General features: G+C 45.7%; 1 protein-coding gene and 1 long non-coding RNA gene across 2 annotated transcripts; one reads left to right on the top strand and one right to left on the bottom strand.

Moving 5' to 3' along the window:
* Positions 1–7286: 7286 nt before the first annotated feature.
* On the bottom strand, positions 7287–26291 carry Laptm4a (lysosomal protein transmembrane 4 alpha). The gene is made up of 7 exons (XM_036171344.1): positions 25938–26291; positions 15632–15752; positions 13507–13583; positions 13292–13414; positions 9789–9884; positions 9191–9289; positions 7287–7891 (listed from the first exon to the last, which is right to left on the bottom strand). Exons 1-7 carry the CDS (start codon positions 26274–26276, stop codon positions 7817–7819), a joined length of 930 nt encoding a protein of 309 aa, XP_036027237.1. The 5' UTR covers positions 26277–26291; the 3' UTR covers positions 7287–7816.
* Positions 26292–34142: 7851 nt separating this feature from the next.
* LOC118571812 lies at positions 34143–49907 on the top strand. The gene is made up of 5 exons (XR_004943401.1): positions 34143–34208; positions 34290–34404; positions 36971–37895; positions 46737–46793; positions 49126–49907. It is a non-coding gene; the product is annotated as an uncharacterized LOC118571812 (long non-coding RNA).
* The last annotated feature ends 11041 nt before the right edge of the window (positions 49908–60948 follow it).

Raw genomic sequence — 60948 nt, 5'->3', positions numbered from 1 at the left:
GGTGCCTGATCCCTGGAATTGGAGCTGCAAACAGTTGCCAGCTGCCATGTGGGTGTTAGGAATTGAACCCACATCCTCTGGAAGAGCAAAGAGCAGACAGTGCTCCCAACCACTGAGCCATCTCTCTTCAGCCCTCCTTTTTGTTTTTTTGTTTTGTTTTGTTTTGTTTTGTTTCGTTTTGAGATAGGGTTTCTTTATGCAGCCGCAGCTGTCCTGGAAATAATAGACGAGGCTGACCTTGAACTCACAGAAATCTGTCTGCCTCTGACTTCTGAGTGCTGAAATTAAAGGCATGTATCACCACTGCCCAGCCATTCCCAATCTATTTAGAACATAATCTATCAGCAGAGACAACATTTGTTGTTGTTGTTGTTGTTGTTTTTATTTTTCTGGGTTTTTTTTTTTTTTTTTTTTTTTTTTTTGAGACAGGATTTCTCCACGTAGTTTAGTGCCTTTCCTGGATCTCGCTCTGTAGACCAGGCTGGCCTCGAACTCACAGAGATCCCCCTGGCTCTGCCTCCTGAGTGCTGGGATTAAAGGTGTGGACCACCACCGCTGCCTGGCCAGATAATTGTTTTTATTTATTAATCATTTACTTCCCTCCACCCTCAGCTTTGACAATGATAAGTGTTGTGGACAAAAAGTTTCTATATATGCAAATTGTTTACTACTAAGGCCCCATGGGCAAGATGGCATGAGCTGTAAAGGAGTTGGGTCCCAAGTGCTGAAAGAGGAGAACGTGGGCAGGTCAATTTAAAAAAAAAGGGCTTCTTGGCTTCTTTAACAAAAATCAGTTTGCCCAACAACAGAGACAACAATGCTCACTTTACGACTTACCTAACTTGCTAGAAATGGCTTAAATACCATCCACTTTATAGAATCCACCTCACTTGCTAAATAGCTACTAAGTGATATGTTGTGGAACATTGTTTTAAGATGTGTTATATTTGTTCTGCTGTGGAACATTTGTTTTAGTGATGCAAAGATGTGTTACATTCCTTTATGTTGCATTTATTTAACTCTGTGAAGCTGTGTTACTGTGCCTGTCTAAAACACCTGATTGGTCTAATAAAGAGCTGAACAGCCAATAGCAAGGCAGGAGAGGGGTAGGTGGGGCTGGCAGGCAGAGAGAATAAATAAGAGGAGAAATCTGGGATGAGAAGACCAAGGAGCAAGAAAAAGGAGAAGGAGAGGAGGATGTTAGGGGCCAAACACCCAGCTATACAGTAAGCCATAGAGTAAGAAGTAAAGAAAGGTATATAGAATAGAGAGAGATAAAAGGCCAGAGGCAAAAGGTAGATGGGATAATTTAAGTTAACAAAAGCTGGCTAGAAATAAGCCAAGCTAAGGCTGGGCATTCATAAGAAAGAATAAGTCTCAGTGTATTTATTTGGGAGCTGGCTGGTGGGCCCCCAAGAGCAAAGAGTACAAATTTGTCTTAAACACAACAGTGCATCCATAACTGCTTTTACTCAGTACTATGTCTGCCTTTGTGCTGAGCACTTTACACACTGTGCTCCTCTTAGGGAATCGCTGTGTCTCATAGAGGCTAAGAAGTCTGGCCATGTTCGGTCAGGAAATCAGTGGCAGGATGAAGATTTAAATCACACTTCAGTCTGACACCTGGTATTGCAGTAAGTCCTCACCACAGTCAGCCTTAGAGTAGCTACTGGCTTCTGGTTATGGACAAGGCACTATATGGAAGTTATGTCTCCTCTCTCTCTCTCTCTCTCTCTCTCTCTCTCTCTCTCTCTCTCTCTCATTGGTGTTGATGAAACAGTGTCTCGTGTAGCCCCAGGTGACTTCCAGTTCACTATGTAGCTGAGGATGACCTTGAACTTCTGATCCTTCTGCCACCAACCTCCGGAATGCAGGCATGGGCCACTATTCCCTCTTGATGTGTGGCTGGGACCAACTCCAGGCCTTTGTGCATCCTGGGCAAGCATTCTACCAGCTAAACCACATCCCCAGCCCTTTTCTTGTTTGTCGTCTTGGTGTTTACAACTCTGTGAGGTTTTTAGAACTGCCACCCAGATGATGAAATAGATTTAGAGAAATATGGGAAGTCATTTCATGACTCATCTGTTGAGGATGCCCTAGAAATTCCCTGGTCTAGTGAGAGTCATATCACAGTTGGCCCAATGCCTCCCTGAGCTTCCCCGCACTCCCCTCACGTTACCTTTCTAGACACCACAAACATGCTCCTGAAGGCCACCCGCCTGTGATGCGCATCCTCTCACATCGTTAGTTCTTACACACCATTTGCTAAGTGATGCCTTTTTAAATGGCGCTTAAAACTGTACACCCTACATGCCATCTCCAGCCTGTGTTTCTCCAAAGCTGTATCGCTATATATATTGGATTATTGGATTTTCAAGACAGGGTTTCTCTGTGTAGCTTTGTGCCTTTCCTGGAACTCGCTCTGGAGACCAAGCTGGCCTCAAACTCACAGAGATCTGCCTGCCTCTGCCTCCCGAGTGCTGGGATTAAAGGCGTGTACCATCACCGCCCAGCACTAACATATTTTTAAGCAACCCCCCACAAGATTTTTATTTTCCTTTTCATTACATCTACTGCACCTGAACAAAGTATGTGATCCTAATGTTCAAATGTTTGCACAAGGTCACACAAGCATGAATTAATGAGCACATTAGATAATCCCTAAAGCCACCCCTCCATTATTCCAAACATGTAAAGGGCCCTAGGAAGAAAGCTATTTGGGGAAAGACTTCCACCCAACATTTGGGCCTTTTGTAGAGTCTAGAACCACATTTACACAGGCAAGAGAAAATTGGGATGGTGAGGCAAGCAGGCTAAGATATGGGCAGAAAGTTCTAGAAGAGACTAAATAGAACAGAGACAAATCTTACTGCACTGCTCCGAAAGCAGGGATTTGTCTGTAGTTTTGTTTTATTGTTTATACTACTGTTGGACTTTCTTTGGAGTGCCAGCTCCCAATAATGACTCAGAGACTTTTAATTATGATAGCTTGGCCTTAGCTTAGACTTGTTCCCTACTAGACCTTAAAACTTAAATTAACCCATTTATATTAATCTACTTTCTGCCACATGGCTTGTTACCTCTCCTCAGTACCATATGTGCAAATTCCTCTGCATCAGGCTGGCGAATCTCCTGCATCATACTCTCCCAGAGTTCCTATCTCTGCTCCAAAGTCCCACCTATCCTCTCCTGCCTAGCTATTGGCTGTTCAGCTCTTTATTCAACCAATCAGGAGGTACCTTAGGCAGGTGAGAAAGGACAGAGACACTTCTTTACATAGTGTACAAAAAGATTACATTTCATTAGAGATCACCCTCTTTTTTATGTATGCATTGTCAATTGTTACTCATGTTTGTGCTTCATGCCCATCGGTAACTATGGCCCACTCCCTCCAGCTCCTTGAAACCACTAACTCACCCCTGGGTTCTACAGATTTGGCTCTCAGGTGCCCAGGTGAGTGGGATTGCAGCTATCTTCCTGTGAGTGGCTTTCTAGCTGTTATCACAGAATCTCCTTCCTGTTAAAGGCTTGTATCTAGGCATGCATATACATCTTTTTCCATCTGTCTGCAGATAATTTTCACATACTGGTTTTTGTTGAGTTGTTGGGACCAGAAGGGCTTGCTTCTCTGGGACCCTGATTTCACTGTTTTTGTTTTAATGGCAGAAAGTAGGATTGGTTGGCCATTTCTAATGTTTTAGGCACCCTTTCCCCCCCCCCCCCCCACACACACACATCTTCTTCAGAGCTGCTGCAACATGCTAGATGTCCACAAATAGCTGGGTATATCCAGAGGCTTGGTATGATCTTAGCCCTAAAAAAAGGGAAGAGTCTAGCTAATATTTAGATATTGTCATGCATGATCTTCAACAGAGAATAGAATTAGCAACAGTAACAAGGACCTTTGAGAGGGCCTGACACAGCTTGTTTTTTCCCAAGACACAGTTTCCGTGTAGCCCTGGCTGTCCTGGAACTCTCTCTGTAGACCAGGCTGGCCTCAAACTCAAAGATCCCCCTGCCTCTGCATTTCGAGTGCTGAGATGAAAAGTGTAAGCCATCACTGTCCTGGCTAAGGCAGTTTGTTCTTACACAGAGTGAAACCTAGCTCAGAAGCCATCCTTCATATACTGAAAGGTTCTAAAGTTAGGTATCAGAAATGCATTGTCTCCTGCAGAGCACTGAGTATATTCCCAGTTACACTTCCTACAAGTTTAGGTTTTTTTTTTTTTTCTTTCATATGCTACAATAGGCTCTGATTTTTCACAAGTGAAATGTACAGACAATTCCCTGCTCCCAGAAAGATGTATAAATACCCACGTGTCTACACATGAACCAAACCACCACTGCTCTGGTGAGATGGAAAGGGGAAACCTCCCAAGGCAAAATTTAACTGCAGTTCCAATTGGTTTGCCGATTCTCCGGCCCCCTTTCAAAGCTATGTGCATTTGAGGTGTGCTTATTTTCAGTTAGTGTACCCATCAGCATTGACAGATACCTCTGTGTCCATGTGTGCACACAGTACCTAAAAACCACTTACGTATTTTGTAGCACTGTCTCTACACTCTACATGATGTGCATTAAATCCCCAAAGTCACATAAAATTTGGTTTCTTCCTTAGGGTGAATGCGTGTACACGAATCTGAATCCTTGTCATAGGCAGTGTGGTGGTTTGATAGAAATGGTCCCCAAGGGGAGGGACACCATTAGGTGTGGCTTTGTTGGAGGAAGTGTGTCACTATGGAAGTGTGTCTTGAGGTCTCATATACGCTCAAGCCACATCCAGTGCCTCAGATCACTTCCTGTTGCCTGTGAGTTAAGATGCTAGAAGCTCTCAGCTCCTTCTCCAGCGCCGTGTCTGCCTGCATGCTGCCTTGCTTCCCACCATAATGAACCAAACCTCTGAATTGTAAGCAAGTCACAGTTAAATATTTTCTTTTAAATGAGTTGCCGTGGTGATAGTGTCTCTTAACAGCAATAGAAACCCTAAGACAAGCACACTGGCCTGATTACAATATAAAAACATGGGTTGCTACAGTTAACACAATGTTTCTATCAAGCCATCATCAGTAAGTCCTAAGAGAAATTTCGGGGGGGGGGGGGAAGGGTGTGGTGATAGTTTATTTGTGCTGAAATGTGATGTTTTATTTGTATGTTAATAAAGTTTGCCTGGAGATCAGAGGTCATAGCAAGTCATAAAACAGAAGTCAGGCAGTGGTAGCACATGCCCTTAATCCAATCACATGGCAGAGTGTGTGGTCAAGGACACAGCCAAGCGTGATGACAGGAGCCTTTAATCCCCCCCATTACCAACCGTAGAGACGTGGAGGTCTGTATACATAGACAGTGACGAGGAAGTGATGTGGCAGGACTTAGAGCCAATGTGAAGGCAGAACAGGAAGGCAATAAAAGCAGAGGTTAGACAGGAAGAAGGTCTCTATGAGGAAGACAGCTGGTGGTAAGCTAAGGCTAGTCTTGGCTCTTCGCTATTTCTCTGATCTCTTCAGCTATTACCCCTGTATTTGGCTCTGTGTTTCTTATTTAATAAGACCATTTAGAAATTCATCTACAGGAGGGAATGGCTGAGTCAAGTGTGTTTTGTAGCATGAGAACCTGAGTTTTATCTCTAGCATTCACGTAAAAAACCAGTCTTGGTGGAACCAACCTGTAATCTGTCTGTGCTAGGTAAAGTGAAGATAGGATCATCCTTGAGGCTTGCTGGCCAGGCAGACTACCACACACCAGTGAGCTTCAGGTTTAGAGACCCTGCCACAGAATAGGAGAGTGAGGAAGACAGCTGATCTCCATCTCTGGCCTCATGCACATATGGGTGCACACATAAGACACGTCAGTCCTCTGACTAAGAACTATATTTTGAGATCACTGTAACCCAAGCTGGCTGAGCACTTAAATGTAGCCCAGGTGGCCTTGACCAGCTCCCAGCCCCAGGCTGGAATGAGAAGCATGAGTCACCATGCCCAACTTCACCAAGTCTTCAAATTGTCTTCTCAAATTCAGTCCCAGCCGCTGAATAGTTAAGCATATTTCAGCTGAAAGAAAGACACACGTACAATGGTGGTCCAAGAATTTAAGGAACCCAAGTGTAGTTGTATATGTCAGAAATCCCAGTATTTGGACAGTTCAGGCCAGCCTAGGCTACAAAATAACGAGACTCTTAAAAACAAAAATCACTATCAAAGGAGCTGGGGCAAAGTCACTCAAGTGTTGTGCCATAGACACCAGGTCACAGTGTAATAGATTATCACACATGCGCAGTATTGCTGGTGTGGAGCCCACTATCATACAAAAGTATAGGTATGCGTGGTATAAAACTTAATATGCAATTGCTATGTCTCTTTAACTGTTTTAATAGTGCATTCCTCACTAAAGAGTTGCATTGGCAGTAGCAATGTCTCTCAAATACCAGTTCAATAATCTTGGCTAAATGAGTTTAAGACCAGCCTGGGCTACAGGAGATCATATCAAAAATCCCCAATTAAGGCGCAGTTACATGTACTTTTCATCTGGTTGCACTGAGGTACCACACCCATGCAAGCCTGCTGGCCAGTAAGACTTTCCCTTTTCTTTCCAACCAAAGCCTGGGCATGCGTTCCCACACATTCTAGGCTTGCTGACTTTCATTCCATTCCTTCCCACCACAAGGCTGCTTACGATCATCATGCCCTTCCTTCTTTCCCATCTTCCTCCTCTGGGCAGCTGCAAGATTTATAGCTTGCTTGCCCTGTTTTCTCTCAAACGCTAATGGTTCTATTTCTGGATTCCAAAGCTACCTGAAAGGAAGCTCACACTGCAATCTCAGTGCACCAGCTATGGGAGGGCCTGAAACAGAATCCTGGGCTAATCACCCTCAAGTTGATCCTTAGAGGCCAAACTGCAGGGAAGGAGGGGAACGACACTGAAGCATCCAACCAGCCAGGCATGCACAGACACTCTTGAGTGCCTACTGAGGGATTCTAACTGGACATCTTCAAATGTCCCGTCTTCTCTTTGAAATTCTAGGTTGCTGTATAAACTCCTACTGATCCTGTACAGTAGAATCCCGCCCTCTCCCTCTGCTCAAAGGGCCCCACCCACCTCACTTCTCCCTGACTCCTCCATCATCCTTCTATCCAGGAGCCAGTTAAGGACTTCTCATTATGTAAGAAAACAAATAAAAATTTTAACGTAAGGACACTACCCAACACTTCTCCAAACACACCCGTCACTAAGGAAGAGGATGCATGCCCACCACAGCAGACAAAGTTAGGCACATTTAAGAACGACAACAGTAAAATTTGAGAGGTTTATTAAAGCATCTTATCACAAAGATGGAAACATACAAATTAGAAGCATGCAACCACCATCTTCCATGGACAAGTCAAAATGCTATTACATTTCCTGTTTCATAGAGCTGGAAACTGCAGATCTTACATCCAACTCATCCATTCTAAACACTGTATTCACTCTCCTGAAAATATCCAGGGCATCAAACATCTGAAACACAAACCATTATACAAAGAAAGTGCAAAGTTAAAAAAGAAAATATGGAGACTACCCTTCCCCTCCCTCCCCCAGTTAAAGGCTAACAATGGCACTTTGCTCTTGCTTAACCTAGATTGTCTTCCAAGAGTCTCTAAAATGTGATACTTAACAAAAGGTTTTAATAAATGTCCAAAAGCTCCTTAGTGTTTGAAAATAAATGCTCAGACAAGACAGTGCACTTTATATCAAACAAGTCTTGAGAGCCCCGCGTTGCAGCTTTCTGTAAAATGAACAAGACAAGAAGCTGGTATAGGGTTTATTGACAAGGCAGAACGTCCTAGGCAGGCAGGTAAGGAGGCGGCGGCTCTTTCTCAGGCATCTTCACGGCCATTTCATAGGTCGGCAAAACATACTGAAGAGAGAAAAGAATTCCATCAGGCGACGCCCCTCTACATTCTTTCCAGAATAATCAGCTTTCATATTGTCCCAAGTAGGAGCCCACAACTCTGAGGAAGACTGAACTGTTAGCTCAACAGGTCCTGAGAACACAGACGTCTGAGCAGCCTGAACTCCACACGCAGCGACACACTGACTCAAGATCATGATCACTAGAACTGGATGGATGGGATGTGTGATGGCTGGAATAAGAATGTTCCCCACCCACAGGCTCATATATTTGAATGCTCCACCACTGGAGGTGAACTCTTTGATAGGACTAGAAGAATTAGGAGGAAGGAATGGCCTTACTGACTGGGAGTCAGAAGCCCATGCCAGGCCTAGTCTGTCGCTATCTCTCTCTCTTTCTCTCAGCTACTTCTCCAGCATCACGCCTGCCTGCCACCATGCCCCACACCCCTTATGATGATAATACACTAAGTCTCTGAAACTGTAAACAAGCCCCAATTAAATGCTTTAAAAAAAAAGTAAGAGTTGCCTTGCTCATGGTGTCTCTTCATAGAAATAGGACAGTGACCAAGACAGGACTGAGGAATGAATGAGATGGATGGGATGGGATGGGATGGGATGGGGTGGGATGGGAGGGAAGAGGGAGGGAGGGATGGATTGCAGAACTAGAAGTCTTCCTCTGGACTAACCTGTGCATATTAAAAAGAACAAAGCGTTTGCTGGCAGGCGGCCAATAAAGCCCCAGTGCTAACTGTACATACATACTTCAAGGGCTAAGGATCTGGGGAGAGGCCCCACTGATCACTCCACAGGAAGCTGCCAGTGTCCCAAGTTTCATCATAATCTGTAGCCATCCTTCCCTTTGGGATAATAGACAAACCTTTCTAAAGCCCACTCTAGCCTAAGATCCTCCAAGTGACAGGCTGGGCCATATGTATCCTATGTGCTAAAAACCTGGGAAGACAGAGGAGCAGCAAAGAGGGTTCTGAGAGGTGGGCTCAGCACTCAGACTCCATCACAACCGTCACACACAACCCCTCTCTTACCTTCCCTCTCCCCGAGCTTATCTGACCAGAAACAACACTTGTGAGGACCACTAACAAATCAACCTAGCCGTCAAGCTAGGCCAACAGTTCAAAGAGCTTGTGTGCACAAGTGAGAAATGCTAAATCTCATACGTGCATGGGTTCAAGCTATCCATGTCCCAAGCCACAGTTATGGACATTACACACACGCAAGCCCCACATTCACTTCTGGAGGTGTCAGTAGAGCCAGAGGCAGTTTGGTGTGTGAAACGGAAGCCAACCTGTGGAGACGCTTCAAAGGCAGGGTACACGGCAATCTCCGGCACGTTTCTGTTGTTGATGTACTTGTAGCAGTTCCAAACACAGTTGATGAGGTAAGCCTGAAGGGAGAACAGAGCTCAGCAGGCAGCTGGGGCCAGAGGACCTCCACCCCTTCTGTACTGTCTGTGGAGAAGGAACCCAGGACCGGCAGGCTCCCTTAAACCTCACAAGTCTCTCACAGAGACTCTAGCTGGAGACTTAAGTCTGTTAACCAGCACACTGGAGGAAATTCCAGCGCTCCCAATGTTCAGAATTGAATGGATTTCCACTACAACCACGAAGCACTTTTTTTGTTTATTTGTTTTTCAGAGCTGAAGACAGAACCCAGGGCCTAAATCCCCAACCCCCATGAAGCACTTTTGAAAACATACAAGTGCCAACCACTCAGTGGACCGAAGACGGGGACCCATCCCTTACCCGCAAGTCCTCTCCACCACTGTGCCAGAAATGACACCACCACTACAAATCCTACCTCACCTGTGACCCCCAAGGAGACAGACAGACAGGGGAAAGGGTTACAGTCTCACCAGGCCCCCCAGTGACTCACAAACTCCGTACCTTAAAAATGATAAAGACCACAAAGAACACAAGAACAATGAACAGCAGGCAGCTGGAGTCCAGAGCCAGGAGGTCATCTTTGTAGGGGAAATCAGGCTGTTAAAACACAAACACAGAATGACAACTCCACCATGGTCATCTCCGGGAGTGACAGGCTACTGCAAAGTCACACACAGGAACCAACACAGCATGTCCGAGCCCCTTCTCATCAACAGACACACTCATTACTTTAGATGTACCTCTTTAATGGCTAGGTTAACTAACAAAGAAGTCTATCAAAGCTAATATTCTCTTTAGTGGCCGCTATTTTCCATCTTTCTGGCCTTTGACAAAATGTAACCACCTGTAGGGCACCACAGCCTTGTCCTGGGTCAGTAAATCAGAAGGAGCAAAGATTGCTTAAGTTCCCAGGCCATTCAGTCTTCCATGGAGGAAGGAACAACTTTTCTAGGAGTCAAATATTGGTCTCAACTCTGCATTTGATGGGTAAAAAGGAGACACGCCACAGTCTGCAGGCCAGGCAAGAAAGGGGACAAGATTTACTACTGACACACTGGCTGTAATGGGAAGGGTCAAGCACATTCATCTGACTCTGGACAAGGCAGTGAGTTTGGTATCGGGAGAAGGGCACTGAAGGGAAGTGAGGGTTTAACAAGGCCAGCAGAGGAAGTACTCTCTAACTGAAAAGACTAAGCCAGTTGAATAGAAGGGAAACACAGCAGGGTCTGTAAAAGAGCAGGGGGTCTGCTGTTTGATGTTCTTACCTACACACCTGTCCTTAAGCTTGCAGCTGCCCCCAGCAGCTTTCCCCAACTCTTCCACAAAGCCCTCCTTGACCGCTTCAGCCTGGAATATCCCCTGCCGCTCTATCCCATTATATGGCATTAGTCTAAGTTTTTTCTTAACTTAGACTGCCAAGAGGGCAAGTCATTTGTTGTCTAATAAAGTGTCTTATATCTTGACTCCTCAATACATGTTGGTTCCCCAAAGAGGAAATTTCTTTTTATAGCTGCAGCATTCACCAAAGGTGTTTAGTACAGGACTAGGATAGAGTAAGACACACAAGACACAGCAGGACTAGGATACAGTGGACACACAGACAGACACAGCAGGACTAGGATACAGTGGACACACAGACAGACACAGAAGGACTAAGATACAGTGGACACACAGACAGACACAGCAGGACTAGGATACAGTGGACACACAGACACAGCAGGACTAGGATAGAGTAAGACACACAAGACACAGCAGGACTAGGATACAGTGGACACACAGACAGACACAGCAGGACTAGGATACAGTGGACACACAGACACAGCAGGACTAGGATACAGTGGACACACAGACAGACACAGAAGGACTAAGATACAGTGGACACAGACAGACACAGCAGGACTAGGGTACAGTGGACACACAGACACAGCAGGACTAGGATACAGTGGACACACAGACACAGCAGGACTAGGGTACAGTGGACACACAGACACAGCAGGGCTAGGATACAGTGGACACACAGACAGACACAGCAGGACTAGGATACAGTGGACACACAGACACAGCAGGACTAGGGTACAGTGGACACACAGACACAGCAGGGCTAGGATACAGTGGACACACAGACAGACACAGAAGGACTAGGATACAGTGGACACAGACAGACAGCAGGACTAGGGTACAGTGGACACACAGACACAGCAGGACTAGGATACAGTGGACACACAGACACAGCAGGACTAGGGTACAGTGGACACACAGACAGACACAGCAGGACTAGGATACAGTGGACACACAGACACAGCAGGGCTAGGATACAGTGGACAGACAGACACAGCAGGACTAGGATACAGTGGACACACAGACACAGCAGGGCTAGGATACAGTGGACAGACAGACACAGCAGGGCTAGGATACAGTAGACACACAGACACAGCAGGGCTAGGATACAGTGGACACACAGACACAGCAGGGCTAGGATACAGTGGACACACAGACACAGCAGGGCTAGGATACAGTGGACACACAGACACAGCAGGACTAGGGTACAGTGGACACACAGACACAGCAGGACTAGGATACAGTGGACACACAGACAGACACAGCAGGACTAGGATACAGTGGACACACAGACACAGCAGGACTAGGATACAGTGGACACACAGACAGACACAGAAGGACTAGGATACAGTGGACACAGACAGACACAGCAGGACTAGGGTACAGTGGACACACAGACACAGCAGGACTAGGATACAGTGGACACACAGACACAGCAGGACTAGGGTACAGTGGACACACAGACAGACACAGCAGGACTAGGATACAGTGGACACACAGACACAGCAGGGCTAGGATACAGTGGACACACAGACACAGCAGGACTAGGATACAGTGGACACACAGACACAGCAGGGCTAGGATACAGTGGACACACAGACACAGCAGGGCTAGGATACAGTGGACACACAGACACAGCAGGGCTAGGATACAGTGGACACACAGACACAGCAGGGCTAGGGTACAGTGGACACACAGACACAGCAGGGCTAGGATACAGTGGACACACAGACACAGCAGGACTAGGGTACAGTGGACACACAGACACAGCAGGACTAGGATACAGTGGACACACAGACACAGCAGGGCTAGGATACAGTGGACACACAGACACAGCAGGGCTAGGATACAGTGGACACACAAACAGACACAGCAGGACTAGGATACAGTGGACACACAGACAGACACAGAAGGACTAGGGTACAGTGGACACACAGACACAGCAGGGCTAGGGTACAGTGGACACACAGACACAGCAGGGCTAGGGTACAGTGGACACACAGACAGACACAGCAGGACTAGGGTACAGTGGACACACAGACACAGCAGGACTAGGATACAGTGGACACACAGACACAGCAGGACTAGGGTACAGTGGACACACAGACACAGCAGGGCTAGGGTACAGTGGACACACAGACACAGCAGGACTAGGATACAGTGGACACACAGACAGACACAGCAGGACTAGGGTACAGTGGACACACAGACACAGCAGGACTAGGATACAGTGGACACACAGACAGACACAGCAGGACTAGGGTACAGTGGACACACAGACAGACACAGCAGGACTAGGGTACAGTGGACACACAGACACAGCAGGGCTAGGGTACAGCGGACACACAGACAGACACATGCTACCACTCTGATAAAAATGAAATACCAATCCCTAATAAGCACCAAATACAGTCACATACTCTATTGGAACACGGTAGCTCAACTATCTCTTCCACACTAACTCTCTTTACCGGCTTTTAGTTCTGGGCTGTCCAAATGGTATGGTACAACAACCGTCTACTTCTATCTTATGGTTTTAACATCGAAGTGAGTTTAAGATACTGTAAAAGGCAAAGGCAGTTAAAAATGGTTCCTAAGGTTGCCTCAGGATTGCAATGAAAGTATATTTACTTCGGTGGGAAAGTTTAAATGGCACACACACTTACTAGCTGATCCAGATATTCCTTGATTCTCGGCAAGTAAGTGAGAGAGCTGACGGCCACCAGACAACTGAGAACGAAGTCAAACAGCCGGTAGCAGAAGAAGGGAATCAGCCAGCCCACTTGGTACTGCAGCCGAAGAAAAGCCACGTTTAGTGCACGTATAGACCACTGCCCTTGGCAAAGGTCAAATCAGGAAAGGTGGAATATGAATGACTTACAGATATTGCTCCATACACCAGCATTGAACTGATTATAAACATAAGGACGGAGACGGCAAAAAGAACACAGGCGTTATCTAAGAAAACAAGAACAGAAATCTAAGTAAGCAACATATGCAATGAAAGAAATGAAACTCTGGGTGATAAAATGATGTTTTAAAATGTTTACATATACATGTTTAAAGTAACCATAATTGCTTTCAAAACTGGCTCTCAAAAGATCTAAGGCCAAGAAGAGAAGAAACTCTAAGCCTTGGCATTTTAAGAAATGGAGACATTTACACATGCCTTCCCACGTTAAACTGGTGCAACAATTCACTGACTTTGTTTAGGATGGACATGAACCACGTCACACTGTAGAAAACTGCTCCCTTGTGCCTCTACATGTCAGAGTGCAAAGAGACAATCAAAACCCAACATGGCAAGTTGAAACACAGACAGAAGCAATGCAAACACTATGAAAGAATTCACACAAGCTGGCTTTGTAAGGTGAGGAAAAGCTGCTGTTTGCTTAAAAGACAGATGAGCTACACACAGAAAACTACAGATATATCTCGTGCTTTGATAAGAATAGAACCTGAAATTCAATGTTCTCCATTAATTCCACCCCAGCATCTCAAACCTTTGACCCACGCCCTTCAGTCTGCCTTCTCTCCCCACAGAGGTCTATTCCACTCAACTTCTCCTCAGTCTGCATTAATCCCACATTCACTATTTCCTTCAGAACACACCCAAAGAATCCCCAACAATATTAACCACACTTGACTGGGTGAGTTTCTTCACAACCTGTACTTGATCCTGTGACTCTGGACAGACACTAATAACCTAAAGGGAGAGGGGGGCTCGGCTTGCTGCTCTTGCAGAGGACCCAAGTACAGTTCCCAGCACCCATGTCGGGCTGCTCACAATCGCCTGTAACTCCAGTTCCAGGGAGTGGGAAGCCTCTGGCCCCCAGGCATCTGCACTCACATGCACATACCCTATACATACACGGAACTAAGAGCTTAGAAAGAAACTAAAGGACAACAAAAACGAAGAATAACCACTAAACACTCACACTAAACACTCACAGCCACAGAATTGTTAAGTATTTAACATCAACAACAACCACAAAAAGGACACAGATCAGAACTAGAGAAAGGGCTCAGCAGTTCAAAGGGTCGCTGCTCTTACAGGACAATTAGAGTTGGTCCCCAGCATCCACATGGTAACTTACAAACTGCAGTTCACATCACCTTCTTTTGGCCTCTGCAGACACTGTACATACATACATGGTGCACAAATAAAGCAAAACAATCATTTCAAAAAGATACAAATCTTCAACCTTGGATCACAGGTGATCACAAATGTAAGGAAGTTCTGAACTTCATATTAAAAGCTAATAAAATTTTAAATCCTGGTATTAAGATCTATAGTATTATAAACACACTTATGATCTGGGAACACTTTTCTGAACTGAAATGTAACAACTAAGCATGCAGAAATTATATCCAAATCCTGGGGCATAATTTTCTGTAAGTACTGAATTTATGATGTAACTTGTAATAATACAAATTCAACCAGAATTGTTTTATACCTGTATTTTAAAGAATAACTGGTAATAAAAAATAACTGCTATCAGGAAATAAATGGGTTTAAAAGGACAATTGATATGACTGTTCTAGAGCTAGTTTCTTTGTAATGGTGGTGTTAGGTCTCTTTCCACATAAACAAGAGAACTGTGCATTGTATTTTATACTCTACTGTAATAGTCCATTTGTTCTAACACAAATTTTTGACCCTGGCTACATGTGGCAGCAAGCCCTCGAAAGTCTCAAGCCTGTTTTATTTCCCATTTCCTCTATCTCTGGTATCTACAGTCAAGGCATATGTACATGTCTCCAAAACCTAGTAGGCCATTACATCTTCTCTCCAGATGCTCCACTGTAATTCTTACTGACTGCCTTGTTCCTGTCTCAACAAGTAGATCAAATAACCTTTAACTTGTTACTTACTATGCAATTATTTAACCTTCTGAAGTGTAACTGAAGCATAATTTCATCAACCTTCCTCTAACATTCGGATAGACTACAATTGGCTTTATATAAAAAACTTGGCAGTAATATCCTTTACAGTAAAGACCTACCAGCCATTCTCTCAGATGAGTAGTAATTACCAATGACTTCATACTGAATGTTGACAGCTGGCATGGAGTTTGGATGAGTCACCTCCACAGTCAGCAAAATTGCCATCAATAGGTTGACCACCTGAGAAAGACAAGAGCTGTATGTGAACTTCTAATCAGGGAACAGTCTTCAGAGTCTCCAGATGCTGGGTTACATTGAATACTATTTCTCCTATAGTAACTAGAAATCATTCAGTTACCATGGTGAGAACAGTTAAAGGCCACAGCACATGTAGAGATGCCTAACCCTGTGATAATGCCGAAAAACTAGAGTAAAATGCACAGAATGTAAAATGAGGGCATTATCACAAACTTCAGGTCCAGAGACACATATTTCTTCACACACCAACATGCAGATGCCTGTAATTCCCCCAAAGCACCCCCATACGCTTGGTTCAAGCTGAATAGATTCCCTAAAGGGATGATGGTGCCCTGCATTAGTCTTAATTCTACCTTCCGAGTCAATGTGTTCCTCTAATACCCACGGCGACCTCCAAACGTGGAGACTAAACATTCGAGTCCTCAAACCACTCCCCCACCTTTCCAGCATGGCTCAGCTCCCTGCCTACTTCCCCTGCGTGTGCTCCAGCGTAACTGACAAGTCCCCAACCTGACTCACCAATTCCAAAGGCTTTGTGCATTTTTGCAATGTCACACAAGAGTAACTCTATACAACACCTAATTGTTTCCCTATACTTAATTCAATAGCTTCCTTGCAACAGATTCAGAGGCTGGGGCATGAACCTGTAAGCAAATTTATCTGACTACATTCCTGCCCACCAAGATTTTCTAGATTTTGACATCCTACAGACTGATTCTCTCTGGTGTCATCATTCTGAAATGTGATCATCATGAAATAATGAACCGTCTCCATGTAAGTCACATATACACAGAGAGAGAGACAGAGCGCATGCGTGAGCACTAAGGAACATCTTGGGTCTGTGGCCAACATCTTGCTGAAACCCCATCATTTACCATGAGTTTCCCTATCCTATCAGTAATCCAAACCCCACTTTAACACTATGCAGCACTCTGGCTGTGATCCCCGCATTCTCTCAGAACATATGGCCTTAAGTGTCAGAAACAGTCCTGGCGAAGATTCAATATGGAAACCAGTAAGGTATGAAAACAAGATGAACTCCATAACCAAAGGTCACAGACTCTGCCCTCCTCCTACTCCTCCTCCAGAAGTCCCAACATTTGACACTCCCAAGTTTTCTAGCAACAGTACCTGAAACTACTTTCCCCTGTCCACCCTAAATGATGGATGAATGATAACACCCAAGAAAGGTATTTTCTTTATATCAGGCCAAGCTTTCAAATATTTGGTAGAAAAGCAGATCCAGTTTCATCATCAAGTTAGATATGTTATCTTGTGTTGGGAAATCAGTTTGAAATCCATTCAGCAAACTTTTGCTTACTGAACATAATTATCACCTGAGTAAAAAAGCTTAGCATGGCACAGAAAAATATTCATGTTAACAGGCCAACGAAGGAAATGAAATACCAAAACTTAGGGAGGTTAAATATGTATTTGAATGTATGTGTGTATGTAGTTGTATACATGCTGCAGTCCATATGTCCAAAGTATTATCATATGCATGACTTTTTAAAAAATAAATCATCTTTTCTTCTGTAAGAACGTCACAGAATTTTCCACTGTCTGCCTGTTCACTTCACTGTGGGTCATACTTTGAATATGACGGTGACTGATCTAGAGAACCAGTACTTGCAATCCTAAGCGCTTACCACTGAATACCTACTCTGTGCTCATATGCGGATCCTGGCAACTTACATTAAATTCAGCTGATAGTTCTAAGTTCCCTGAGGGATTTTTCAAGAAATTAAAACCAACTGTAACCCTATAGCTTAAAAAGCCTTTAAAACACTCTACTACATACAAAGTCTTCCAAAATATTCCTGACCTTTCCCCATTGTCTTCAGGAAAGGAAGTTGAAAATAGAGGCTTGTAAACCAAGTGCCAAGGCCAGGTAGAAGCCGGCACACGTGCCAACAACAGAGGCAAAGCACCTATGACTCAAGGAGGAGCAGACTTCAAACGCCTCTGCACACCGCACCTGAGTAAATAAGCAGTGGGAAACATGGAGTGCCTTTTATGTGGTAGGAAGGAACAAGGGAAGTCCAGGGAAGCGCTCAGGCCCAGGGCGGCAGTTCCTCTGTGATTCAGTCACACCCACCCCAGAAGACTCAAGGACTTTGGGGGGGGGGTTATTTTTCTTTAACGTTAGCCAGCATTTATACATCTTTATGGAATACGATGGCATGTTTTAGTGCACTTAGACACCATGTGTTGTTGGTCAACCCCAGACAATCATGCCATAACCTCCAAACACTTGTTTGCAGCCGGGCAGTGGTGGTGCACGCCTTTAATCCCAGTGGAGGCAGAGGCAGGCGGATCTCTGTGAGTTCGAGGCCAGCCTGGTCTACAGAGCAAGATCCAGGACAGGCACCAAAACTTCTCAGAGAAACCCTGTCATGGGAAAAAAAAAATGTTTGCAATGAGAACTCTCTCATAACTGATGCAATATTGACAGCTGTCATCCTCCTCCCTGCAAGAGGATACTAATTTTACTCTTCTCTTGTTGCTTACTGTCCCCTCCCCTTGCCTTTCAGTCTCTAGTAACCACAACCCTGTAGGTCTATAAAGTAAGCTAGTTTGTCATCTGTAGGTAAGATCCCGTATCTGCCTTTCTGTAGCTGACTACGTCAGTTGTACCCATGTTGCCGCAAGTGAGTTTTGTTTATTCCCGCTAATAGTACCCATTGTGAACACAGACCCTGTCTTCCTTGTCCGTTATCATCAATGGGCACCTCAGCTGACTCCCTTGTCTACTGTCCACAGCGCTGCAATGGATCTCCTTGATACACTGATTTCGTTTTCCGTGGGTAAGAACCCACCACTGCCATCTCTGGGTTTTATGGCAGTTCTTTTAAACTGAGGGGCCTCCACACTGTTTTTCCAAAAGCGGCTATACCACAGGTGTTCCTCTTTCCCCCGGTCCTTGCCAACATGCCACTCTCCGTCTGGTTGACAGGCATTCACTCACTAGGGTGATATGCCATCACATGACATTCAGAATTTTTTCCACGTACTTGTTGGTCTTGCTGATCTTTTTACCTCTTTTGAGAATGTCTATTCAATTTATTTCCCCATTTTAAATTTGATTATTTGCTTTTGCTGGTGAGTTCTTGGTATACTTTAGGTATTAATCTCTTGTGAGAAAGTTTCCAAGTATCTTCTGCCATTCTTATAGGTTGCCTGTTCACCATTCTGATTCTTTTGCAGTGAAGATGTCTTTTGGTTTGATGCAATCCTGTATGTGTGTTTGGTTGACTATGCATTTACATTCTTGCTCAGACTATCGTGGTTTGCTGTGTGTGTGTGTGTGTGTGTGTGTGTGTGTGTGTGTTCACTTTTGGTCAACTTGGCACAAGGCAGAGTCATCTGGAAAGAGGGACTCTCAATTGAGAAAATGCCTCATAAGATTTTGTGCAGCCAAGTCTGAAGTTTCTTGATTCATGATTGGTGTGGGAGCGCCCAGCTCACTGGACAGGTGGTCCTGATAGGCACTGGAAAGCAGGCTGAGCAAGCAGGAAGCAGAGCTCCTCCTTGACCTCTCCCCACAGCCTCTGCTCCAGTTCCGCTAGGTCCCCACACTGGCTGAGTTCCTGCTGACTTGCCCTCTGATGGACTCCTATGCGGAAGTGAAAGCCAACCAAACGCTTTCCTCCTAAGGGTTGTTTCATCGCTCAGCGCTTCGCCTACCTTCTCTCTTAGTAGGTTTAGCTTCAGATTTTATACTCAAGTATTTTATAATATTCAAGCTGCCTTTACAGATGAGAGAGAAGGGTCTGGTTTCCTTCCTCTAGAAGTGTGGATGTGCAGTTTGCCCAGCACTGTTCACTGAGGAGAATGTGCTTGTGCAGAGGTATATTTCTGGCACCTCTTGAAAATCACTTGGCTGCTGAGAGTGTGGCTATTTGTCGGTTCTCCAGTCTGTCCAATGGTCCTCACATCTATTTTTGTAGCAGGGCTGGTTATGCCAGCTTGATATTGTGACACTGGACAGTATGTTCTTCCAGCCTTATCTTTTTACTCAAGACTTCTTTGGTACAGGCTTGGTGGTTCCATTCAACTTTTAGGATGTTTTCTCCTATTAATGGAAAGACAAGTACCTTGCGTTTACCGATCCCTTTTGTAGTATGGCATCTAACAATACTGACTCATGAATACAGGCAGTCTTGGCGTCTGTTTGTGACCTGTTTGAAGTCTTTCTTCGGTGCTTTATCCTCACTGTGCATCTTTTCTTGGTTAAAGCAGGGCTGTTGTTCTTGTTCTGCTTTCACAGCTATGACAAGCGTGAGCGCTTTCTTAATCTCTCCCCCAGAGTTGGCTACTGGCATATAAACACACTTCTAGTTCTGAAGGTGTCTTACTACTCCACGACTCTTAACTTCCTTAACTCTGAGCTGTTTTTCAGTCTTCGGGGTTCTCTACACATCTGACTGTGTCATCTGTAAACAGAGAGCCTTGACCTCCTCCTTGCCTACCTGTAAGCTCATCTGGTTCTTTGGCAAACTGCTCTGGCTAGGACTTTCAACCATGTTCAGCCATGAAAGTTTACCAGAAGTGTTAAAAGGAGGTACTGTCACTTGGTTTCTGATCTGAGAGAAGAGCTAGTTAGGTATGGTGCTAGCTGTGAGTATTACATGGCTTTACTGTGCTGCATACCCACTTTAAGAGTAAATATTTTTCAACTATTTTATTTCTAGATGTTCGGCCTGCATGCCTGTCACTGCATTGTATGTCTGGTGCCTGACCCCTGGAACTAAAGTTTGACAGTTGTGAGCCACCACACAGGTGCTGGGAATTGAACTCTTAACCACCGGGTCATCTCTCCAGTTCCACGTTTTCCATTCGATGAAATTTATCAAATACATAACTGCACCTACTGAAATGGTTATATGGATCCAGTCCTTCATCCTTCACCACATTTATTAATTTACGTGAGTTGAGCTATCCTTGAATCCGCAGGGTAAATCCCACTTGATCACGATTTACTTTATGTGATATTAAATTCTGTTTACCAGTGTTTTATTAGGAATGTCTGCACTGTCCATCAGAGATACTGGCCTAGAGTATTTTAAGAGGGTTTTATTGTTTGTGCGCTCCATTTTTGTAGACTAATTTGGAAATACAATAGTGGCTCTTTAAATATTTTGTAGAATCCCTTGGTGAAATAACCAGATCCTGGACTTTCCTTTGTCGGGAAACTTTTCACTACTGATCCAATTACACTACTTGTTCTCTTCTGGTATTCTCTTTAATAGTCCATCTGTGAAAACCCAATTCTAAGTTTCCCAGTTTCGTGGCAGACAGTTCTTTGTACTGGTCTCTTAAACACCTCTACATTACTGTATCATTACCTTTCTCATCTCTGATTCTGGGTTTTTGGGGGGGTTGTTTGTTTGTTTTGTTTTGTTTTGTTTTGTTCTTCTTAGCCTAGCTAAAGGGTTGAAAACTTCAAAAACTCACCAGGGAAAGCGACCCATGCCTAGAATCCCAGCACTTGTTAGGCTGAGATGGGGGAAGCAAGTGAGTCTAAGGCCAGCATGAGCTACAAAGAGAGCTCTGCAGAGAACCATCTCAACACAACAACTAAAACTGACCGTTTTCATTGTGTAGCCTTTTTCATTTTTATTCTGCTTTTATCTATTATCTCTTCTCTCCTCCTATGGGCTTTGGGCTTAGCTCTTGTTTCCCTACTTCCTTGAGAAATACAGTTTGCAACTCCTCTACTTTCCATGTGGGTACTTTTAGGGCTGTGAATCCCCCACCGATTTTGCTGTCCCTGGGTTTGAAACACTGTTGCTACTTTTACTTGTTTCAAGAAATTGCCAATTCATCCTTTTAATCTCTTCTTTACCCATCATTTGGAGACCTACAGTTTCACTTCCTGGTTTTGGAAAGACTTCTCCCATTCCTCCTTATACCAATTTCTAGTTCTATTGAACTATGATGAAGAAAGTTACTCAATACAATTTCAGTTCTGAAGAATTTGCGCAGACTTGATTTGTAGCCAACAACTATCCCGCAGAATGGGAAACCACACTGAAAGCCATATACAGCTGGATGTGGTGGAGGCTTGGCCATTAATCCCAGCACACAGAAGAGACGAGGCAAATCTCTGAGCTGGGACGAGCCTGGTCATGGAGCTAGCTCCAGACCAGCCAGGTGACCTGCACCCAGAAAAATAAATAAATGAATGAATAAACAAACAAAGCAAGCAAGCTAGCAAGCCTATCCAGTGACACACGTCTGTGATCCTAGCACTGTGTGAGATGGGATACACAGAGCGCAGTATCACCCAAAAGTCACAGGCCAGCTAGCCTGGAGAAGGCAGCCTGACAGAAAACTGCAACAGTAGAAGAGAGCTCTTCTGACCTCCACACATTCAGTGTGACACATGCATGACCACACACACACACACACACACACACACACACACACACACACACACGTCGCACATAGATACAGACAGGGAGTAAACTGAAAAAGAACTCTGGAGTGAACTAAAGGCAGAAGAGCTCTTCGGAGGGAAGAAATACCACACACTGAAAGCACAAAACCATGCAGGAAAGACGGACTTTCAGCTACTTAAGGAGCCAGGACTAAGGAGTGAGTGAAGGGCCCCTGCGGCAGGAGGACATCTGTCCTCACGTCTACCTAATGCCAGATTACTTCAGGATGAAACAGCCACGAGAAAGTCTTCTGTTACACAAGCTTAAAATGCACTTGTATCATTGACATGATCTCCCCCAACAGGCGTTGTAATTCCATATTCATGATTCAGTACACATTTAAGTTCACACCTCCTAAGAATTCGTTTAAAATAATCTGGCTTCAAATTCTCTAATAAATGATAAAGAAATTAAAGGCTGAACTCATTCTAAAATTGTGTATTACTCATGCCACACGTACTTCTTTCAACGTAAAAATGTCAAATGCCAACTCTTCAGTCTTGGCAACTCTGGTACTATAACTGATTCTGGTTTTATGTCCCACAGATCTAATCAATACCAACTATTAGTACTTAAGGGTTTGGGCCAGGTAGTGGTGGCAGACACCCAATCCTAGCACTCAGGAGGCAGAGGCAGGGGGATCTCTGTGAGTTCCAGGCCAGACTGGTCTACAAATTGAGTTCCAGGCCAGCCATAGCTACACAGAAAAACCATCTCAAAAAACAAACAAAAAAACTTAAGGGTTTGGTTTGGTTTTGGAAATAGCATTCTATTTAGCCTAGGCTGGCCTGTGGCCAAAGTTGGATTTGAACTCCTGATCCTGCACCTCCCAAGTCTGCTACTATGCCTGGCAAATTAATTAATCCTTTGGTATATAGGATTGTGCTAGCCTTAACAGAAAATCCATAGAAGCCAAAGTAAGAAATTAAAGATGTCTTTATCAATCACTGACAGAATGTCCAGGCCCAGCAGGAGGGAGGGCTATGCCTCCAAGTTTCAAACATCACAGAAAGAATCATGCACACAGGCCTTGTGCCAACCCAGCTCATCAATATTTCCCCTCACAGATGAAGTGGTGCTGTCCCCCTGGAGGCAAGCAGCAGTGCTCACGATAAAGTGGTTAGGAAGGGGACAGGGGCAAGGCAGACGTATGAAGGAAAGGACATTCCACCTGATGTCATCTTGTGCCCATTTGACTAGAGCTTATGGCATTAGAATGCACAGTTAGGACGAGACCTCTTTACTTTGAGGCATTACACATTACACTGTTCCCGTCTCCTAAGTGCAGCACAACTCACAGAAAGTATGTCTTCACACTGCTACAGAACTGAGGCTTGTATATGTTTTGTAGTCGCCAACACTACTGTAATAGGCAAAACAAATGTCCGTTTCCTCCCCTAATCTGATTAGACTCTTATCGCCACGCATCTTCCTCCCTTGTGACTCTAAGTTCCACTTTCCTGGCTGTGCTCCAAAGGTCTCTGTAATACCATCAACATTAAGGGATGATGTCATGGTCAAAGCAAGCAGAACTCGAATCTATCATGCAGCAGGTACTGCGAATAGAGAAGCCACGCAAGGTGGCTGAGAGCCCTTTACACTGAAAATGCCCAATAAATGCCGTACGTGAATTGTAAAACAGATCGACTGAATTAAACAGTTGACAATATCTAACCTCCAAGTTGACACAAAATAGCATCTTTTTAAAACTGGGGGGATGGGGGGCATTTCACACCCAAGAGCTTCAATTGTGCTACATATTTAAACCACTCAATCCCTATTTTGTTAAAAAATATATGAGCTTGGGGCTGGATAGGTGGCTCAGTGGTTAAGAACACTGGTTGTTCTTCCAGAGGACCTGGGTTCAACACCAACACCTACACAGCTAACAGTCATCTGTAACTCCAGTCCCAGGAGAATCTAACCCCTTTTGCCCTCCACTGGCACTGCACACAGGTTGTACACAGACGAACATACAGGCAAATCATCCACACAGTAAAAAAAAAAAAAAAGTCCTTACTACAGTTTTATAGTCTTTTACTCTGCATTTTGAGTTCTCTGTTCATTTTTGTAAACCAAATGCACAACATCAAAAACTCCTCCTAGCAAACAGTGTAGAGAAATGCTGCCAACATCTGAATGGTGATTTTCTTCTTCAAAGAGTCTGAAGCCCTTTGTCTGTGAGCGGAGGGACGCAAGAAGAAACAGGAAGATGAAATCTGCAGGCAAGAATCCCAGGCTCAATCCTATTTTCTCAGCTAAGTTCAAGGGAGGGCCATTTTCTGGGAGTTAGGTAAGACCTGATGATCGGGAAACATGAATTAATCATTTTGGAGAATGCAAGATGACAAAAGACAAAAGAAATTAAAAATCCATACTCTCAGCCAAAAGAAAACAAAGACGATATACAATCCAGCTGACCGTTACTAACTAGTCCTGGTCCGGGGCTACAGCTCAGTTAACAAATACAAGAGGCACTTTCTTAAAGAAAATGTGATATACTTAATTCTACAGGAACAGTAAGTTTTGAGCACAAAAGTACAGGAAACACGAAAATAACCTCAGCGCAAGCAAATAAACCTAACACATGATGCTCTTTTCTAATCTACATTAAGATACAAGACTGAAAAAACAATTACGTGGAGGTCTGATAGTGTCCCCTGGGGTGGGCTGTAAAACCATCTGCCTGAAGATTTTCAGCTGGTGTTCCGCCAAACAGTTACTAATGACTTCAAGATCCTGGGCGGGGAAAGAGTACAGCAGGAAAAGGAGGAGGAGAAGTCGGAAGTAAACCTCTCCCTCCTTGGCTCCTCATATAATTATCAGAAACTGCACAGTATCTCTAACGTTACTCCCCACCCCACAAGTCATCCAAGGGCCAAATCAACAAGACAAGTTTCTTAAAGCTTCGGCAAAGTTTAATAGCTTAAAACTACCTAAAAAGAATCACGGTTTTTTTGTTTTTGTTTTTGGAAATCGCAGGCAAATTAAATTCAATAAAAATGATACTGAGAACTGTAGTTAGAAGAAAAAAAAAATCACAAAAGAGTTTCTACCGAACCAGGAATCAACAGGACCGTCCACCTGCTGTGACAGAAATCACACAGATCCTGGAGCCCCCCAAAATAATGTCAGCAGGGGAACAGTAGGCTCTCAAGAAACAACTTTTCCAAACCGAGGCGGGCCTGAGATGAAAAGCACCTGATCGGGACGAGGGCGGGCGGCGGGGGATTGACCCAGTGTAAATCCTGGCTAGCGTCTAGACTCAAAACATACGCCTGTCTGGCTGCATCACCAAACGCCTTTAACAAAAACTCCAGGAGACACGGAGGGGGGGGGGGGGGGTGGGGGGAGGAAAAATGGCTTACAACTGGATCTCTCTTCCCATTCCGACAAAACAACGTCCGAACTGGCTGCAGACCCGGGACCACCATAATGGTTTCGTTGGGGGAGGGTGGGGGTGGAGACCCGCGTCCTTCCCGAACCCCAAACACCGATCCAGTTCTCGCCCCTCTCCCAAATCCCCCTCCAGCCCCATCTCTCCAAGACCCCGGCCTCAGTCCACAGTTTAAAAAAAAAAGAAAAAAACACCCCGAAAAGTAGCGCCCCCCCCCCCCGGCCCCAGCACAACTTCCACGTCCCCGCCCCCCCCCCCATCCCGAGGCCCACTTGCCGCGCATGCGCAGTGCCCGGGTGGCTCGGCCCTACCCGCCAGCCCCCTTACCATGTACCAGGTCCCCAGGATGATGGTCCCGGTGCGGACATGGCAACAGCCGCAGCACCGGGTGCTGTAGAACCGGTCGCTGCGGCTCCGCTTGAAAGTCATGGACACCATCGGGAACCTCGCGGGCCTCGTTCTCGCCCAGGCCCCTGACAAAAGCTTTCGGCCGCCCAGCGGTTGAACCCAGACGACTCGGCGACGCTGTCCAGAGCCGAACGACGCGACTTCTGGCCCGCCCTCGGCCGGAGTCCCTGCCAACTCCTGCGCGCCTGCGCCCTGAGGACGGGGCGCCGCTCTCGCGCGACCTGGGCTCGGCGGCTCTCCCTCCGCCTTCTGCCACATAGAGACCAATGAGGAGCGGCAGGCTGGAGTCCCCGCCTTCTGATTGGAGAAAGACTGTGGCGATTGAAGCCGCTCACGCCCAATCAAAAGTTCAACTCTCTCCGGCGCTGTTGGGACGGCGCGAACGGGGCTCGCCCCGCGGTCTGGGGCTGTGTGGATTGCGGGGAACTCGGTGGTTCACCATCAACCAGACGTGGTGGGGTGGCCGACAGCGGGCCCGGAGATCTCTGGCGCTGTCTCTTTAGCCACGTTGTCTTTGTCAAGGCACCGCGGTGCTCACGTGACGTGTCCGCCCCGCTCCATTGTTGGGCCGGCTGGCGGGGGGCGTGCCTGGAGAGGAAGGGGCGGCGCCAGTGGGGAAGGGGCGTGGTTACCTTCCTGGTGTGGTCCTCTAGGCTCCGGCCACAATCGAAGGCTGAAGGATTGGGTTTCTGCCCTTCCCCCTTTCCCTCTGAAGCCTTCTCGGAGGGAGCCAAGAAATACCACTGGACTGTGCTAAAGGCCAAGGGATTAAGGAGAATGAAAGCAAGATAAAAGTGGAAAAAACCGCTTAGCCGCTGGGTTTTCACAGATATTAGTTTATGTTGAAGAGAAACATTGTGAAGCACATTGAAATAGGCCAGGAAAAAACAGAACAAAACAAAACAAAAAACGAAATGAAACACGGTGTCTTAAGTGAGAAGCCAGCTACACTTTTTGGCGGGTTCTGATTCCAGAGTGATCCTCCGCTTTTCTTTGGGATGCTGGACCTCTCTAAAACGTGTTCACTAGACTTACTGAATCTCCTCCCTTCTCAGAGAAAGCCATTTGACATACATACATTGGGTGATTCATTTCCCATTCCTACTTCAACACTGGGTGCTTTAAATGGCCCCGGAAATTGTTTCTAACACCTTAGGATCCTGCTTAACTGAGTGAAGTTTTTTGACTGAGTTTGTTTTGTACTTGTATAAGGCGTGTGGCTACCTTGAAATGTGACAGCATACGACATATATATAGATATGTAGATATATAGATATATATCATATCATATCTCTGTTTGAGACTATGGAACTGGGCATGAGGAGACAGCTCAGTGTGGTAAAGTGCTTGCCAGGCAATCGAGAGGATCTGAGTTCGGTTTCCAGGACCCATGAAAAGCCAGGCCCCAGGGCTTTACCTTTCTGTAAAACCCAGCTCTGTTACAGACAGACAGATGTTGGAGTCAGGAGGAATCCCTGGATGCTCACTGGCCAGCTATCCTAGTTTATGAAGAAGCAAATGAGGGGGAACTCAACAACTTGTTAGTTTTTGAGGGTCCTAAGACGTCTCTGTGAGTTTATGCCACATTGTGTGTGTGTGGGGGGGGTGCTAGGGGAACCAGAAGAAGACATCAGGTGCCCCTGGAGCCAAAAGTACAGGCTGCCTGATGTGAGGGCTGGCAACTGAACTCTGGGCCTCTGGAAGAGGAGAAAGTGCTTGTTTTAGGCTTTTGGTTTATTTTTAAGATTTTATTTTATGTGTATGAGTGCTTTGCCTGCCTGTATATAAGTGTCTGGTGGCCTAATCTCCCTTCCTCTTCCTCTTTCTTTCTCTCTTGTTTCTGTTTCTGTTTTGAGACAGGATTTCGGGCTAGCCTCCCACTCACTGTGTAGCTTAGGAAGATCTTGAATTTCTGGTCCTCTTGTTTCTCCCTTCTGTCTTCTGACCCTCCTACCTCTTCCCTAGCCTGGGTTTTGTGCCTTTTAGGCAAACACTGTACTGAGTCCTCACAATCTTGTTTCTTGTTTAAAAAATATCTTCCCTTGGTGCCTACCTTTATCAGTTCTCTCTTCTGTCTACCCCTCCTCCATCACCACTGCTCTGTTAAACCTAGCCTTCTAACCCGAGAAGCGTCCCAAGCTTGAGAGTTGCTAACCCAACGTTTTCCTTATGTGAGACCCCAAGGAAGCCACTGGTCACTCCTCCTCTTTAATCTAACAATCACATTTTATCTCAGCACATACATACTTTCCCAAAGTGAAGCAATAGTGAAAGGCTTACAAACTCCCTTGGCTCCTTCTCCTACCTTCTCAGGTCTCCTTCCTTCTCTTCCTCATGTCCCCACAGAACAAAGGCTTCAAGGAAGGCTACCTTTGATGCCTATGGCCAACCATTCTTCCCATCCCTGTATTTGTCTCTCTTCCTTATGAGTCCCTGCAATTCCCGTCAAGAGGTTAAGAGTCTAGTTTTTCATCCCTTTCATCTGACTCTGCTGATTTCCACCAATGTAAAACCAGCAGAAAGAGAGTACTTGAAAAATGCTAGTGCCTTGGCCTGGCCATCTCAGTCCTTTTGAAAAGCCTGCAAAAACTCCAGAAGAGCCCTTGGCAGCTTGCTACCCGCTGAGGGATAAACAGGATAAGCCATTGATGTGACCCCAGGAGGTACCAAACCCATGAGCAGATGTGTGAATATTCTAGATCATCTCTCCTCACATCAGTTCACCAGCTGACCACAGAATTCAACAGAACTGATTCAAACCAGAATAGATGTCCGGTTTCTCTGGTTATGAGAAAAGGTCTTAGATGCACAATGTTGGAAGCCCAAACTTCCTGTCAGTGGCTTATTACCCAGCAAAAGCTAATGCAACACGATCAGCTTTCCCCCTTCATACTACGAACAGAGTTTTATATTCTTTTTTTTTTAACTAAAAACATTGTGTGTGTGTGTGTGTGTGTGTGTGTGTGTGTGTGTGTGTGTGTGATGCATGAGTGGGTGCAGGTGTGTATGTGTGGAGGTCAGAAGACAGCTTTTGGAAGTTAGTTCTCCTTTTGACCTTCTGGGGATTGAACCCTGGTCATCAGACTTGCGAGGCGAGCACTTTTAACTGCTGAACCATCTAGCTGGCCTTTTTTTTTTTCCTTTTAAATCTATATGTTTGTGGATGTGCATATTTGTATATATAAGTGTTGGCATGCACATGCTACAGGAGTCATGTGGAAGGCAGAGGACAAACACACAGCATACACTCACAAATACACACACTGTCCTTGTCGTTATTCTATTGCTCTGAAGAGACACCATGAACAAGGCAACTCTTACAAAAGAAAACATTGAATTGCAGGCTTGCTTACAGTTTCAGAGGCTTAGTCTATTATCATCATGGCAGAGAGCATGGTTCTGGAGAAGGAGCTGAGAGCTACATCCTGATCCATGGGCACACACACACACACACACACACACACACACACACACACAGCCTGACATGGGCTTTTGAAACCTCAAAGCCCATCCCAGTGACACTTCCTCCAACAAGGCCACACCTCCTAATCCTTCTACTCCTTTCAAATACTTCGCTCCCTGGTGACTAAGCGTTCAAATATGTGAGCCTATGTGGGCGGGGGGGGGGGGGTGGGGGTGGGGGGGGGTGGGGGGGGTGGGGTGTTCTCATTCAAACCACCACCTAAATTTTTAAGAATCGTAAAAATAAAAATTACAGGAGAGAATGAAGTTCTGAATTGATACATAGCCATGTCAAATCCCTAACACAGACTGTGGCTGATTTGTGTGTCCACACATCTGTACATCCGTTGTCTATTTTTCTATCATCTTTGCCCATAACCTCCCTCTCTGATTTTCTAATGCTTATCTAGGACACATGTAAGATAGAATCACGTGTAGGCAAGGCAGCTTTGAACTTAATGTCTAACCGAGGATGACCTTGAACTTCTGATTCCCACCCCTCCACCTCCCAGATACAGGCATGTGCTGTAAGCCCAGATGTATGGGGTGCTGGGTTAGGGCTGGGGATCAAACTCAGGGCTTCATGCATGCTTTTTGAGCACTCTGCCAGCTGAGCTATATATGCAGCCCCAGCCCTTCCTATGCTATGGCATTTTAATGGAAAGATTTAAGAAGCCCTCTCCAGATGCAGAAATAGTGCTTCATAATAGGCACCATTCATGTGGCACCCCATGTGTGGCCACAGTTCACATCTACGGCTGGTCACCAGCAGCCCAGGCTGGTTTCACTGAGTGTCTGTATGAGCTGTCTTACTGCCTGCCTAGAGTAAACTTCTGGGTGGAATGGACATGTTTATATATCTTTTTATTTACCAAACCACCTAGCACTAAGACCAGCTTGATAAATATTTGCTGATGGATGGGCAATCCAGAAATGGGGTCATTGGCCCTGAATGGCAGAAAAGTGGACCATTCAGATTCATAATAGCATTTATTTTATAAAGTTCCATATGCATGACCTTGCTGGGCTTAGGCACCTGGTCCTAGCATTGGCCGTGTAAAAGTGTGACCTTCTGTGACACAAGGTATCTCTCACAGTTACAAGACACGACCTTGGGTGTCCCTGTCTCTGTGGCCAGTGTCATTTTTACCCTCCCTTTCGGGGTTTGGTAATGAGGGGATTTCAAGAGCCACAGGCAATTGATGAGCCTGTAAAGCTTGGGATTGGATTTGCCCATGACTGACCACTGTTTATGTAGCCTCAGAGCCACCCAGGCTTAGGTGGGTGTCCCAGAGGCCCCAATGTTTCTCTGTAATATTTTAAGCATTAAGATCTCAAACTTATACTTGAAGACTTCTCTAATGTGAGATTTTAAGTAGCTGAATTATCGTACGCAGAATCCTCATGAGCCTGTTACCTTCCATTCAGTCACCAAAAAGCCAGAATTACTTTTCAGACACTCACGGTTATCCACATGCTCTGCTACCTGCTAGGATCAACCAAAAATGAGTGCAAAGACCCCCCCCCCCCAACAAAAGACAGCAATGTGACACAAAGGAGGACCTGAAAATAAAGGGCTGAACATCAGATACTTGTAAGATGGCCTTGAGCAGATTGCTTCTCCATGCTCATCTTGTCACGTCTAAAACACATAAGAGAAAAAAAGAGGGTGTCCTGCTCCTGCCGTCCACAGGATCCCTGTCTTCATCCATGTCTCCCCCCAGGTTGAGAACCCACAGCGTGGGATGGGAGTGGCCTGTTCAGAGCCCTGAAAGTATTCCTGATGCTCTGGGCACGGCTAGTCAATGTTGGAAGGTGCTACAGTGTAGGGTACGGCTTATGTGTCTCCCCAAAGGTCGATGTACTGGATATTTGGTTCCTAGTGTGTCAATGTCAAGGTGTAGTAGCACCTGTAAGAGATGGGGCCTATTGAGTCGCTGGATGGACTGCCCTTGGAAGTATTAAAGTAGTTTTTATAGGACCTTGATTAGAAAAGATACTCTCTGGCTTTCATCTCATCATATGCTCATCTTATTCTCCTGCCATTGTGATGCTTCTGCCGTCGGCCCTCACCAGAGCCAGGCAAGGCTGGTATCATCCTCTTGGATCTCCAGAACAGTTGCCTTTGCAAATCATCTGCCACACAAACGGATTTTGTTACGGCCATGGAAAACAGCAGTGTAGCCTGGGAACACAGAGTAGAGTCTGAGTTAACGACGTAGTCTTCAAGTCCTCTTGATTCCTAGATCAGTGATCCAGTGTGTGGCTTTATCCAGTGTGGCCCAGAGAAGCTGAAGCTTTGAGACCCGATTCTTCTGCTCTGAGAGAATTCTGAGGTAGAGACTCAAACTTCAAATACCTAGTGGGGAATAGACGCCTTTAATATCCCCAGCTCCTGACATGGACAGGAAGGTCCCATTGGCAGTGACAGCCCCATAACTGACTGTTCTAAGAGTTCTAGGCCTGGGTGCAGTTCCAGCTTATCCTCTCTCCACAGAGTGACTCTTGAGTCTGTTGATTCCAGCCTCTCCCAAAGCTACACTTCTCCAACACTGCAGTAAGAGAGTACCGAGAAGGGTCTCGAGTTCCTTCCAAATCTGAGCTTTGAGAATATGCCATGGCAAGTCTTTTTCCCCTCCTTCCTCTTCTCAGTCCCCTGGTTCCTCTCTCCACCCTTGCAGACCCTGTCTCTAGCTGGGCTACTCATTGATGTGGCCCCCACTTTTCTTCAATAGCTAGTTTGGATACATTGTATCTAAGAGCTCCCCTGCTCTGACGGTCTGGCCTTTCTAGATGTGTGTGATGTAAAGTCCTATCCCCAAGACAACTAAGTGATGCTGAACGATCTGGCTCAGGGTTCTCTCCTTAAATGCCCAGCTACAGCCTCACCCGGAGACCCACCAGCCCTCTCAGAGGCCATGGGTGAATCAGTTGTGACAGCTTTTTGACATGTCAAGTGGCTGAACAGCATTCTCCACGTATGCAAACACTAACCTGGGTGCTGCTGGGCGGGCGCTTTGTGGATGGGATTAAAGCTCACAACGCTTTGGCGTTAAATAAGATTGTTTGTTCTGGGTTAGCAGGGTGGGTCTGATTCTGCCATAAAAGTACAGGCTCCCTCTATGGAGGAGAACATCCTTCCTGTAACATTGGCTTCACCCCATATTGTACATTCCCATCCTCCTCTTCCTGATAGCTGTCCTGAGGATTCAGACTCACCTAGTCAGTTCACACCAGTGCAAGCCAATTCGTTATAATCATCTCTTAATATACAACGCCACTTCTGATTCTGTCTTTCTGGCGGAACCTTAACTAGTAGACATAGGTAGGTAAACCCCTCACATGCTGTGTACTCTCCAGGTCATTTCTAGAAAATATGAAACTATCCTACCCCCTGCCTCTCTAGTTCATGTTGTCACAGCTCATTTAATGGGGGAGAGGGGTTGTCAAACATTTTTTAATTGGATAGGATGAATTTGGTCCTACTCAAAAGGGAAGCTCCTGAATACACTTCACTGAGAGTTTTTAATGCTGAACAGTCTCTCTTTGGGAGTTCTTTGTAAATCTAATTTATCTGGTGCTGTTTTTAATGGTGGAATCTTCTAAGTACATCTTAATGAGAATGAAACCAACATCAACATTCAATTTTACAGCTATTGCTGAGTCTCTACAATCAAAACAAACAGCAAAGTTTAATGAGCTCCCAGGGACAGGAAGATCCCATGTCTGTAGGCTATGGCAAGCCTACGAATTAGCAGTGTGTGACTCTTGGGCCAGTGAAATCAAAGGACCGAGAATTGTCTGCCTTTTTGTTTTCAAAGATTTTGGCTTCTCAGTATCTGTCTTGTCACCCTACAAATACAGACTTGCCAAACATCTAGACTTTAACTTTTAAAAATAATAAATATTGCAGATCACATGAAGCCTTGTTCCCACCAGGTGAGCAGGAGATGGGTAAGATGCGTTTCATCTTTCTTGGTTTAGTTGGAAAGTAGCCTCAACTTCTGATGTAAGCATAAGGAGCCAGATGACCCTTCGCCTAAGACCAGGGGTGCAGGGGTAATGAAGAGGAGTGGGCTGGAGTGAGGAGGAAGAATGGGTGTCAATGAACACGACATGGAAGACGTCAACGTTCACCCAAGACTTTGCTTCTGGAGAGTCCCAGGCCATGAGGGTGACAGTTCTAGTTAATATGAGAATATGAAAAAGACCAGAGTCTGGCATTCTGCCAGGAAAGAAGGCAGAATCAGCCCTAGCTTGTAGGGTACAGTAGTAATTTCTACTTCCCTCAATGCACCCCTCTTCTTCTGTCCTCTGACCCACGCTCACAACACAAGTTACCAGCTTCTTCATAAAGCAGCTTCCCACTGGCCACCTCGGCATGAAGTCCCAAGCCTTGGGCAGCCGCCAGAGGCCTGTCAGGGAGTGTTGGATGGTATCTGCTCAGGCTGCTAAGAGGTAAGGAGTGTCTGGCCTCTCCCTTGGCATTCTGCTGTGCACTCTGACTCATCTTTCTCCTCCCCACTCAGGCCAGGCCAAGGGAGCTAGGCTCTGGGCAGGGCGGCACACTAGCCCTCAAAGGCTGGCATGAGAGCCCATGCTAGAGGCTTTGCAACTGGTTTCATGGTAACAGGCTGGTGTGCCTGGAAAACTGATGGTTCTGCCTAAGACAGCTCAACTGACCCTTTGAAGAAGGCACCAGGAACTGAGGTGAAAGGCAGAGCAAAGGTTAGGGACACACACAAATATAAGCTTGCAACTGTGGTGGTAATTTTCAGAAAATATTAATATGCTTCTCTTTTGCCTTAGGATGTGACAGATTCTCTGAAATCTGCTTGACCAGCCCATTTACATGGAGGAGATTAAGATTGTTCTAGAAGAACTACAAAAAGAAAACATCAAAATTTACCTCTGCACATTCAAAGTAAGAAATTTATAGTTTTGCTGATTCGCAATTGAGATGTAGCAAAGTTTACAATCTGGTGACTTTGACCCAAGTACATATCTGTGAAATGACCACTATAATCAAGACAGTTAACAGATCTGTCACTTCAAAAATTTTCCTTGACACCCCCCAGCAAATACACACACACACACACACACACACACACACACACACACACACACACACACAGTGGTTCCTAGGCAATCCCTGATAAGCTTTCTGCCACTGTGAATATTTTGCATATTCTAAACTGTTAGACAATATTGTAGTGTTTACATGTTTTTTTCTAGTTATTTTCACAGTGTGTAACCCAGCTTTGTTATTGCAGGAATTCATGGGCTGCTTGTTTTTAACACTGAACACTTATTCTGCTAAATAGGCAAGAGCACAGCTTGTTTATTTCTCAGCCAGAGGACTTCTGGTTGTTACCAGTTTTTGACTATTGGACTGTGGCATAGCCTCCTTTGTGTAGACTGACATCATGAAGATGCTTAGGAATAGAATGGCTGGCTCATAACCTAGATGCATTTATAAGTTTTTAAGAAGGTGCCAAACTGTCTTACAAAGAAGCCCTGCCATTTAACCTTCCCATGAGCCAGGTATTGGAGTTCCAGTTGCTCCACATCCTGTCTGCACTTCCCACGACCAATGTACAGTTTTAGCCATTTCAGAAAATGGATAGGATAGGGTGATGACTAGTGACTTTCAAAATGAGGCTTACAGAAACACAGACCCAAACATGACTTTCTTAACAACTTTTTACTGAAGCAAATTACTATAGTGGTTAGACCGTGAGTATGGCATGTGCATGATGCCAGATTTGCAAGCTTAGCTCATTGTAGCACTGTAAGAGCCGAAAGATGAAAACCCAAGTGTCCACTAATGTGGTCCTAATCAAGTTGTGGTACCATATTTCATGTGCACATACCCACGTATATATGAGAATTTATATGTAAATATATTCATGTCTATAAGGAATGGTCTCCTGTTTGTATTTGGCAAGCCTTGAATCTGATAGGGTAGCCAGCAGGAGGGATCTTAAGGAAAGGATTGCAATTCAAAGCCAAAGGCATTATGGCAGTATATCCACCAGCCTATATCCACCAGCCTACTAACGCTGCTTTTAGGTCTGCAGGTTATCTGATGGCAGAATTCTCTCTTGAACGAAGGATGCAATTTTTCATTCTATTCTGGCTTCAAAATGATTAAATGAGGTGACTCTATATTATGAAAGATAATCTGCTTATTTGAAGTTTACCAACTTAAATGCAAATCTCATCCAGAAAAACCTACCTAGGGATGTCCATAATAGTACTTGAACAAATCTAATACTCAGGCATCTCATAGTCCAGCCAAGTTGGTACAAAAGTAACCATTCCTGTTATACAAGGAATATTAGGCAACTCTCTATTGAAAGACAAATCTGGATGCACTGAGATGAATATATCTCCAAGATACATTAAGTGGGGAAAAAAGCCAGGTATAAAACAACATATAAAATATGCTGTCACTGTAAAAAAAATTTTTTTAAATAATATATGTGGTTACTTTGGTTGTAATGAGTTGCTATGGAGACGGAGGAAATTGCTTCAGAAAAGGCCAACTGAGAGGCCAGGAATAGGCAAATGTGTAGCCTTGGCTTAGCATCCCATCCTTTGCATCCAAATGCTACCAGATGGGGACAGCCATATGAGGCAAGGGAGGTAGTGATTTGGTGATTGAGAGGGACAGTGGCCGGAGATGTGCTCTAGAGTAACCTGGGTAGGAGCCACGCATGCGGCTCACCCTTTTGAGAGGGGCTTGATGACTCACGACACAAGGGAGGATTGAGGAAGAGAGACAGGTCAGCCATGGTGAGGCAAAGCCATGCAGCACCTTTTGCTTTGCAGTCAGATTGAGGCTGCTGGCTTCTTGGCTGAGGATGGGAAGGATGAAGTAGCTTCCCGGGCCTTACACCTCCCCCACAGAAACCTCTTTTGGGCCAGGGTCTACTTCTCTGCCCTGACTTTCTGAGTTTGCAGATCTGTGTAAAGGGGACCTCTTCCTACCAGGGAGCTAGAGTTCCTGCAATGGCACTTGAGGCGTGGGGGAGGGACAGTTGAACCCCCACTGTTTCTTGGGTCTTTAAGGTTCTGATTGCACAATAACAGAGCTTTGCTTTTAAAAAAAAAAAAATTGCAGCATGGGATGAATTCAGGCTCACATATGGTAGTAGTTAAGAGATGAGGTTCATCCACTGTGTAATTCCAAATTCCTCCAGCCCTCTGTCCTCCCCTGGTCCTCCAGTCCCCCTGGCTTGTCCCAGGTCTCCTCACTTTCCCCAAGCTCTAGGCTGGCTCTTTCCCACTGTACCAGTCTGGCCTTGATGCCTGCCCACGGTTGGACGGCTGTGTCCAAAGTTGAGAAGCCAAGGCCAAATGGCCCTCACTCTCTCAACCCAGGGCTCATTTTAAAGATGGCCTTTAGACTTCTGTTTGCTTCCTTAGAGTTGAGCATTTGGAAGGTGGGGGGAAAATCATTTATTTTTCTTTTCTTTTCCTTTCAGAAGGCTATTTCATGGTTCAGGACCCAGTAAAGTCGGACCACTGACTCCCGGTTAATATAAAAGAAGGACATTAATAAAAGTTTGTCCCATGGGTATAGTTGACTTGAAGAATGTAACAGCCTTTTTTTATTTTTCTTCGCTGTAACCGTAAACTGAATTCTTGTTAATTTCCTGTCCCCTTTTCAGAAGCTTCAGCACATTTTTGGGGGTAGTTTTGAGAAAGCACAGCTTGTATCTTCCTCTGTTCCCACAATGTCCATATAAACCACACTCTGGAGATAAATACCACCAAGACCTCTATGCCTCCAAGATAGGAAATTGCCAGGGGTTGTGTGCATGCCTGCCTCATGTGACAAGCGAAGTGTGCCCTGGTCGCCCCTGTTTTCTTTCTGTCTCCTAGGTTAAAAAACAAAATAAATCAGAGCGCTTTGACTGCTCTGTGACTAGCCAGCTGCAGGCTTTTCCCAGCAGGCTTGGCCTTCATCCAGGGCCTTGAACATTCCCAGGCACTGATAAAGACCGATTAGACTGTTGCTCAAAACATTAAATGAAGCAGGTCCTGGCCCAGAGCCCACATTCTTTAACCCCTCCTGGAAAGCTCACCCCCTGACCCCTGGCTGCAGACATTCCTGGGTAGCATCTCTCCCTCGTACTGTGTGTATCATGAGGCACAATGCAGCATGCCAGTGTCCTCCCACCAAGCCAGTCCCACTAAGAGAAGTTTCCACTTGACCACCCTGGAGGCTAGGGCTTCTCTCTTTGCAGACCCAGCTGGTCTCATCTTCAGATGGTGTGAGGATGCTCTTGTGGCAAAAAGAATAAGGACTGAACCGAAACATTGCCATATGGAACCAGTTTGCGGAGGAAGACCAGAAGGCCTCCTCCCGTACCTGAGCGTAATGGAGCAACGTGTCAACATGGAGCGGTAAGTGGAAAAGGCAGGAAGTGTAAAGGTCGTGCAAAAGTTTACACAACATGAATGGATGCTCCAGGGCTCTCTCTTCAGCCCACTTCCATTCTTAAGAGTCTTCTTGTCTTGGTAAACAACCTCTGCTTCTAACCATCTGTCCCCGGTTCCGTCTTTGTCCTGAGACACAAGAGCCTAGACTTAGCCACCCTCTGAATGCAGATCTCTGGCTCAGCCCTCCTAAGCATGCTTGCCTTGACACTCTGGGTGTTCTCACTGTTTCTCTGACCTCGGTAAGCTAAACTAAAAGACTTTTCCCACAACCTTCTCTCCCCCTGGTGGCTGCGGGGGTTTTCAGTTGGCCTGTACCATATTTTTTTTTTCTCTCAAACACTAATAAAAATTGCCCTTCGGTTTCCTTCCGAGCCCCTTTTAAAGATTATTTTATTAATGAGAGTGAAAGCCCTCAAGAGGAACCTCAGTTTTCCCTAATAACTCACAGAACGATCCCCTAGATAGGTGGTTCTCAACCTGTGGGTCGCAACCCCTTGGGGGAGGGTCACATATCAGATATCTTACATATCAGATATCTACATTATAATTCATAACAGTAGCAAAATTACACTTATGAAGGAGCAAGGAAATGATTTCATGGTTGGGAATCACCACCACATGGGAACCATTGCCCTAGATGGACCACCAATTCCACATCCCATCAAAGCTTTCTCAGTCTAGGCAGAAGCCAGTGGTCTCCTTGCTCGGTCCTGTCCGGTGTGCGGGCCCAAGGCCCTGTTTCCTCATAGGTTCCCGTGGCTAGTGCTCAGGCCAAAGAATGCTTCAGGGCCTCTGGGCCTCACCTCCTGTTTCCATTGGCACTTTTTGAATGTTAGACAACTGTCCCTGTCTCTCCATCTCCATTGCCACCCACAGTCCACCTCGAGGCACCATCTCCACTACCTGTCTTTGGCTCTTGCTCGAGGCAGGCAAGTTTGTTGGAAAGTTCTCTGTGCTTCGTTCTTGGGCTCGCTTCCCCATCACCCTATTTCCCAAGCAGGAAGGCAGGTATTACCGTTAGCTCACAGACCTCTCACGACCTCTGTCTCCCAGAAATCAGGCCACATCCCCGAGCTGCTCTCCCTCGAGGCAGACTGTTGAGAAAACATGCTGTACAGTTCTCTCCCTCCCACTTGTAATCCTGAGCAAGCCCAGCCCCCCCCCCCCCCCGTTGCCTAGACTAAGGACAACCTTGAATTACAACTTGACTTTTATCAGTGCCTTCCTGACTCCTGGCACATGGGCCAGGCCAGACTAGATCACGCGGTAGGGGACTTGTCCATTCTCCTGAAATGTTATGAGAAGCAGAAACCTCCTTTGCTCCCTAGGACTGAAGGCTCTGTCTGTCTCTTCAGGACCCCCATCAGGCTGTGCATGGTGGCCATCTCTTCTAACAGTCTCTGACTTTAAGGCCTAGTCCTATCTGGATCATGCTTGTCCAAGGTCGTGAGGCTCTCTCCCCTAATAAAGTTTATCCTGAGGGGTTATTTTGTGTCAGCTCCTTTCTAGAAACCTGCTACCCTTTCCCATTCTTTTTAACAGTTATAACCCCTCTTTTTTTTTTTTTTTTTTTCATTAAAGAGGCACCATAAACCATCTTCATGAGGTCTCTGCATTTGCAGAAGCTGGGTCAGAGATGACATTTTAAAAAATGAGTTTATGTGTATATGTGTGAGTACATGTTCTTATATGTGCAAATGCCTTATGTATGTGTCTCTCTCTGACCTGGGCTGGTTGGCTACCAAGGTTGGGGATCTCTCTCTGTCTCCCCAGCCTAGGAGAGAAGAGTTGCAGCTCCTGGGAGCTCTGAGGAGCCCAGCCCAGGCTCATAAAAAAGGGATTTAGAGGTGCCTAGAAGAGAGAGAAGACTAACTGGGAAGCCGAGAAAGGGGACCTCACTTGTGGTAGAGAGCAACCACTGAGGCATTGTGATAGTCTTGCCTAATCAAGGCACGCTTTGTGCCTAGGCCAACTAGAGTCCCTTCCTGCTGTTTTCTGAGTGCCATTTTAGGATCCCTGTGCAATCTTTAAAGGAAAAGGAGGTCTCTCCTATGGTTTGAACATGAAATTCCCCCTGAGGTCCATGCATTGACTGCCTGGTCCCCAGATGGTGATGTTATTATGGGAGGTAATGAAATATTTAAGAGGTGGGGCCTAGCTGGAGGAATTAAGTCACTGGAGGTGTCTCTTTGAAGGCTAGGCCTGGTCCCCAGGGCTTCCTCTCTCTGCTTCCTGTTTCTTGAGGGGACTTGCCTTTGCCACACATTTTTGCCGCCATAATGGTCTTCCTCAACACAGACTCAGAATCCACAGATCAAGGGGCCACGCCCGAAACCTCAGAGACGGTGAGCCCGAATAAATCATGCCTCCCCTTAAGTGTCAGGATTTTTGTAATAGGGATGGACACACGACTGGCATGGTCTGGAGAGTGAGCTTTAAGGTAGGAAAGGTACCTAACATAGATTTAGGCTCAGCTACTGGGAACAAAGTGATGTCTCCTGAAGACTTAAAAGTAGACCCAGATTCATACCTGTTACACACTTACCGAGACTAGCTGTCTCATGTGTCCAATGTGACATGGGACTTTCAGTGTTAAAGTTCCGAACAATCTGGGACAAGTTGTTCAACTTACAGAGCAGTCAAGTTTTGAAAATTCAGGTCATGCTGTGTTCCTTCTTCAATTAATCAATTCTGCGTCAGCATCTCAAGCGCTCGCTCGGGATCCATCCTCTCCTATCCTCATTCTCCTGGGTGTGGTCTTCTGCCTCATTGCTTCCTGTCCAGCTACCCTGCCTACAACAGGCCAGGGTTATGACAGTCTCAGCCTGTGGTCTGAGGTTCCTTCTGTGGAAGCCTTCAGCTCCCTCCCGATTCTTCCCAAGAGCACCTCCATCTCCCCGTGAGTCTCATGTCAGACAAACTTACCTTCCTCCCTAAAGTACCTTCCATGCCTGGTTTCCAATAGTATCATCACCCCATGATGGCTAAGCTTGGATGTCAGTTCGACACACTGGGGAAGAAGTTACCTCAATCAAGAAAACGTTCCCATCAGCCTGGCCAGTGGCCATGTCCATGGAAAATTTTCTTGATTGCTAATTGATATGGGAGGGATCAGCACATTGTAGGCAGTACCATCCCAGGGCAGGTGGGCCTAGGATGTATAAGAAAGGTAGCTGAGCAAGCCACAGGGAGGCAAGCCAGTAAACAACATCCATCTATGCCATAGGGCCTACCATTTCTGCTTCAGTTCCTGCCTCAAATTCATGCCCTGAGTAATCGCCTTGGCTTCCGTTGATGATGGGTTGTAACTTGTGAACCAAATAAACTGTTGTATCCCTGTCTTTGTCATTTTTCTATTGCTGTGGTGAGATACCAAGACAATTTACATGGAAGAAAGTTTATCGGGGCCTTACAGTTTCAGAGGTGAATTTATGACCATCATGGCCAGGGTGATGGCAGCAGGCACATAGGCCCGGTACTGAAGCAGTAACTGGGGAACTAACTGGTAATGCCATGGGCTTTGAAAACCTCAAAGCCTGCCCTCAGTGACACACCTCCTCCAACAAGGCCACACCTCCTAATCCTTCCCAAACAGTTCCACCAACTGGGGATCATGCATTCAAATATTTGAGCCTCTGGGGTCCATTCCCATTCAAACCACCACCCTCCCCCAAGTTGCTTGTGGTCATTTTTTTTTTTTAATCACAGCAGCTGAAATCAAGCCAGAATAATCTTCTTTAATTTCCTTATGGAACTTAATCACCTACCAAATCAACTTTATTGTATACTTGCCTGTATCCCCTTTAAATGGAGGAGATAGGTGGGCGGCAAATTCATCTAGCACATTAGCACATAGGTTTTGCCCTTCCTTCCTTCCTTCCTTCCTTTTCTCCCTCCCTCCCTCCCTCTCTCTCTCCCTCCCTCCCTTTCTCCCTTCCTTCCTTCCTTCCTTCCTTCCTTCCTCCCTACCTTCCTTCCCTCCTTTCTTCCTTTTCTTGTATGTGTATGTAGGGGTTTTTATGTGTATGCTGATGTATGTGCATGTTAGTGTGGGGTGCATGTGTGTACAGTGTGCACATATGGATGCATATATATGTGGAGGCCAGAGATGGACTTCAGATGTTGTTCTCGGGCATTCATGTACCTTGTCTTTGGAGACAGGATTTCTTACTGGAATCCAGGGCTTGCCCATTCAGCTAAGATGACTGCGCATTGAGTTCCAGGGATCCCCTTGTCTCTGCATCCCCAGCACTGACACTGCAGACACATTACCAAACCTAATTTTTAAATGGGTGCTGGGGATCAAACTTGGGTCCTCACATTCATACAGAAAGTACTTTCCCAACTGAACCATCAATCCAACCCCCAGAGCCAGTCTTTTTTTTCCTTAAGTATCCTGCTAAAAGATTGGTTGGGCACTGTAGCACACTCTTTAATCTTAGCACTCCTGAGGCAGAGACAGGGGGCTCACTATGAGTTTGAGGTGAGCCTGATCTATATAGTGAGTTCCAGACCGGCCAAAACAGAGTGAAACCCTGTGTAGTAGATTGAATTAGAGTGCCCCCCACCATAGGTTCATATATTTGAATGTTTAGACTTCAGGGAGTGGCACTGTTTGAGAAGGATTAGGAGGTATGGCGGGTTTTTTTGGAGGAAATGTGTCACTGGGCGTGGGCTTTGAAGATTCAAAAGTCCAGGACAGGCCGTGTTTTTCTCTCTCTCCTCTCTCTCCTCTCTCTCCTCTCTCTCTCTCTCTCTCTCTCTCTCTCTCTCTCTCTCTCTCTCTCTTCTCTCTCTCCCCCCTCTCTCTCTCTCCTCTCTCTCTTCTCTCTCTCTCCCCTCTCCCCCCACCCCTGTCTCTCTCTCCCTCTCCTCACTCTCCTCTCTCTCCCCTCTCCCTCCCCCCTCCCCCTGTTTCTCTCTCCCCTCCTCTCTCTCAGCCTGCATATCGGGATGTAGCTCTCAGCTACTGCTCCAGCACCATGAGTCCTGCCATGTTCCCACCATGCTCTCTGCCATGATGATGATGGTCTGAACCTCGGAAACTGTAATCAAGCCCCCAATTAAATGTTTCCTTTATAAGAGTTGCCTTGGCCATGGTGTCTCTTCACAGCAATAAGACGACTAAGACAGCCTGTCTCAAATAAAATATTTTTAACTTAGTCTTTAAACACAAAAACTCAACAATCTGTTTACCTGAAATACTCCTAGGGGAAAAAAAATCAAAGAATGGGAGGAGACAAATTAAACAAACAGTAACCAGAGGAAGTTGGTGCCGGACAAAATACATTTTAAAATTTCATTGATTTTTATTTTAAGTGCATTGGTGTTTTGCCTGCATGTATGTCTGTGTGAGGGTGTTGGGTCCCCTGGAACTAGAGTTACATACAGTTGTGAGCTGCCATGTGGGAGCCGGGAATTGAACCCGGGTCCTCTGGAAGTTAAGAGTAGTCAGTGCTCTTAACCACAGAGCCATCTCTCCAGTCCCCAACAAACTACATTTTCATATTTTTAGTAGTGAGCCTAGCCGTTATTGGCTGAACCATCTCTCCAACCCCAAAATACAATTTTAAAGACAAAACATTCCCAAAGATTAAGAGAATCCTAGCTTCGGGCAAAAAAAAAAAATCAATCAACCTACATAAAACCTATTACATAGCCTCAAAAAATATATGTAGCAAAACCAAAAGAATTATGGGAGTGTTTGACATACCTCCATTATGTATGTCAAACATAAAATGAAAATGATTTAGGAACATAACCGGCAATGGTGAACTTCACACCCTCTAGTATTTGTAGATAGGTTTCCATCAGCCTTTTGTGCTTCTGCATGTCTTGTGAGCGCAGATTTTGCTATGGACTAACTGTTCAGGACAGCTTATACAGTGAGAGCCTTAGACTCAAATCAACAGTATCCTGTCTTGTTAAACTATTGTGAATGCATGTTTCAAGGACCCTCCGAAAGCATGACATTTTTTCATCACTTGCTCTCAGAGCTAGGAAAGCCTAGTAATTCTTAAATTAATTCTCTCGTTCCTTGGTTTCATGTTGCTGTCACCAAAATCACCTGAGAATGACTTAAAGGGAGGGATTCTTTATTTGGGTTCCCAGTTTTGCAGCCACATCACCATGGGGAGGAGGGCATAGCAGAAGAGAACAGTTTACATCATGGAAACCAGGAGGCAGAGAAAGGGAAATACAGAAGACGCGTGGATAAGATACAGCCCCTAGCAAATGCCCCAGTGACCCACTTAATCCAGCTAGGCCCCATCTAGTTTTTGACACTTCCCAATAATATCATTGTGGTGAGATCGCATCAAGAGCTTAATCCTGTTGTGACTTGGTACCCTCATGATCTGCCTTTGGAAACAAACCACAAACATGCCCCAATTAATCTTCTTGGCATTTCTAATCTGATAAAGTTGATGCTCAAGATTAACTATCAAGTTCTATATCTATTTCTAAGGAAACTGGGGTTTTTCTTTCTTTTCCCACACCACCCAAACATTTAGAGAGGGAAAGAATGCAGATTTGTTAGGTCCCACTCGGCAATCACTGGTCCTGGGTGTCGACTTGATTAAGAGAGTCTAAGAATGGTGAAATATACCTATGTGTCTACAGAAAAGATTTACGTGTGGGACAATGACTGGGTTGGGCGAGATCACTGTGAATTTAGATAGAACCTTCCAACAGGCTGGGATCTTAGATGAAATGAGAGGAAGGCAGTGTGTTTGCATTTACAAGCCCCTGTCTGAATGAAGATTTTTATCACTGCTGCCATTGTCTCTGGGCATCATATTCTACTTCCTCTGGTCTTTCAATGTGGACTCCATACAAGAAGCTCTCAGGGAACTTACAAGTCTGTAGTATCAGATTCGGACCACCAAGAAGTCCAGCTTCTTGGACTGGCCAGCTACCACACCAGCACACAGACGGCCAATGTTGGATTATCCTGCACATTCCAATAAATTGCCTTGTATGATATATCCACACATTCTATTGGTTCTGATCCTCCAGGGAACTCATTCTAATACACAACCTTACACCAAAAGGCACATTCCCAGCAGACTGGAGCAGGATCTCCCAGGAAACAACCAACCAGGAATCTACATGACAACCTGATGCATCTTTTTTTCGGGGGGGGGGGGGGGGGGGGGGGGTTCGAGACAAGGTTTCTCTGTGTAGCTTTGGGCCTTTTCCTGGAACTCACTTGGTAGCCCAGGCAGTCCTTGAACTCACAGCGATCCACCTGACTCTGCCTCCCAAGTGCTGGGATTAAAGGCGTGCGCCACCACCACCTGGCAACCTGAAGCATCTTAACATTGTTACTGTACTCCAGCAAGGAGGGATCTGTGAGTCAGGCCTTGACTATAAGGAGGAAGATCTGTTGCCTGCCCTCTACACAATAAGCACCCTTCTCAGTCAGCACAGTCCTATCATAATTGATTTGACGTGTCAACTTGACCACAGGAGACCCAGATAGCTGATTCATCATTATTTCTGGATACAGCTAAAAGTTTTTCCAGAAAACATTAGCAATGGAATCGATGGACTGAGTACAACATATGTCCTTCTCCCCTACTCTGTGCGGGTACCAACCAATCACAGAAGGACTGCTGTTACAACAGAATATCGACTAGTACATTGTAAGCAAAGCAGCTTATGCTGAGAAATGGCAGCATATGTGCCAGCTTGTGTGTGGTGAGGGTCTTGGTGTTGCTTTGAAACATGGCACTTAGCTGGCTTTCTCTTACCAGATTTCTCCTGGGTGTGTACTCTCCAACTTTAGAGACATTCTGCAACCGTGATAGCATTCAATTCCTTTTGCAAATGAGGAGACTGGGGACCAGAGACCTGAAGTCAGTTGCTGAAGGCAACCCAGCTGCAAGCCTTAGAACCTGGGTTTCCTCCCAGGTCTCTGACTTAAATGTTTCTTTCACTTACATCTCCCAGCAAAGGTGATGGATGGCTGCTAAGAAAGCAAGTTCTCCAACCACAGACCCTCCTCCATAGCAGGGGTTCTCAACCTCCCTAACGCTGTCACCCTTTAATACAGCTCCTCCTGTTGTGGTGACCCCCCAACCACAAAATTATTTTCATTGCTACTGCATGACTGTAATTTTACTACTGTTACGAATCACAATGTGAATATCTGTGTTTTCCGATGGTCTTAGGTGACTCCCTGTGAAAGGGTCGTTTGACCCCCCCAGGGGTCGTGACCCACAGGTTGAGAACCACCACCATAGATGCTTTCTATCCTCTCTTCTCTATCAAATACCCTTCTCCCCATTTTCAAGAAAAGCAGGTGGAAGTAACTGAGCAATTTTTTAGCCTCACCTCGATCTTAACAGATTCAATTTGAAGTACATTTTGTGTTTTGTGATACCCTTTCATAAGGTTGAGGGGCCTGATCCAACCTACCCACGGTTTAGCTTTTTGCATCTGGAAAGTAGAAACCATTTAACTTATCCATCTAGTCACTTCTTTTATTCAACACTGAGGAGATGTAATCTCTGTTCCTGAAGTGCCCCGAGTCTTTGTCAAGGGTGGTGGTGAAGTAGAAGAATGGGGTCTGGTAGGTGAACCACTCACGCTATACTATATCCTCAAAACCCCAAAAAACGCAATCCATAATTAATTCTGCCCAAGGAAAGAGGCCACACAGGAGGTGGTCATACGTGAGAACTTAGCTGGTTCTAGAATAACTTTGACAAGTTTTCACTTTTCAGCGAGGCAGACTTTGGGTGCGGGCAGCAGGTACCCTCGTATTGTATGACCTTTCTAACATCTGTTTACCCCAAACAGGACATCAAAAACAAAGCAAAGAAACTCTTCTACCAAATCTGGCTGACCGGACCGGTGGTGAGTTTATTTAGTGTCACTTACAGAAGCACAGGCCATTCCAAAGGCAGCGTATTACCAAGATGGCTGTCTCAACAGGAGTGCCGACCCAGGAAAGCTGCACCCCTGGGGTTGCCTGCATTATTGCAGTTGACAGCTTCATCTGGCACTTTTGCACCCTCCTCCCGCCTCCCTGCAGGATAGCATCTGGGAAAGGGGGCTGTGCCTATGTCCTCAAGGCTCTTGGATTTGTCAGGCAGTTCCCTCCCTGTCCTCCCTGGCTGACTCCTGGCCTGACTCCAAGCCTCTGACTCCAGAGAGCTGGGAACATAGGGTGCTCTGGAGATCTGAGGCCAGGGATGGTTCCAGGCTCTGTGTGTCCAGGTGCAGCAGTGTTTATTTAGCAAAACCCAGATGAGGTCTGGCTGGGTGGCCTCTGATAGAGACCGCACCTAGCCCTCCACCAAAAGAGAGGCAGCTGGCTCAGTGGCAGGGCTGGGTTCCTTAGAAGTCCCTTGTCCACCCGGGAGTCAGGGTGTCTGAACTATGTCTCGAGGCTTTCCAAATCAGCCCCTTTACTCTTGGTCCCTTTGCAATGTACCTCAAAAAATAAAATTAAATTAAAAAAAAAACAACAACAAAAACCTGGGCTACTGGCCAAGACCTCTCTGAGTTGTTGAGAGCCACAGTCCACGGGAAAACAACTGGAGAAGCAATTCCACAGCTTCAAAGGATCAAAAGCTAAAGGCCACGCATAGGTCTGAAATGCCATCTGGAGGGAGGTCAGGGCCCTAGAAGTTCCCTACCTTCGTCCACTCCCACGCTGGGTCCTACAACAACTGGTGATGCATACATTTAAAGTTCCAGAAAAGCCAGCTCACCGGCACAGAGAAAGCAAGAGAAGACAGCTTTCAAGAAATCATCAAGATGATCGTGCTTAGTCTTCTGAAATGTGCCCTTAGGCTCCAGGGTCCTGGAGGGGTGGGGTGGAGCCGTTGAAGCTCAGAATCAGCCTCTTCATCATCAGTTCTCTCTCTTCAATAGCTCAACTCCTCATAGTGACATAACCCCCTCTGTTCATTCTGTGACCTTTGTCAGATGGTCAACTCAGTTTAGCGCCACTCACATGACATTTAGGACACCTCCCTGGCCCAGTCCATGGGCCAGATCCTAGAAAGCCATATATGGGAAAGACTTCTGTCTTCCTGGCCTTGAGGAGACTTGGCCTTGGAGGAGACAGCTGCATACACGTAACTGTCCTTTACCATAATTACCATTTGGAGGAAGCCTTCCATGTACCAAATGTTTTACCCAGGTTATCGCTATTCCTACCCAAAAGTTGGGGCTGGCACAGTTTATATCTGCAGCTATTGATTGAGAAGTGTACCTCAGAGCAGATAAAGCCACCCAGCAGGGCATACTAGAGCCCAGGGTGTAAAACAGCCTCTTGGTAAAGCAATATGCTGCCTCCAGAATTTTTGTCTATTTCTGCCCATTCATCGGGGCCCATGGGGAAGGTCAAGGGAAGTTCACCTTGTTCTCAGACACAACATAACATAGGCCCCACCCTATGCAGAGAACCGATCTCTCCTGATTCAGGTGAGAGACTCCTTGGTACCTCTAGGTGTTATGTATTGGAGAGACGGTGCATTGGTGGGTGACCCAGGCAGCTGGCAGAGGCCTGTTCCCAGAGACAGGGCAGGCTGCTGTGATACCAAGAGCCTGTGAGAGGCACCATTGGAAAGGCTTAATATAAGGACTGTTACAGACTAGGGTTAGAATTAAAAGAATTATGGTAGGGTTACCAAATTTAGCAAATAAAAATACAAATGAGACGCCAAGCTAAATTTGCATTTCATATAAACAATAAATAAACATTTTAAGGTATACCCTGTAAGTTATTCTTAAAGGTATAATATTTGAAACACACTTATACTAAAAAGTTATTCATTATCTGTAATCAGCCTGTATTTTCTTCCAGGAAACACCACATGAGGGGCATCTAAGGATTAGCTACAGCAGGAAGCCAGCCAGGAGAGTGGTGGCTGGGCACGGCTCACCTGAACCCAGTAGATCCCAGCTGAGATTCCAGCTCAGCATGGCCAGGAGACAATAAACATCCCATCTTATTTACCCCCTCCCCCACCCTCTGCCATCCTGTGGGGCCTCCCTTAGCAAGGACGTCCCTTGATGTAATCTTCAGAGAGTCCTTGGCGCACAGCAGAGCAGACACTAGATCTGCGCAGAGAGAAGCAGAAAATGTTTGGCACAGCCAGCTCACAGATGTCTGTCTGTCTTTCCTTACTTGATCCTCAGCATTTGGGCTAATGATGATGTTATCTCTGTCGTCCAGGGTCTTCAGTGGCTCCCACCGCAGGCAGCAGCAGGTTCGATGTTCTCAGTGTCTCTCTCTAAGTCCCTGGAATGCAGTCACTGTCCCCTGGCAGACAGGATTCCTGGACAAAAGAACTCATTGTAGCTCAACACAGCATCAAGACTTTGCTCATGGTGTTCTTCAGGGTGGCCTGGAGATTTGGGGCTGGAGGGATTCTGGGGAGATTTGTTCTCGCCCCTGATTGCCTCACCCAAACCTCGGACTTGGCAAGAAGAAAGGACTCAATCCAAGTAACTCCTTCAGCCCATGGCCCCTCCTTGGAAAAGTTGAGTTCCAACTCAGCAGGAAGCCACCAATGGCTTCTGGGTCTGTGTTTGGGCATGAAGCATGAAGCTGCGGTTCCCAGGGTCCATGACCAAGTTCTCTTCCCTGGCCAGAACACAAGATGCTTTCTCTTCGATTTCCCTTCAGCACGGTGCTGGGAATGTGAACACAACGATTTTGTTTTGAAACGACATTCTCTGATTATAGCTCAACAATTTAATTATAGTTATTAAAGAGCCACCCAGCTTAGTAGTTGTGGAATAAAGGGGGCGGAGGCAAACCAACAGTTTTCGGAATCAGCCTGAGCTTATTTACATAGTAAACAAAACCATTGCTGAATTCAGGCTGGTGAAAGAAGTTGTATGGCTGGAAGTGTGACATGTAGACAGGTGACCAAGTGACCTGCTCTGCCACAGTGAGGAGTTTTAACTACTTCTACACGTGTGCCTCTTCTTCTACAACTTACCAGCATTAGAACAAGGCTGTCTCCTTACTAAAGCTTTATTTTTATATTAAAATGGAGATATCAAGCATACCTTTCTCAGCTTTGTTGGTCTCCACCATAGGAGGTCCCTGCATACGTTATAGATGCCTTTGAACCCTTTAATCAGAGTTGTCTGGGTGCTCATATGCAGTTTCAAGAAAGAAAAAAGGCAAGTAATTATTATAAAAAAAAAATTAAGTCAGACACCGGTGGCACATGCATTTAATCCCAGCACTTGTGAGACAGAGGCAAGTAGATCTCTGTGAGGTTGAGGCCAGCCTGGTCTACAAAGCAAGTTCCAGGACAGCCAGAGCAACACAGAGAAACCCTGTCTTGAAAAAAACAAGACAAAACAAAACAAAATTTTTTTTAATGATCCATGATGTTATAAAAATGAACAACCAGCGGCCAAGAAGATGGCTCAGTGAGTAAAGTGGCTTGCTGTGTAAGTCTGACAGCCTGAGTTCAATTCACAGAATACACATGAGGCTGAGGGGACAGAAGCAACCCCATGAGCTGACCTCTGACCTCCACAACATGTACTTTTGTGTACATGCCCCTTCCCAGAGTCAAGCACATGAAGGCAACACATACATACTAATATATGTGTGTGTGTGTGTGTGTGTGTGTGTGTGTGTGTGTGTGTGTGTGTGTCTATCTATCTATTTATCTATCTATCCATCATCTATCTATCTATCTATCTATCTATCTTTCTATCATCTATCTATCTATACTAATTAGCGTGGAATATACCTTTACACTGTGTGAATATATGTTGCTGTGGTTGGTTTAATAAAGAAGCTGATTGGCCAATAGCTGGACAGGATAAGTTGGAGTGGGAGAACCAGACTAAGGACACTGGGAAGAAGAGGGTATAGTCGAAGTAGTTGCCAGCCAGACATGCAGAGAAAACAAGAGGTGCAAGATGAAAGAGAGGTAACACCACGTGGCAGAATGTAGGTTAATATAAATGAGTTCATTTAAGTTGTAAGAGTTAGTTAGTAATAAGCCTGAGCTATCAGCTGACCATTTATAATTAATATTAAGTCTCCGTGATGATTATTTGGGAACTGGTGGATGGGGGAGAAATGTCTGCCTACAAATTATTATATATATATTTTAATAGCATATAGTATACTGATTTAATATACTATTTTAATATACATATCAATATATGTAATCTTTCAATAGCTAGGTCTGGAGAGAGCTCAGGCAATAAAGTGATTCTATGTAAACATGAGGACCTGAGTTTAGATCCTTCCTCAGCACCCTCTTAACAAGTCAGGCATGGCAGCCATGCCTGTAACCCCAGCACTGGTGAGCTGGAGACCGTAGGGTCCCTGCAGTTCAGTCTAGTCAAATCCATGAGTTCCAAGTTTACTGAGAGACCCTATCTCAAAAAAACAGGGTAGAAGGAGATGGCTCTTGAAGAGGATGGCAGCTCACGTCCATCTGTGATTCCAGTCTCAGAGAATCCAATGCTACCTTCTGAGCTCTGAGGAAAACAGGCATTCATGGACATATACATGCCATATACATATACATGCAGGCAAAATGCTTGTGCTGGCTTTTTTTTTTTCAACTTGTCACAAGATAAAGTCATCTGAGAGGAGGAAACCTCAATTCTAAAAACACTTCCATAAAATGGGGCTATAGGTAAGCCTGTAGGGTATTTTTTAAAGTTGCAATTGATGGGAGGATGATCCAGACCATTGTGGGTGGTGCCATCCCTGGGCTGGTGACCCTGAGTTCTATAAGAAAGCAGGCTGAGCAAGCCATTGGGGAGCAAGCCAGTAAGCAGCAACCCTCCATGGCCTCTGCATCAGCTCCTGTCTTCAGGTTCCTGCCTCCAGGTTCCTGCCCTGACTTACTTCAGTGATGAACTACACTGTGGAAGTGTAAGCCCAATAAACCCTTTCCTCCCCAGCTTGCTTTGGGTCATAGTGTTTATCTCAGCAATAGTGACCCTAACTAAGACCACACTCATACACACAAAATAAAAACTTAAAAACAAGGGTGGATTGTGATGGAGGAAGACATTTGATGTTAATCCATGGCTTCTACACGTGCATTCATGTGTGTACACACCCTAATGCACACATGTACACACAAAAAACCATATACATGCATATACCACTCCAACATATAGATTAAAACAAGAAGAACCGCCAGGCAGTGGTGGCGCACGCCTGTAATCCCAGCACTTGGGAGGCAGAGGCAGGTGGATCTCTGTGAGTTTGAGGCCAGCCTAGGCTACCAAGTGAGTTCCAGGAAAGGTGCAAAGCTACACAGGGAAACCCTGTCTACGACAAGTTTCTGAAATCAAAGCCCAAAGCAAGCTGAAGAGTATTTTCAAGCAGAGATGCTGTCCCTCATGTAGAGTACACTGGTCTTATATGTTGGTAGAGGAACCCAAGAATCTGTATTCTTTAAAGGGCTTGTTAAAAGGTCTGTGTGTTCAAGGTTTGATTTTCAGCCTATGGCATTACAGAGAGGTGGCAGACCACTTAAAGGGTGGGTCTAATGAGAAGCTGTAATCAGACTTTCTTTGGACCACCAGTTCCCAAATAATGACACAAAAACTTCTTACTAATTATGAAAGCTTGGCCTTAGCTTAGGCTTGTTCCCAACTAGGTCTTATAACTTAAATTAACCCATTTGTATTAATCTATGTTCTGCCATATGGCTCGTTACTTCTCCTTCATACTGTATGTCTGACTCCTTCCAAGTCTTGTTGGCAAATACTACACACCTCAAATTCTTTCCAAAGTTCCTCTCTCTTCCTGGAAGTCCCACCTATCCTTCCCTGCCTAGCTATTGGCCATTCAGCTCTTTATTAAACCAGTCAGAAGGTGCTTTGGCAGAGACACATCCCCGCAGGACACAAAAAGATGATCTCATAACAGGAAGTAGATCATTGAGAGTATGCACTTGGAGGGGCAGTTAGAGATCAAGCCCCTGTCTGTCTCCCTCCTTATTTCCCAGTCACCATGAGACTTTAGAGCAGTACCATCTTGCCATATCCTCCTCCACCATGATGTGGTGTCTCAACAGAGGCCTCAAAACAATGGAGCTGAATGATGACAAACTGAGACCTCTAAAAATATGAGCCAGAGCAAAGCTTTCGTCTGTTTAAGTTGTTTGAGGTCAGATATTTAGTTATAGTAACTCAAAGATGGCCAATACAGAACTCTCCAGTTGAGTTGGAAAAGGCGAAAAGTGGCAGTCTTGGGTAGCAGTTCTAACAGTGAGTATGGTCATCAGTAGTGTGGTGGCTTGGATGAAAAATGTCCCCTAAAGGCTCAGATACTTGAAGACCTAGTCCACAGTGGTGGACTGTTTGGGGAGGCTGTGTGGTCTTTGGAAGCTGGAACCTTGATGGAGGAAGCACATCACTCGGTGGGCTGGTTCTCAGCTTTCTGCTCCAGCCACCATGCCTGCCATTTGCCGCCATGCCTCCCTGCCATGATGGACTCGGATCCCTCTGGAACCATAATCCAAATAAACTCTGCTATAAGTGGCTGTGGTCATAGCATTTTATCACAGCAGCAACAACAACAACAAAAAGTAACTAATAACAAAAAAGTAATTAATAAAAGTAGCATCAGCCCCACCCTGGAACTTTCTAGACAGGAGCATTCTTCCTATCTACTTCAGAAATCCTTGCTCAGAAACTCTGAGGTGGGACCCAGCAATTGAGGTATCAACCAGCCCTTCAATTGAATAGGATATGCTCTACAGTTCAGACCATCCCATGTCCTCAAACTCTGAGAGATTCTCATCTTGCTCTCGGGCCAAAGCAAATGCTGTGCACACTAGGTTCTTCCAGTCATGTCAATCAGTTCCTTGTCCTTGCTCTAGTCTGTGTCTCTGCTGAAGTTTCTCCTACTGTAGAAAGTTTCAGCTAGACAGCTGTCAGAGCTCCTGAAGTGTGGCAGGCCTTGGATTCTCAAGCAACAATAAGTCATCCCCCTACCATCCTCCCTCCACCGGTCCTGTGAACTGAGGCAGAGCTTTGCGACTCCGTGGAGCTGGGTGCAGAGTACACACAGAAGCCCTGCAGTGTGCATAGTTCTCTTGCCATCAGCTTTTGCACTGACTGTGACCAGCACTCCCCGGCTTGGTCCTGATCACGTAAGAGGTGCTATTTTTGCTCTCCACAGCCCTGGAATTCAAAGCAGCTGAAGAATCTGAGGGGAGGTCATGCCCTGAAGTCATAAAGGAGAGGAGATGTGTCCCACGGTTCCATGCTGCCTTGTTCCAACTTGTGGGAAGGATACTATATCATCCAGTACAAAAGCAGAGACTTTTCTAGCCAATTTAAGGCATGTAAGGCAAATTCGGGCTTGCCCCTTTCTCCTTGAAATGCAACCATCCCCTAGAGTGATGAACTACACACATCCTCTGCCTGATGATTGACCTGTGGGAATCCACTGTCTGGATCAGATATGGCAGTGCCACCAGCATGTAGGTGGATGAGAGAAATCCCAGCATATCCCAACCACACAGAACCAAAGGATGTGTATATATAAAGAGATGCCTTTAAAAGAATTTGCCCACGCCATTGTGAAGGCTGATGTGATGGTTAATGTAGTGAGCTTGACAGGATCTACAAAGAGACAAACCTCTGGGCACATCTGGGCATGGGGGGAATGGGGGGTATGGTGTATTTCTAGATTAGGTTAATTGAAGTGGGAAGAACCTGGGCAGCACCATTCCACAGGCTGCACTCTCTGGTTGCATTAAAAGGGGAAAATGGGGCTGGGGAGAGAGAGATCAGAAGTTATGATCTCTTCCTGCAGAGGACCTGAGTTTGGTTCTCAACACCCACATCAGATGGCTCACATCCAGCTGTAACTCCAGCTCCAGGGGATCTAACATCCCCATCTGGCCTCCTCAGGTACTCTTGTGCACATGTGTATATTAAGATACAGACATACAGACACATTATTAATAAAAACAAAATTATTCTCTAAAAAAAGGAAAAAGTCATGAGCAGTCATTACTCACTACTATTGCAGAGCATTCCTTTACACTGTGCGAAGCTGTGTCACTGAGATTAGTTTAATAAAGAGCTGAATGGCCAATAGCTAGGCAGGAAGAAGTTAGGCAAGGGACAGAGAGGTCTCGGGGAAGAAAAAAGGCAGAGTCTCGAGCAAGACATACAGGAGGAGAGGTAAAAGTCTCAAGTCACATAGCAGCACATAGATGAATAGAAATGGGTTGATTTAAGTTATAAGAGCTAGTGGGACAAGCCTAAGCTACAGGCCGAGCTCTTAAAATTAGTTTCTATGTCTTTTTTTTTTTTTTTTTTTGTGGGTGTGAGCTGGTGACCCCCCCCCCCGAAAAATCTGTCTACACAGTACTTCCTGACTTCAGATGTAATGTGACCAGCTGTCTCACTCACTTCTGTTGCCATGACTTCCCTGCCCCAGTGGACTGTGTCCCCTCAAGCTGTGAGCCCCAATATACCCTTCTTTAAGTTGCTCCTTGTCAGGCATTTGGTCACAGCAATGAGGAAAGCCACTAAAATGGTATGCAAATTCAAAATATGTAGAATAGGCTGGCCATTTAGAGACCAGGAGGGAGACACTGGTCGCAATCCAGGACTAAAGACCTCTACTGGTCCAATGTCCCCTTGCCTGGGAAGGCTGGTCTTTTTCTCACTATGGACTGCATTCTTCATTTAAGTTCACTGTGTTCAAAAATAAGGCTCATTTGGTTTTTGTTGTTGTTGTTATTGTTGTTGTTTGCTTATTTTTTGAGACAGGGCCTCTGTGGTGGTTTGAATAAAATGGTCCCAACAGTCCCATAGGGATGGCATTATTAGGATGTATGGCCTTGCTGGAGAAGGTGTGGCTTTGTTAAAGGAAGTCTGTCACTGTGGGTGGGCTTTGAGGTCTTAGGTGCTAAAGCCAGGCCCAGTGTGGTAGTCATTTCCTGCTGCCGGTGGATTGAGACGCAGAACTCTTGGCTCCATCTCCAGCACCATGTCTGCCTGCATGATGCCATGCTTCCCACCTTGACGATAAAGGACTGAATCTCTGAATTGTAGGCCAGCCCCAATGAAATGTTTTCCTTTATAAGAGTTGCCATGGTGGTGGTGTCTCTTCACAGCAATAGAAACACTAACTAAGATAGAAGTTGGTACCAGAGAGTGATGGTATTGCTCTGATGGGCCAGACCATATTTTTGTTAGGAGGAATGTGGACTTTGGGGCTTGGAAAGCAATGGAATGTTTTAAGCGCTGTTTAATGGGCCACACTAGTAGGAGCATGGAAGACAGTGGTGTTGAGGGTGATTTGAACTGTGGGGGCCCACCCAGCTCAAGAGGTTTCAGAGGAGAAGAATTTTAGTATGTGGCCTAGAGACTGTTCTTGAGATACTTTGGCAAAAGATGTGGACAGTTTGTTTTTTGCCCTTGGCCAAAAAGATGTGTCTGAGATTAAATTCCATTGGCACAGGAAATCTCTGAACAGCCTAGTGTTGACTCTGTCCTATGGTTAAATCCTGTGTTCAAGGAGATAAAACGATTAAAGAATATTCTGTTGTTAAATGGAATAAAGGGAGTGGTGACCTCAGGGTAAGACTTCACCTAGCTGATCTTCCAACTTATGAAGATGAATTAAAGAACAGTTTATATTCAGGCATAGTGACCCACATCTTTAATCCCAGCACTCAGGAGACGGAGGCAAGCAGGACTCTGAACTCAAGACCAGTCTGGTCTACAGAGCAAGTTCCAGGACAGCCAAGATTAGAGAGTGAAGAAAGCCAGGAAGCTGGTGGTGAGGCTGTCAACAAAGCTGAAAGGAGTTGGGAGATCTGAAGAGTGTTTTGACATCAGACATGGAGATGCGGAGTTTGGAGTTTGCCCCGCTGGTTTTCAGTCTTGTTTTCCTCACGATGCTCCTTTTCTTCCTTTTTGGAACAGCAATTTATATCCTGGACCATTATATGTTGGAAGTATTTGATCTGCTTTTTTTATCTTGATTTTATAGGAGGATTATATATAGCTCAGAGACTGCATGAACCTCAGAAGCAACTTTGAACTTTGGACTTTTAAACATTGTTGAGACTGTGATAGCCTATGAGGACTTTTGAAGTTGGACTAAATGCATTTTGCATGATGATATGGCTACAAGCCCAGGGAACCAGGGAGTAGAATGTGGTGGTTTGAATAAAATGGCCCCCATAGGCTCAGGGAGTAACACTATTAGGAGATGTGGCCTTGCTGGAGTGGGTGTGGCCTTGTTGGAGGAAGTGTGTCACTGTGGGTGGACTTTGAGGTCTCAGATGCTCAAGCCAGGTCCAGTGTGGCAGTCTTCTCCTGCTGCCTGTGGATCAAGAAGACATAGAACTCAGCTACCTCTCCAGCACCATGGCTGCCATGTCTGCCTGCATGTGGCCATGTTTCCCACCATGATGATAACAGACTAAACCTCCAAACTGTAAGCCAGTGCCAATTGAATGTTTTCTTTATGGAGTTGCCATGGCCCTGGTGTCTCTTCACAGCAATAGAAACCCTAACTAAGACAGTCTTTCTAGAGAGTCCTGGCTGTCCTGGAACTCACAGAGATCCGCCTGCCTCTGCCCCACCAAGTACTGGGATTAAAAGTGTGTACCACCACTTCGGCCTCAAAAGAACCTTCAAAGAAGTCTCCAGAATAATACCTAACCAACCATCATACTAACAATGGCCTAGGTCAAGTACATGTCACCACATAGTTAAATAAATCTAGGCTAGGAGAATTGAGGAAGTACTCTCCTCATCAGCACACTATGAGAAAGCTGTACCTGTACAGTTAGGTGAATGAAGAGACCGGACTGCCTAACCCATGTGCCTGGCCTGAGAGTAAGCCAGCTCAGGTCTCTGGTTACCCTAAGGAATGTGGGGAATGAGATCTCTGGACACCTGGGACTTTTCTATTACTCTCCGTAGATGTGTATCCTGATGATTCCATGTGCTGGGGGCAGAGTTGGAACCATCCTCACACAGTGGCTTTTCTCCACAATAGGCAGCCTCTCTGCTGGTACCTGTAGGGTCAAGACAGAACCGCAGGTTCCCCTGGGACCATGGAGCCCAGAAAGGATGTTGATCAGTCATAATTGAGAGACATTTCCCCTGTGTGTTTGGAGATGTAGATAGGGGAATGGGTGTGGTGGTATTGTGTTCCCCAAAATATTGTGCACCCTAATAAATTTATCTGGGGTCAGAGAACAGACAGCCACTAGATACAGAACCAAAAATGGTGGCTAGAAAATGGGTCAGATCAAGCTATAGCAGAAGCTAGGCGGTGGTGGTGCACGCCTTTAATCCCAGCACTTGGGAGGCAGAGTTAGGCGGATCTCTGTGTGTTCAAGGACACAGCCAGCATGGAGACACATGCCTTTAATCTCAATACAAACCATAGAAGACCTGGAGGTCTGTACAGACAGGCAGTGATGAGGTCATGTGGCTGGGTTTACAACCAATGAGAAAGCAGAACAGAAAGTCTATAAAAAAGAAAAAACACACAGAAGTAGGTCTCTTGCGGAGGGGAAAGACAGAGCAGCAGAGAGGGGTAAGGGTTTCCGCTCTTGCTCTGACCTCTTGGCCTTTAACCCTGCAATTGGCTGTGTAACAAGAGGGTTACATCTACAAATGGCTATGACTATGCATATGCACATGCGTGTTTATACATGTATGTGTATGTCACCTGTATGCCATCTCCTGTTTTTAGCAGAACAGAGTATTATAAAGATTCCTTTGGGACCTGGGGAGATGGCTCAGTGGTTAAAGTGCTTGCAGAACAAAGAAAAAGACCAGAGTTCAAACCCCCAGGAACCAGGGAAATGCCAAGTGGATGTGTCAACCAGCCTGTAATTCCAAACTTGGAAGGTAGAGACAGGTGATCCCAGCAAGCTGGCTAGTGAACCTAGCTGTATTGGTGAACTCTGGGTTTGACTGAAAGACCCTACTTCAAAGAATAAGGTAGACTGAAGAAGATTCCTAACAGCAACCTTGGGCCCGTACAGGCACATATGTACATATATACTCCACACATATGTGCACATGAATACTCACACGTGAACACACCACACACATGTATACATAAAAAGGAAAAAAAAAACAACACTGTAACCCCACTCCAAGCCACTGCCCACATAAGGTCCCCATGCACTATGAATTTGATTTCTCAATTCATTTTTTTGGAGTCTCCTAAAGAGGGCTTATATTAGTTAAATTTCTCATCGCTTTAGCCAAATACCTAATAGAAGCAACGTAAGGGAAGAGGGGTTAATTCTGGCTCAGGGGTGACACAGCCCATCGTGGTGAGGAAGGCATAGTGGCGGCACCAGCCTCTACCTGTGGCAGCAGGGGCATAAGGCATGCTTGCTACATGATGGAGGACTAGAAAGGAGAGAGAGTATAGGCTGGAAGCGAGCTGGGCTATCATCCTCAAAAGCCAGGCCCCCATTGCCCCCATACTACCCATCCTTCCTTCCCCAGATGTTTCACACTCTCCCAAAATGGCCTTCCGAGCAGAGGGAGACGTGTCCAAACATATGAGCCTATGGGGATGTTTCACATCTAAACCCTAAAGCGATCCACTCAGTCCCCAGCACATGTCCAGGGCAACACACTGGCCGGGTAACCATCAGCCACCTGGGGTGGGGGGGGGGCAAGCAAACCTTGAAGCCCAGGATCATCACTACCCCATGGCTTCCAGGCACTTCCTTCTCCCCCCCCCCCCCCCCCTGCCCCCCACCCTTACAAATCCCATTAACTCTGGAGATACAGTTCAGATACATCTGAGCGTAATTCTCTGTCCTTAATGCTTCCTCATTTACCAGAAGAACAATGGTTACCTTAGACAATGACTCTCTAGGGTCCTTTCTGAAAGAAGGCAGGAAGGGAGGGAGACAGGAAAAGAGAACAAACAGGGAACAGATCTCCCCTCAAGGGAATCGAAGCCTTCCTGGCTGGGATCAGAAATTGTAGCCTCTCTCCCACTTAGTTAAGAGGGTTCAGCTTGAGGTTGAATCCTTGTGCAGAGGCGAGGCAACACCGCTGGTGATGTTTGCCTGCACGTGACGTTCGGGTGTGTTGAAACATTATACAGAGTTAAACGGGCCTTTCTGTCCTTGCCTGGCTACTGCTGCCTAAAATAGCCTCCTTCCCCCTGCTACCTCTTACCACCCTGAAGGTTTAACTGACCATCCCCTGCCCAGACCCATCTCCATTACTTTCTATCTGGGGTTGTATCCTTGAATGCTGTGGTTCTCCACCTTCCCAATGCTGCGACCCTTTAATACAGTTCCATATGTTGTAGTGACCCCCCCACAACCACAAAATTATTTTCATTGCTACTTCATAACTCTAATTTTGCTACTGTTATGATCATAATGCAAATATCTGAGTTTCTGATGAGCTTAGGAGAGCCCACGGGGTTGTGGCCCGCAGGTTGAGAACCACTGCTTTAAGGCCAGCGTGCAGCCAAAGGAGAGGACTGAGAAGGGCCACTTCGAGAAGGGGGTTCAAGAAAGAAAATTCTAAAATGGACCCCTGGGGGAAGAGAAAGCAGCCGCTGAACTTCTCAGGATGGGCGTGGCCAAAGGGAGGCCAGGCTCTGCAGAGACCGGACAGCTGCAGGGGATTAGGGGAGCTGGCCCAAGTAGGGTGTGTAAACGGAGACTTTAAAGGCATGGTTTTGTCTTTTTCCACGCTGGTTTTCTTCCCCCGCCTGACCATTATGGGTGGGACAGAGAAGGTTCTCAAGAAATTGTCTCCAAAGAGTGACTTTTAAATGGTGCATCCTGAGCGCGGAGGATTCCCAGGGGCGGAGAGCCAGGGAAATCTCGTGGGCTGTCTCAGGAAGAGAAAAGGAATCCCGTTCTCCAGTCTGGGCTACAGAGGTAGTGTAGCTTTTTCTGTAAATGTTACCTCGCCCTCACAGGCGCTGGCTGCAGCCAATAGGCAGCCCCTGGCTCCCGTGACTAGCCAAGGCCCCAGTTGGTTTGGCCATCCAGACTCGGAGACAGGGGAGATCACT

Source organism: Onychomys torridus, chromosome 21 (genome assembly GCF_903995425.1).
Source record: "Onychomys torridus chromosome 21, mOncTor1.1, whole genome shotgun sequence".
Taxonomy (NCBI): Eukaryota; Metazoa; Chordata; class Mammalia; order Rodentia; family Cricetidae; genus Onychomys; species Onychomys torridus.
The sequence above is the reverse complement of the archived record's forward strand: the minus strand, read 5'-3'. Positions and strand labels throughout refer to the sequence as shown.

What these genes read in the sequence shown, in the direction of transcription:
- Laptm4a (XM_036171344.1), bottom strand. Translation starts at nt 26,276, where the DNA reads ATGTGGCAGAAGGCGGAGGGAGAGCCGCCGAGCCCAGGTCGCGCGAGA. An exon ending in TGGTGTATGGAGCAATATCT is followed by an intron (nt 13,415 to 13,506) that starts GTAAGTCATTCA and finishes CTTCGGCTGCAG; the next exon opens with TACCAAGTGGGCTGGCTGAT. An exon ending in CCTTTGAAGCGTCTCCACAG is followed by an intron (nt 7,892 to 9,190) that starts GTTGGCTTCCGT and finishes TTCTCTCTTCAG; the next exon opens with TATGTTTTGCCGACCTATGA.